At 40.5% G+C, this 72,089-nt stretch overlaps 2 protein-coding genes and 1 long non-coding RNA gene across 4 annotated transcripts in view; 1 reads left to right on the top strand and 2 right to left on the bottom strand.

Annotated features, from left to right (window-relative positions):
- Nucleotides 1-1,827: 1,827 nt before the first annotated feature.
- LOC309843732 lies at nt 1,828-46,414 on the bottom strand. 2 transcript variants are annotated; one of them, XR_014300319.1, is made up of 4 exons: nt 46,192-46,414; nt 42,474-42,511; nt 17,024-17,067; nt 1,828-2,022 (listed from the first exon to the last, which is right to left on the bottom strand). It is a non-coding gene; the product is annotated as an uncharacterized lncRNA (long non-coding RNA). The 2 variants fall into 2 exon arrangements; XR_014300318.1 differs by lacking the exon at nt 17,024-17,067.
- IFT70B (intraflagellar transport 70B) lies at nt 38,992-41,926 on the top strand. The gene has a single exon (XM_082689399.1). The coding sequence runs from the start codon at nt 39,251-39,253 to the stop codon at nt 41,246-41,248; it is 1,998 nt and encodes a 665-aa protein (XP_082545525.1). The 5' UTR covers nt 38,992-39,250; the 3' UTR covers nt 41,249-41,926.
- Nucleotides 46,415-48,526: 2,112 nt separating the features above from the next.
- AGPS (alkylglycerone phosphate synthase) overlaps nt 48,527-72,089 on the bottom strand; it is a 152,266-nt gene continuing 128,703 nt past the window's right edge. The window contains exon 20 of the mRNA XM_082689398.1: nt 48,527-54,191. Coding sequence (XP_082545524.1) covers nt 54,070-54,191 — 122 coding nt within the window. The 3' untranslated portion in view covers nt 48,527-54,069. The remainder of the gene's footprint in view (nt 54,192-72,089) is intronic.

The following is a 72,089-nucleotide window of genomic DNA, read 5'->3' on the forward strand; positions in this document are numbered from 1 at the left end:
TAAAGTGGGAGAGAAGTCCTTTGGCAGAGTGAATGGATGGTTGTACCAAAGAAATAAAGCAAAGTGAAGTTGCATTTTCAGTTCAGCAGCACAAGATAGGGTCTCTTCGCTGGATCCCTGAGACACCGCCACGCCTTGGCAGAACCCCAGGTCTCTGCTGGGCCAGCCTGGACTAGGCAGGAGGAGACCTGGGCTGTGGTACCCAGTTCACCACCTCATCCTACTCTGAGCCTTCCTTTTTCCATCTGTGAAAAGTGACTCAGGATATCTGTGCTTTGTACTCTCCAGGGCTATTATGAGGCTCAAATGAGATAATGTATGTAAAGCGCTTTGTAAACTGTAAAATGCTCTACAAATGTAAGGGATTATTATAAACCACAATACAGCGATGTTTTATGCTTTTATAAAACTACTGGCTGGAACTGCAGGAAGGGGAATCCCTCTGGTGATTTTTATTTTGGAAACAGGAGGACTTGAGTTTGCTTCCTTGCCAGGAATTGGATTCCTGGCAGCAGCTGTTTATTCCATTTCGCCGGGCGACGCACATATGGCCGCCGCGCGCCTCCTGCGGAGCTGACAATATGTACTGCTTTGTTTGAGCACATCAAGGAAAAGCTCTTTTCGCCTCCCTCGCTATTTCCAACTTGCCAAGTCTAACACCTAGGAAATAGAGACTTACAAGTCGCACTTCACCGCGGCAGCATTTGGGTTTTTTAAATGAGATTTTTTTTTTCCTCCTTAGTAACCAGAAATTTACAGGCAGACTCTCCCCGTAAAAAGAGCCTTCCCTTGAACTGTTTGATGCTTTTATAAAGCTTTGCCTTGGTTCAAATGAATATGATATTAATATTTGTCCGGGGACTGAGCTTGGACCAGCTGAAAGGGATTAAGCTAAGAAGAGGGTCTCCCCCACACACTCGCGCCCCCGCCCCCCGCCGCCATCTCCGCAGCCACAGGGCGAGGCGGGGGCACACCGGGTGACCTGGGGACGCCAGGGAGCAGAGTGCCTGCCTCTCTGCACCTGCCCCTGCGCTTTGCTGCAGGTAGCCACTCGCTGCAGGCTGAGGTGTGTTGAGATGACTCTACGTATAAGAACTACTATTTGCTTGTAAATGTCAAGAGGAATTATGAACGTTTGTAGAAAAGCAACTGTTGGACTAATTTCCGGTTCCATGGAGCAAACGCACTACCCTATGTATTTAGAACCTGGTGCTGACAGCCAGGCCATGGCAAGCTTCAAGGTTATAGGATCATAAATGGGATTAGATAACCCAGACAGTGTGGCTCAGGCTCTAGCACTTTCAAAACATTATTAAAACCCCAGAAAAAGGCCAAACGATTTCAGAGGGAAAGTAAGACATAACAGACCCTCAACAAAGGGAAAATGGAATCCTGGAGATGGTTCTAGGGACTTGTTAATCCCCTGGAGTATTTCTAGAGTACATGTTAGAATAAATAAATATTTTAGGACATAAGACATAAAGAAGCACGTCATGATTTATAGCACAGAACGATTTTTCTATTAGATTTGAGCCATGGAGGAAAGACAAAGAAAAGTACAAGGAATGTGTACTGAGAAAACCAAGACTGACAGTAAGAATCTGCAATTCCAGATAGCAGAATTCAGTGCACCACCTGGAAGGCTTTGCATTTTAAATTATCTGTTTCTTTTTAATTGACCAGATTAATTATTTCCACCTTGCCACTTGGCAGGTAGGTCACTGTTCCTTTTCACAACATTAATGAACCCATTCCCTTTTTCTCCATGTAATTAAGACGGTGAGTTACAGATCACATTCTTAAATTGGCTTAGTGTACAACCAACTCAGTCTTTATTAAACAAAATATATGACATCAAGTATTTCTCATTGAAAAAGTGTTGAGTTTTTACTGAGTTTTCCTCCAGTTGTTCTGAGAGTGGTGACTTTGTTCTTTATACTTTTTGGAAAAGAAATACAGACCTATAAAGATTACAGCATCCAGGGTGGTGTTTCATTCTTAATGTGCTTACAGTCTGGAGACCTAAAGGACAGCAGATGGATTAATGTTCAAGTATTTCTAATGCCACCAATTCTGACCAAGGCCTTTCATGAGCTGTTTGAAAAGAAATAACTTTGGGTATACTGTTAAAGTTAGTTAACTGAAATATATTGCCCTCTTCTGCTAGCTTTATTTCTAGGCCATTTAGGAAACCCTAGGAACATTAAGAGTTACTCAGTGCATTGAATACAGTAGCGGAACACAGCAGAGAAAGCTTTGTTTGTGGTGTCTATGGCCCTCCAGAGAGCAAGCTTTAATTTAAGCCAACCCAAGCCGTCTCCCAAAGCACGTGGCTTCATTCAGGACTTCGGGATCTCAACCTACTTCCCAGAGAACTGAATTGAGAATGAAAGTTTAAGGTGTTTTAAACCTTTTCAGGACCTGAATGGGATTTTCTCCAAGAAAATGAGTCTGGTAGAGCACCTAATCAAGAGGAAAACTGTTTGGAAAGAATGCTTAATGGTGGTCACCTTTGCTGTTGGCAAAAGACTAACAACACAAATCTAAAATATTAGTAATACAAGTGCATTGTTTTTACATACTGAGAGCTTGTGAGAAATTCTGTTTGCTTTGTCTGAATACATGGGGTTGGGATCAAAAATACAACAACTGAAATTTTTCTAATTCTTTGCCCCATTTCTTTGTAGAAATGGAATATTCTAGTCGCATGTAATAAGCTCTACTAATTACTGTGACAAAAGTGCTCAAGATTGTAACGTAAACTACTTCCTAATTTTTTAACGGAACCTACATTTTGTAATCTTTTGTTCCACAGTTGTAGAACTTTATGGTGTTCTTTTACTGTTGAGATTTCAGGTGGTTAACTGCTGTACTTCCTTCCAACCCAAAATGCAAGTGTGCAGTAATGATCTCCATGTGCTTCGATAAAGGCACATTGGCCTGTGGTTGTATTTTAAATAAGTGCCTAAACACACATACTGACACAGAGTCACAAAGTCAGCAGGAATGGCATTTCATCTTGGTCTCACTGTGGGCAGACTGTGGTTGTGACAAGAAACATACAAAGCTAATTGCAGTGTGGCTTAGCAAGGCTCTGTCTTCTGCACTGAGAGAGACCGCTTAAATGCATTTTACCCATTGTTGGGATGGCTTGAAACAGCGTGTAGTCTATCTATGAATAGGGCATTTCAAATTCATGTCATATGAATATGTGGGAATAGAGGTGATGGGAAGAGAAACGTATCCTTTTCAGGACCTGAAGTCCTTATACACGCTCTTAGGAGTCCTCTTTGGGGCCTATACCCAAAGTGTTCTGTGCTGGATAAAGCCAAAGACTGGGGCACTGGAAAGCACAGTAATAAGAGAGAAACATGCTCAGAGAAATGAGGCTTTCAACTTCCAGGAAGCAAACCAAACTAGGAAGCCACTTCAATATATTACCAGTCTTGGCTGGCCAATTTCACCACAGGGACCGAGTCATTCCAAATGACAGCAAGTCCATCTCTTTGTTTTCCCCTCCAGGAATAGATGCCAAGAAGCAAAAACATCTGCCTTGGGGAAATCTCCAGGCACTGTCAAAGTTCTCTGCTCCCCCTTTAACCAGATTTTACTGCTGAGCTGGCGCAAGAGGGCTGCCTGACGCAGCACTTGGGACCCCCTCCCCCCAGCCCTCACATACTGTAATGTAATCAGCTGCTCTCACTTGGCTCAGGCCTCTGGAGCCACATCTTTACTAACACCTCCGCTTCTTGCCTCCCTCCTTCCCCTTCCCACAATTAGCTTATCATTTCAGGATGGCGTCTAGATTAGGAGCTTTTGGGATGCTGTGGGGTGCGGTGGGGGAGAAAAATAGGAACCAGGACTAGATTAGGTCTTGAGAGCTTATCCCCCTGTATAAAATATTGGATGGGATACTTAAAAATAATAATCTCCAGGGATCTATCCAGTGATCGCAATACTGGTTTTCAGTTTCCCCCTGAAAAGGGAAAGACAACATGGTGAAGCTGCACACAAGCCTTTGTGACCTTCTGCTCAGAAGCAGCATGTGTCACTCCGGTGATACTTCATGCGCCAAAGAAAGTCATATGACCAGGTCTCACATCAATAGGGTGAGGATGTATAATTCTGTCCCACAGAGAAGCAGAAAATATTTTGAACAATATTGCAATCATAGGCCAATTATCAAACAGATATTTGAAGCTAAAAGTCTAGAAATTAATGCAAATGAAAAAGGAAAGGTATAGGGAACGAAAAGACAAGATCTTGGTCAAACTTGAGTAGCTAAAGAGATTATAACAAAGGCTGAGCAAAGGTCCATGTCTGATGACTGACTTGGAGTATTTTATAAATGACGTGGATAGAATCTGGCAGAGCTGGCTATCTAGAACTTAGAGCTAAGGTACTCCGAAGAAGTGGAGTTCAAGTAAAGTACTTGACCACAGCCGTGGAGTTGCAAAATGGGAAAGGCTACAATCATTTGTCAGTATGGGGTTAAAAGCTCAGCACTTCCTGACAAACATGTCAGCAATATGGTTCTCTCTATAACGAAAGACATCTAGGCCCACCTGGTGGTACCTAGCAGTTGGGGGGGGGGGGGCAGATGTAGTCCTGAAAAGAGAATGTAGCCTGGAAAGAAGAAACATCCCGTTTAAATGGGGCCAGTCCCATTTAACACTCCCTAATCTGGAGTGTTGACCTCACTTCTACTCAGCCAGGAGCTTGGTAAAGGTATTTCTCTCAAGATCAGATGAAAAGAGCTAAAGGGTCCCTAGCCGTTTGCTTCAGCTTCACTCAGTTAGCTAACAGCTCTGAGCCGGCTGACTCTCCTCAGCCCACCATCATCCCTGGCCCTCACGCAGCTCGATGACAAGGGAGAACTCTGGCTCATAAGGCAGATTTCTCCACACCTGCTTCCACATCTGCCTGGATCGGACTGAATGCTGTCAGTTTTTGGCTCGCGTAGACACAAATGTGTGCTCCAGCAAAACCGTGTAGACACAAATGTGTGCTCCAGCAAAACCGTGAGGCCCAAATGCAAACTCTCACAGAGACCCACTCCCTGGACACCAGCCTGCATGAGTGGCAGAGGGACACAGAGGTTCTCAGTTATGACCCCGTGAACTTGCACACCCAGAAACGCTCCACCCAGCTGCACACTCACTGACAAGGAGGTGGAATCCCAGGTGCAGGCTTCTCACAAAACAGCACCAGCCGTTAACTGGAAGCCATGTAGCAAGCCTGCGCTGACGTGCCCTCAGTGGCTCTTTGCCCTCTCCCCATCTGAGACATGAGGATGATTAATTAGAAACATCCCTGTTAGAAACCCACCATCTTGCTGTGCCTTCCTATTCCTTTGCATGTATTAATCCCACCTGCATGGATTAATGTCAGATTCCTTATGGGGGTAACTGGTTCTGAGGAGGAGGTCCAAAGCTGCCCTAAGCGAAGACAAAGCTCAGGAGATGTACGGGTATGAAATAACTGGGTCACATACCAGACCAGGAGAATGGTTTCAAGGCGAAGTGTTTCAAGGCTGACTGAAGGACTCTGCTCCCTCAGGACGGCGGGGTGGGGCGGGGGGACCACACGGCGGGGGATATGCAGCAATGTCAGCTAACCTCATGCCATGGAAAGTCATAGGGGTCCACTATTTACCTCCTCAGCGCTCTTCTCCTGTCTTCTGGAAAGAGTTCGGCTCCACTGGCCACAAGCGTGGGAACATGTGCCCAGTTTGGCCTAATCATATTAACTCGTATACTTATTTCTTAAACGTGGACAGAGAATCCAACTGGGACTAACTAGACTCCTTCCCTGGGATTTTTAAATGATAACTTGCCTCTTGGATCAGTGAAGCTGATGGTACCACATTTGGCCACCTTGGCAGGAAGGCTGTGAGGATGGTATTTCCTTGGAGGACAAGGGTGGGGATCGGTGAAGCAGGCACAGGACTAATACGTCCAGTTCAGGTCTGAAGACAGAAAGAAAGAAGCAGCAAGGACCACATCTTATTCTTACTTGCATCGCCAATGCCTATATGGTAGGCTACATATATGTTCAATGAATGGATAAATGCATGAATGAACATATGAGGCAATAAATGAGATTAATGAAGCAGAAGCAAGTGCTACTCAGAAGACAATTAGTCTAACACCAGGACAAGAAGGAATCGGGACACCGCTCAGCAGCCCTCCTGGACCAGAGCTGTTCCTGGCAGACACTTGTATTCTGGACCCCAGACTTGCCCCTCACAGGCTGCCTTCTCAGAGCGTGAGCAAGGAAAAATCCTGTGAGCCAGGTGCTTCACCCAGAACCTCCCTCTGGCTCGGAAAATCCCCCATGCCAACCACAGGGCTTGACCCAAGAGGCCTCTGGAACAGGAGAGGACTTTAGTTACACTCTCTAATTAATCTTGCATTTGGCAAGAGTGGCTGAGAGCATCAAAAGTCTCTGATCAAACAGATGCTTCTCCTGAGCTCTAACAACTAACAAAGTTGTCAACTATGCTAAGGAACAAGAAGCCATAAAATGGTTTAACAGCCCACTGCCTTGGTCAAACAGACATGGAGAGGAAGGTACTAGATTTTCACCCAGAAGGGGGATGAGTCTAAGTCTGAATGACCTGGAACAAGTCACTTGACCTCTAAGGCCCTCATTTTCCTTTAAAATAAGGATAATCATTTCTGTCCTCCCCACACTTCATTTGGTTGTAGTGAAGATCACTTTAGACAACGTTTATGAAAAGAGTTTGTAAATGGACAAAACATGGGTATGAGAGATTGTTACCAGTGCCACCAAGCAATTAACAAAAATTGGATTGGTGCTGGGAAAACCTAGAGGTAAAAAGGTCAGTTAGGAGACTGCAGGTTACACCTATGGGAAATGCTAACTTGAACCAAGGCAGAAGCAATGGGAATGAGAAAAGGGACGGGGACTCTCTCTTAATTTCTGCTCATATGAAGCATCTGAGTTGTCACATAAATAAATAAATAAATAGTTAGCAATTCTCGGTAAAGAAATCATCTTTCTTATCAAAACATTACTTGTTACAGTAAATCACCTGTTTCTAAATTCTGAATTTCTCTCTTATTTTTGTAACACAAGTGAGCTTGGTATGTATTTTATTATTGCATTTATCACCCTGATTTAATGTATTTGTTAAATTTTTCATCTCCCCTTCTAGACGTGAATCCCTGCAGGGCAAGGGCCATGTTTTATTAATATTTGAAATCTCTCTTGGTGCCTAGCACACTGTTTAATGCATAATAAACAGGTACTGTTTGATGGATGACTGATACATCATATCACACTGGATTAATTACTGCAAATCATCACAATAACCTTGCAAGGCAGGTATTTTAATTCCCATTTTGCAGACGAAGAAACTAAGACTCAGAGAACATAAGTAAATAAGCTACCCAAGGTCTCATAACTGGTAGAGTTTGGATTCAAATGTCCTGCTCTTGAGCCCACACCACCTCTGCCTGTTTCCTCAGGGCCCAGCAGATTCCTTATGGGGGTAACTGGTAACTGAGAGTTACCCCCATGTGCTTTTGCAGGTGTGTGTCCTTGTGCTTTTGCAGGTGTCTTACAGTTGCTGAACTCCTATCCAACCCCATACTTGTCTTGGCTGGACACACATTTTACTTTGGGGAGAAGGGAAAGAGCCTCTGGGAATGAGGCATGGTGAAGACCACGGGAAGAAGACCGACGTTGTAGGTCCTCTTCTGAAAATGATCGGCTTCTTCTGTGCCGAGATTCTCAAGGATAAAGCCTGATGCAAACCTTCCTTAAATCATTTATTTATTTATTTAATAATGAGAGCAAGAGAGCTCACAAGTGAGGGGGAGGAGCAGAAGGAGAGGGATAAGCAGACTCCCCACTGAGCATGGGGCTCAATCCCGGGACCCTCAGATCATGACTGGAGCTGAAACCAAGGGCACCCAGGCTCCCCAAGCCTGATACAAATTCTTAAACAAAACTAAGGGAAGTGCCCACTGCACTGAACTTGAGCAACCCTGCATGCCCCCACCTGTCCTATGGGTCTTCATTGTTTCAGGACGAGTAAAGAATGGAGAGAATGAAAAAGCTCAGGACCCCACATCTGTCTAGCTAGGAAGACAGCTAGCAAAGACTACCCAGAAAGGAAAAAAAGTTTCCAGCACCACTAGTAGTCTAGGATGTAGAGTTTTTAAAGGCTCCTTGTCACTGATAAGGGAAACCAAGCTACTGTCATGTGTCATGTCCCTGCTTTGTTTTTCTTTTTGTTTTTTAAAGGGTTTATTTATTTACTTTAGAGAGAGAAAGAATGAGAGAGGGAGAGCATGAGAGGGGAGAGGCTCAGAGAGAGAAGCAGACTCTCTGCTGAGAGGGGAGCCTGATGCAGGACTTGATTCTGAGACTCGATCCTGGGATTCCAGGACCATGATCTGAGCCAAAGGCAGTTGCTTAATCAACACAGCCACCCAGGTGCCCCCTGCATTATTTTGTTTTGTTCACATATTATAAGCATATCTGACCTGCCTGGTCCAGCTAATATATTGATATGCAAATATGTTCCTCTAATATGGGATCCAGAATTCATAGTGATATTTGTAGAACGCAACTAAAAATTGCTCCATTTCTGGGCATCTGGGTGGCTCAGTCGATGAAGCGTCTGACTGTTGACTTCATCTCCCCTCATGATCTCAGGGTTGTAAGGTTGAGCCCCATGTAGAGCTCCATGATGGGTGTGCAATTTGCTTGAGATTCTCTTTCTCTCTCTCCCTTTGCCCTTCCCTGCCCCTCTCTTTCTCTCTCTTAGAAAAAAAAATTGCTCCATATCATTGTAAATTTCATCATATAAACCAGTGACAATTTTACTGAGACAAGTGGTATCAGGCACTAGAGATGAAAGGATATTTAACTAAACTCAGAGAGGACAGGAAAGTATAAAATATAAATATATGAGAGGATATAAAATGTAAAATGTATAAAACATAAATGTCTCCTTTCTGAACAGCTACCTGTCCCATCCCACTCCCTTGCCAGAGGGATACTGTTGACAATTTCTGAAGTATCCTTCCAGAAATGTTTCCACATCAGTATAAACTTATTTAGAAAATGTATATCCTTAAAAAAAAAAAACAGTAAGGAGTTCATATTATGAATGCACTTTTGTACTGTGGTATACCAACACAATACATACATTTCTAATAGAAACTATTTATTATTAAGTGGTTTTAAATGAAATAATAAATGACTTTTGAATGAATAAATAAATGAATGACATACACTGTATGCTTTGATATGGTCCTGAAATGATCATAAAGCTAAAATATACACAGACTTTGCTCTTATTTCCCAATTAGTCCCACGTTATGGTTTTTGAGCCCTGTCAGTCAAGTAGGAGCATGTGGGCACTGACCTCCACGCGACTACGTCATCCAGAAATCCCAAACCAATGGCCTGGGAAGAGAAGAAGCAGGTTTGTTTTTTCATTGACAACCTAAGCACAGACCTCTAAAAATCTCACTAATTTAATTGAAACGAGGCTGAGTTATAGGATAATTCTATGCGTACACTCTCACTGAGACCTGAAACATTTTTTTCGAACAGTGTTCAGGCCAGGTGACTTTAATTAAGGAAAAAGATTCATATGCTATTTATTCAGTCCTGTGCATATCAACTACAGATATTCTAAAGCCCTTACATCAGATTCCTATTAATCACTTCAGCAAACAACTTTTGGGCTACTGGAACAAAGATCACTTTCATTCCTAGGCAGTTAGTGTGGAGGAATGGAGTCTGACCACATTTCTGAGCTGGAGCTCTGCTTCAGTCCTTGCACTGAGCTCCACAGTAGGGTGGGGAAGGGGCCGAAGGAAGAGCTAACCGTACACCCAACCGGTCTCTTAAATGGCCTCTGGGACCTCAGAGTGGGAAGCCCAACCAAGGCTGACTTCATGGTCTCCTTAACATTGCCCTTCTCAAAGGCGAGCTCCCGACTCCTCCCTGGCTCCCTGCACAGTCCCTATCTTGACATCCTGCTGGCCAAGCAGCTAGGTTCACAGATTTGTTCCCAGCAGGGACAGACCTTAGGGGTAGGTTAGGGTTAGGGTTAACCTAGGCTAACCCTAGGTTAGGTTAACCTAACCCTAACCCTAACCCCAACCCTAACCCTAACCCCAACCCTAACCCTAACCTTTTGCACCACCCATTCCAATATGCCCATTCTCTACTACCCCATGCCACACAGGAACAAAGATCTTCACCAACTCAAAGTCCTGATGGGAGAGGAGAACTGGTATTTATCTGGAAGGCTCTTAGCACCACCACCCCCCACCCCCGCAATGAGATCTGTGGTATTGGGAGTGTAGAACAGCTCAACTTTTCTCCCTGAAGGAAAGAGACACACAGGCATTTGTATCCTGATTCCTTCACTCAGTAGACCTACAGCTGATGAGCCTCCTTGATTTCTTTGAGTCTCAGCTTCACAAACAGTAGAGGGAGGAGGACATCACCTCCTTCATAGGGCAGTTGTAAGAATTAAGCTACACAAAGCCTAGTGGTTCTGAGGGGTAGACTGCCATGCTAACGTCCATTTTCACAGCTTGGTCTTCATCTTTATGATGGGACCACTAACCTTGGTTAACCAAATCTCTCACCACTGCTAAAAATCCCTCTTATAACGTATGTGTATCAAGTAAAGAGAAGATACACTGTTCGTACTCCAACTGGGGATATGTTTGGTTCCTCTCTGTATAAAACACAAGACTAGTTGGGGTTTCATATGGTTTTTGTCTTGTGCAGACATGCTTAAGCAGTACTGGCTAAAACCGCAGGGGATGAATAAGCCCACATGTTAGATGATGTGACAACTGACCAGCCATGCCTTGAACTTTGAAGTTGCCCGAGCCAGCCAGTCTATTAACCATGGTGCACTTTTTAAGATATGAGATCAAAGGTGAGTCTCTCCTTGCCCTCCCTTGTAAACAGCGAGATACCCACACACTTGCAAGGGGAACTGACCATGCGAGGAGGTGTGTAATAAGTGCCAAAGAGTGGCACAGGCAATACTCTAACAGCACAAACTGGACATCTCACTACCAAGTGCAGAGAATTTAGAATTGGCCCTTCCGCACCACGACTTCTGTGTTCTGAGCTAAACCCGAGCTGAGTTTTGGACCTTGAGGTCAGTTATCTATAATCTCGTCTTTGGCCCTCCTAGAAAGGCAACAAAGTTCCTCAAGGGCCTTCCTGATGGCACCTAGGATAATGTTTGGAACACAGTACTTGGTCAATTTATGATAAAATCGATTGACATTTACGGCTGTCAGTTGCCTGATTTTTAGACCAGGTATGCATATGGGATAGGTAGCAGGTGCCTGCTCTGGGCAATTCGAATGGTATTGTTATTGCTGCCTTTAATATTTCCTTGCAGAAACAGAACACAAACATCTGGCGGGCTGTGGATGGGGAGGGAAGTAGGAGGGCTTTTTGTTAAAGGAAGCTCAAAGGCTTACAGAGACAGAAGTGAGTCCCGATCCCACTACCAACAGATGTTCTGCAATCACTCCTGGCTGCTAGAGACACTGAGAGCTGAAGTTCCCAGGTGGTTCAGACCTGCCTGAATGTGACAAGGAAGGCCACTCATTAGAGCCCCCAAACCATTGCCCCAGGCCAATTTCAGGGATCCCGGCTGGGTCTGCCTTTCTGGGTACACCACCTGGGCCACGAAGCCTGGAAGATTACCTTGATGGCCACATCAATTTGGCAGGAAAAAAAGGCACTGAGATATCAGGCAAGCTGCTATTAGTGCCTGTGTTTGCGATCTTCTGGCACTCACAGCCCACACTGTCTGGCTTTCCAGCTTGCCCTGGCACCCAGGCCTAGCATTTCAGAAAGTTCTGGCAGCAGAACCTGCAAAACAGTAACTTTAAAAAAAACGTGGAGAAAGCTAATGTCGCTTTGGCAAAGCTCACCTGGGGCCACCTCCATCTGTCGGCCCCTCTCTTTATGGCTCTCCATTTTACTTTCTCTTTAGTGGTCAGAGCCTCTGCTGTCTTTTCCATGTTCTCACTGGGAGAGGTCTGTGGATGGTCTTCCACTGTCCCCTGGTTTATGACTCCCTCCTCCTTACGGTTTGACAGCTGGGCAAGACAGCTGAAGCAATTCCCATAAGGGCTGTCAGTGAAGACCGCAGTGGAGAGGAAATGGCTTACAATGCAGTGTACATTCCAAACTCCCTACCACAGATGGGCAGAGGGGCCTGCACAGAGCCTGAGATGGTCATAATGGGGCAGCAGGAGTGGTCTCAGGTCTCCTTTAGCAACACAGGTAGAGTGAACAGAGAAAGTTGTATAGGGCCTTTCCTGCTACCCTCTGGGCTCCAGCTAGGGTTCCTTAGTTGTAAGCAACAGAAACAAAGTATGTTTAAGTTTTAAAAAAGGAACTTGCTGAAAGGATACAGGGTAGCTCACAAAACAGAAGAGGGTGATTAGTTTAGTCTTAGAAAGGGCAGGAAAAAGGGAAGGTCTTGGGATCAAGGTAACAACCCATAAAAACATAGTAATTTCTTCAGAATACTTTTTTAATTTATTGATTTATTCCAGAGGGGGGAGAGGCAAAGAGAGAGGGAGAGAGAATCTCAAGCAGACTCCCCGCTGAGCACAGAGCCCAAAACGGGTCTCCATCTCATGACCCTGAGACCATGACTTGAACTGAAATCAAGAGTCAGATGCTTAACCCACTGAGCCACCTCAGTGCCCCCAGAACATTTTTGGGCCACCTTCAAGCTGTTCACCATATCTGGTGACTGTGACTGGCTATCCTTGGATCAAGTGACCCAAACAAAACCTCATTTGATTGACAAGGAGCTCACTTGTGAGAGGAACCCTAATGAAGAGACCCACCAAGACATCCCAGAGCACAGGGAAGGGCTTATACCCAAAGGGAAATAAGGGTTCTGCTAGGAAGAAGTTGGCCAACTACTGGGTGGCCAAAAGCAACAGGTCCATCGCTCAAAGTCACAGAATCCCTTTCTCTTCACTCTGCACGTGCTCTACCTTGCCACCAACTGCATTTTTACCAGGAGAAAAATGGTAGAAGAGTTAAGGGAGTCAAAGACAGGAGAGGAACTGATTACTATTGGCGAGTTCAGTAGACCTTGCCAGGGGAGTCTTGGAACTGTTTCTACTTCCTTGAAAATCTGAATAGTTCATTCACCCAAGTCAGAAACTTGGGAGATATCTAGATGCCTTCATTTTTCTTTCCTCTTTCCCTCAAATCAAATTGGGCACCGATTTCTTTCATTTTATACCCTGAACATTTCTCATCTCTACACAACTTTTCAGGCTTCCAGCCTTTTATTTGCCCAGGACCAAAGCCTTCTAACTCATAGCCTTCCCTCCAGGATGCTCCTTCCAATACTCTCGCAGGCTGCAGGCAGAGGGAGCTCTTGGGAACCCAAGTCTGTTCGTGTGTCTCCCTCTCAGGGGCTCCCTTGCATTCTGGAAAGCCTTGGCACACACACACTACACAGGGTCTCTTGATTAGTCTCCAGCTTACTTCTTCAGACTTTTGCTAGTTTCTCCTTTCTTTACAACCTTCACATGAAGTTTCTTGAAGCACCACTAGTGCTGGCTAGTTGTTTGTTTTGAAGAGGTAGATATAAAAGAGCTAATTTCTCCCACTGCCTAGATTTTGAGGGACAGAATCGTGGCCTTCAAAATTCATATGTTGAAGTCCCAATCCCCTGTATGACTGTACTTGGAGGAAGGAGGTACTAAATAAGGGTAGGACCCTAATATAATAGGATTGGTGTCCTTGTAAGGTGAGGGAGACCAGAACTCTGTCTGTCATGTGAGATCACAGTGAAAGGAGGCCGTCTGTAAGCCAGGAAGAGAGCTCTCAACAGAAATCCACCCTGTCAGACTTTGGTCTGCAGAATTGTGAGAAAGAAGTTTCTGTTATTTAAGCCACCCAGTCCATGGGATTATGTTATAGCAGCCAGAACTAAGACAAGGGGTGAACTGTGAAAGGGTCTGCATAAACCTTGACATCACTTTGAAGTCCTTTTTTTTTTTTTTAGGATGAGTTTTGGTATTTTTGCATTCTGCCTCAAAATAGTCTTATTTGCTTTGATATAAATATATTGTTTTCAATCACATGCACAGTGAATCAGGCCATAGCGATCTGCTGACATCTGGGATCCGAAGCCCACCATACCCCACTCTGCCACCCAAGGGGATTTAGAACCCAGTTTCAAAGCCCACGTCAGCGGTTTCTCCTCAAAGCTTTTGCACACTTTGCTCTCTGCTAGAACATCCTCTAACTCCTTTTTGCCCAGCTGGTGAACACTTTAAAGAAAAACTCAGTCGTCACCTCTGCTTGCTTTTTTTTTTTTTTTTTTAAGATATATATATATATTTATTTATTTATTTTTGAGAAAGAGAAAGAACAGAAGGAGAGTAAGAAGAAGGAGAAGCAGACTCCCCACTAAGGAGAGTCCGACATAGGGCTCAATCTCAGGACCCTGAGATCATGACCTGAGCCAAAAGTAGATGCTCAACCGACTGAGCCACCCAGGTGCCCTGTCACTTGTGCTTTTATGATGCTTCTGGCCTCACACCTCACTGTGAGGCCGGCGGACATCCTCCTTTCGGCACTCACTAGGCCTTTTGCAGATGTCCAGCCCTTTATTACTCGCATGTATGTTTATGTTTGACCCTACTTAATTGTTAAGGTCGTGGAGGGCAGCCAGGAGCTCTGATTTATTGATGAATGCCTAGGCCCCGAGAAGGGTGATGCACAAAATAGATGCTTGTAGATAACAGTAGAAGAATGAATGAGTGAAAGAACAAATGAACTCATAAATGAGCTTCAGTTAAAGCAACAGTCATTTCTGTGGGACATTCTTGAGAACAGTGGTAAAATGTGAAACGTCTCACAAAAATGGACAGTGAAATCTCTACCTAAGGCTAACAGCAGCAGCAGGGGGCAAGGTTCTGTCTGCTCCAGAAGGCGCGACCACAGAGCAGTCTGCCAGGAGGGTGATAGCTTAGGGCGTCTCCTGAGAGTTCCGCAACTTGTATTAGTGAGCTTGCTCCTGACACCCTCGTTGTCTCTCCGACGGAACCCCCTTTCTGAATTCTAACAGGGTTGAGTCCCTTAGTACCTCAGGCTTGGATTAGCATTTATTTAATTCGGACAGTGGCCTAAAAGCCAGCCCTCTTCAATCACTCTGCGTATCAATGCCAGGAGTACTCAACTCCATGCAAAATTCCACCTCAATCCACCACATACCTGGAGAACATTGTCTGAGAAATTAAAGCTCCTTCAGTCCCTAGCCTCAACGTACATCTCAATAGTAGTCCACGAAGTGAATTGGCAACACTGGCTCTGGGTATTCATAGTAGTGAATTCAATGGACAGAACTTCCAGCCCTTGGGCACCTTCTATCCTTGTAGCCTTGTCTACCCCACCTCCATTCACCATCTTTCCTCACCTGCCCCCCATTACCCCATCACACCTCCTCATTCCCATTTCCTTGCCTTTGCTTAGGAGTATGTCTTTTCCACCATTAGAATGTAAACTCCCTGAAGGCAGAAATGGGTTTCTGTTTCCTTCCAGGTCTTGCTCAGTGCTCTGCACATGGAGCTCAATGAATATGGACTGAGGCAGTGAAGTCAGTTGGCAGGAAACAACTCTGTGGGGCTCTCCCTGACCTTGTGACTTCACTTCCCACTTCCCAAGAGACCCACTTCTTTCTGTTCCTCTGTCTGGGTCCTGCCAGCTTGGGCCCTTGTGGCAGTCTGTCAGTTTAGGGTGATGCCCTGCGTCAGGGCTCTGGTAATGTGAGAATGACCCAAGTCTTGATGGTGTCACAGGCAGACATTTTCTTTGAAGCTTGACAGAACTGGCCAGGGTCTTTCTTCCTTTCTTGATGTTTCCAGAATAGAAACTATACACACACACACACACACACACACACAAAAACACACACTCTGAAACATATTCTAACTAGTGGGTATTCTTTTTATTTTTGTGAGTGACGAGGATGTTAGAATGGAGAGGAAAAATAAGGCAACAAGAGGACCTTCAAAGAGCTGGGGTGTCCTCTCAGGAACTCCACTGCCTACACACATGCACAGAGGCACACAGGGCAGCGAGCTCACAGTGTGCACTGCCGCTAGAATGGAGACCCAGTACTGGTCTCATGAACATCATGTCCAGATGGTTGCCCTGGCAGAGTCAGACAAAACCTGCTCAGAACACACAGACTGTGCAGGCTGTGTCTCTCCTTCACAGCGGAAGTCATGACCAGCACTGTTTCCCACTACCTCCAGCCATTCATACTGCAATCTGCCAAAGAGGAAGAAAGGAAGCAGTTCACAGACATCATTATCACTTGCTCTGTGAGGTGGTCTCCTAAACTGACCTTGTCTGCCAAACACGGCAGCCAAGACAGCTCCTGCCCTGGGATCAAATCAAAGGAGAGAGGAATTTCAGGAAAAAAAATTAAAATCCTCCTAGATAGCAAAACCCACAATGCTCTGGGGCCACATCTAATTAACTTAGAGCCTCTGATGTCAACAGCTTCCAAGGCTGGCATGGTGCATTCGCAAACACATTCCAGGAGAGTCAACATGATCTGGTGTTGACACAGGCCCATAACTGTCAGGGGCAGTAATTTTCAATTTATGGATGCCATAAAGCTTTGGCAATATGATTGCTACAATGTGTGGTGTGTTTTTGACAATAAGCAGGAGGTGGGGAGTTGGGGAGTACTGGCTCCGCATTTGGCCATGGCCATGGGCTCATGAAGGCAAACCTGTAATGATTTCTGCTATTGCAAAGCAACTGCAACAGAAGCTCCAACAATGAACTTAAGACTGTTATATGGTTCTTTACCACAAAACTCTACAGTTCCATATCAGACCAAAGGCCATTATTTATTCAATAAACATTGATTACCACCTATCATGTATTAGGCACATAATGCAGGACCAGCAATGGAAGCACAAGAAACAGGGTATAAACTTACCTCCAGGGGACTCAATCATAGGTCTCCTTGTTTCTAAGAATCCTCTTGGAGGAACAATGGAGAAAGGAAACAAAACAAAAGGAAATGAGTGGGATAACAAACACGGTTCTCATCAGCTTTTACACCTACCACCTCGGGACTGGTTCACATGGGCTCCCACAGGAAGAGTAACTAGGTCATTGTCTGACACCCAAAGATAATAGGTCTGATGATTGACCAAAGTAAAGCATAACCAAAAATATTCATTTATGATTACTTATAGACAAGGCCAACATGTGGAGGTCCTCAGAGTCTAGGGTTTGAAAGCCTAGGCAATGTGGCGCCAAGCTGGTATAGAACAGTGCCTGTGGTTTTATTTATGTGTATGCACATGCATCTAAGTCCAAATCTCCCCAAACAGATCCTTCCAGTTCTCAAAAGTAGAGGTCACTGGGTCATTGAGAGCTATGTAATCAGCAAACGTTTTCTAAACACCTACAGAATGCCAAGCTGACACAAAGGGGCAGACTGTGTGGCTCTCAGAAGCTAGTAGACATCTGCTTAACAACAGAGAGGAGAGAACCTGCTTAGATTAATAATCACACACTCATTTTCAGGCAATTCCAAGTAGGAAAAACTTTAAACAAAAAGAGATAAAGAAAAATGTTACCACTACCCATCAGACTGTCTAAAATCCAGAACACAGACAACATGAAGTGCCGCCAAGGAAGGGGAGCCGCAGTTCTCAGACGCTGCTGGCGGGAGTGCAGAATGGTATGGGCACTCTGGAAGATGGTTTCTTATAAAACTATCCATTCTCTTACCATACGTCCCAGCAATCATGCTCCTCCATGTTTACCCAAAGGAGCTGAAAACTTATATCCACACAAAAACCTGCATACGGATGTTTTTTTTTTTTTTAAAGATTTTATTTATTTATTTGACAGAGAGAAATCACAAGTAGATGGAGAGGCAGGCAGAGAGAGAGAGAGGGAAACAGGCTCTCCGCTGAGCAGAGAGCCCGATGTGGGACTCGATCCCAGGACCCTGAGACCATGACCCGAGCCGAAGGCAGTGGCTTAACCCACTGAGCCACCCAGGCGCCCCCCATACGGATGTTTTTAAGGCAACTTTGTTCATCACTGCCAAAACTTAGAAGCAACCAAGATGTCGTTCAGTAGATGAATGGGTAAATAAGCTGTGGTATATGCAGACAATAGAAATATTATTCAGCAGTAAAAAGAAATGAGCTATCAAGCCATAAAAAAGATGAAAGAAACTTAAATTCATATTATTAAGTGAAAGAAGCCAATCTGAAAAGGTTACATATTATATGATTTCAACTATATGACATTTTGAAAAAGGCAAAATTATGGGGACAGTAAAAAGATCAATGGCTGTCAGGGGCTTAGGGGAGGGGAGGGATGACTACATGGAGCACGAGAGATTTTTTAAGGCAGTGAAATTATTCTGTACAATACCAAAGTGGTGAATACATGTCTTTATACATTTGTCAAAAGTCATAGAAGTTATGACACCAAGACTGAATTCTAATGTAAACCATAGGCTTTGACTGATAATGATATGTCAATATTGGTTCATTGACTGTGACAAATGTACCATTGTGATGGGAGATGTTAATGGTGGGGGAGGCTGGAGGTGGGCAGGGGAGGGAGTATATGGGCATTCTCCATACTTTGTTTAATTTTGCTCAACTTTTGTGATTCCAAAACTCTAAAAAAAAACAAAGCCATAAATAAACAAACAAATGGATGAATAAATAAGGGAAAATGGCATTCCAACCTGTGAACACTTGAAGAAAGGAGTGGATCTGATGGGTAATTCTCTCAGCTAGGGTCCTGAGCAGATTTCTTGGGTTCTTTTTGACAGTGAAGTAGTTTACATTTTTTGGTGAATATACAGCCATATTTAGAGTTGGGATAATGGTTCCAATGAGTTTGTACCCAGCCTCAGGAGTTGGGTCATAGCTTCCAACCCACGAGTCAGACGAAGTCCACATAAGGAAGCTGGTGCAGTCCAGAGCTCTCAGTGTTCCATGGCCAGGAAAGATTATGCTGAAGAGTAAGAATGCTTGACCAGGCACAGTAACATGGCTGTGATACACTAAGTGAAAAAAGTACTTTGCAGAGAGCATGAATTCTATTTGACCTTAGACAAAAGACATACAAATTACTAACAGCAGTTGTCTTGAGATGACAAGCTAATGGTGTGACTTTTATGTTCTGCTTTATGCATTTCTATGTTCTAAATTTTCCACAATGTACAGATGTATTATTTTTTAATCAAAGGCAGAAGAGAGAAAATAAAAGAGAGAGAATGCTCGTTCATCAACAGAGTTCCCATTGAAGGGTTGGGTTTATCAAGATGAAAAGTGACCAGCAGATAAACCTCCCTAACATCTGACTCAGACCAAGCTTCTGAAGAAGGATTGAAGTACACTTGGGTTAAAATAAAAACTGCACATGAGAACATAAACCCATATGTGTTGTTTTTAAGTCAACCACATGGGCCATAGCAGTAACGATCGGGCCCAGTTCTTATCCACTCCAAGAAGAGAATCAAAAGAGCACAAAGTATTTGAACATGGCAGGTTTTCCCATCAAGGTTAAACCTCTTCATGCATGGAAAGAATAGGCTCTTTCCAAAGCTGAAAGGGCAAGAATGGTAGGGTCTTCAGTCCTAAAGCAGATACAAATAAGTCAACTGGAGTTGTTGGCCTGAGCGTTCAACTTAATAGGCTGAGAGTAAGGAGGTGGGGGAAGGAGACAGAAATTAAATAAACCTGAACCACAGCCAAGAATCAAAACCCAACACCTTCTACTTGATGTGATGGCTCTTCCAGGAGCCTGTTAACACTTCATAACTTAACTGACACCCACAAAAGAAACCTTTCCACAGGCAGAACACATAACAGTCCGTCCACACACCCAGAAGTGATCACAGTCTCTGGTGCAGGACAGACAATTCTTCCCAGAAAGAGCTCTGCAGTGAAGAAGCAAAAAATTGCAGGGACATTTTTAAATGTCCCTCAACATTCCTGAGTGTGATTTGTCCATTCAAATCCTGGGAAAACACATTTTTGCATTTCAGTGAAGGGCTCCTGTTTGACATGTGAGATAGTGGATTTCCCAGTCTTCTCTGGAGGGCCAGATGAGAACTTGAGGGTGGGCTATGAGTTCCTATCCAAAGCTGTTGGTCCACTGAGGTGCTGTCACCTTGGGTCCCTCTAACATGAGAAACATCCTAGTCAAGTTCACTGTGGCAGTCAGGGGTTCAGTTGAAGGTCAGATCTACAAAGTCAAGCAGGTGTCATTCCCATCCTGAGCTTTAAAAAAAAATACCAGAGCCAGTGGCCCCTGGGTGGCTCAGTCATTAAGTGTCTACCTTTGGCTCAGGTCATGATCCCAGGGTCCTGAGATTGAGCCCTGCGTCAGGTTCCCTGATCAGCGGGAAGCCTGCTTCTCCCTCTCCCAGTCCCCCTGCTTGCGTTCCCTTTCACTGTGTCTCTCTCTGTCAAATAAATAAATAAAATCTTGAGAATAAAAAACTTGCTGGTATTTAAAAATATATTAGAGCTGAAAAATTCTCTGTAGTCATATAAATTGACATATCTCATTAGGGGTTAGGGACGTAGGGTTAGGATTAAGTATGTGTTATTAAATATTAAGTGGCCTTTCTAGATTTTTATGATGTATGAATAACATTGATAATCACATCTCCTTTATCCTTCATAACAAAGCAATATGATAAGTAATATTGTCACTACCGTTTTATTTGAAGAAACTGAGCCTCAGGGAAAATGCCTCACCCAAGATGGTAAGCTATTAAGTGACAGAGCTGGGATATGAACCCATATCTTCTCACTCAGCACTCTGTCCACATTGCCTATCCTTGGGCAGCTAGCAGAGTACTACAAAGGAATTTCCAAGCAGGACTTGGAATGTAAGCCCGGACAGTCTGAGAGCTTTTCCAGGACAGGAATCATGTCCTGTTTACCTTCGTCTCAGGGGCTGATGAAACAGGTGAATGATGGAGGAAGAGAAGTCAGGAAGACTTAAGGAACACAGTGGGACTCAGTGGCAGCTCACAGACTAATGGCTTTGGGCGAATCAATGTCTCATGATGGGCTCCATCGGAAGGTAAAGCAAGCTCACAGGGAAGAAGCACAGCAGAGAGGCTGAGTTTTTACAGCAGCTCTGTGATCTTGAATTATGAAAGGATTAGACAAGGTTTGATATTCCAGATTGGAATATTAGAAAAGAAAATTCACAGACTCAGAAGTTCAGTGAGATATGCATCTCCAAGAGCCGGCTTGGATAGTGGCTGCAGCTCTGGGCATATGTAAACCTCCCTCCCTGACCTTTGGGGACTTTCAGAAACAATTTTGGGCCACTTCCAAGGCCTAACCTTTCAGCCACTGAAGACTAAAGCAGGTAAAATTTAAATTATTTTTGTATTTAAAGATACTTGTTCTTATTTTTTATTTTATTTATTTATTTATTTATTTATTTATTTATTTATTTGACATAGATCACAAGTAGGCAGAGTGGCAGGCAGGGAGAAAGAGGGAAGCAGGATCCCTGCTGAGCAGAGAGCCTGATATGGGGCTTGATCCCAGGACCCTGAGACCATGACCTGAGCCAAAGGCAAAGGCTTAACCCACTGAGTTACCCAGGTGCCCCTAAAGATACTTGTTTTTAGACAGTAAACAACGAGTGTTGGAGATGATGTGGAGAAAGGGGAACCATCTTGCACTGTTGGTAGGAATGCAAGTTGATGCAGCCACCTGGAAAACAGTGTAGAGATTCCTTAAGAAATTAAAAATAGAGCTACCCTATGACCCTGCAATTGCACTACTGGGTATTTACCCCAAAGATACAAATGTAGTGAAAAGAAGGGCCATCTGTACCCCAGTGTTCATAGTAGCAACGGCCACAATTGCCAAACTGTGGAAAGAGCCAAGATGCCCTTCAACAGATGAATGGATAAAGAAGATATGGTCCATATATACAATGGAGTATTGTGCCTCCATCAGAAAGGATGAATACCCAACTTTTGTATCAACATGGACGGGACTGGAGGAGATTATGCTGAGTGAAATAAGTCAAGCAGAGAGAGTCAATTATCATATGGTTTCACTTACTTGTGGAGCATAAAGAATGACATGGAGGACATTGGGAGATGGAGAGAAGTGAGTTGCGGGAGATCGGAGGGGGAGACGAACCACGAGAGACTGTGGACTCCGAGAAACAAACTGAGGCTTTTGGAGTAGAGAGGGGTGAGGGGTTGGGTGAGGCTGGTGGTGGGTATTAAGGAGGGCACGTATTGCATAGAGCACTGGGTGTGGTGCATAAACAATGAATCTTGGAACATTGAAAAAATAAAATTAAATAAATAAAAATAAAGATACTTTCTTTTGAACTTTTAATCTCGAGTGGGTATCCTTCTAAATCAGTAAATAAATATAATCTGCATCACGATGGTTAATAGTTATATTGTTCTCCACAATGAACAAGAACACAATTTATTCAACACTTTAGGGGCACCTGGGTGGTTCAGTTGGTTAAGTTCCTGCCCTTGATTCCAGATTGGAATATTAGAAAAGAAAATTCACAGACTCAGAAGTTCAGTGAGATATGCATGAAATCACTTGGTATGAATGCATCATACAGAAACTGTTAAAAAAAAAAGGTAATTATTAGCATGCATAACCACAAAAAGAGGTCATTTTGAAATTCTGGGATTCTGCATTCATTCTATTTTTTAAATTAAAAAAATATTTTATTTATTTGACAGAGAGAGGTCACAAGTAGGCGGAGGGGGGGGCAGGAAGCAGGCTCCCCGCTGAGCAGAGAGCCCATGAGATCATGACCTGAGCAGAAGGCAGAGGTTTAACCCACTGAGCCACTCAGGAGCCCAGGATTCTGCATTTAGAAACAGCTTTTTTTTTTCATGTTGACTCTGCTCTCCCTGAATCTGTGTTTTTAGTTTCCAATAATGTTGCATGGGGAGATGGCAAGCTCGCTTTAAGGAGAGAAAAGGAGAAACCCCACACACCCAGGAGGCTACTGGAGCTAGTTTTCAGATTGCTTTATCTCTTTAGTATTCAAATCCTCACTAGCTGATCATCAAATTCACTGCAGTCTAAACTGGCCTATGATATTTCTTCTGTGTTTGGAGTTTATATTAGAAATTAAGATTTACTGCATTTGCAGACCAGTTTTAGCCTTTTCATGAAAAAAATGGAGGCAATAGAGACCCACTTGTCCAATGTGTCATTTTAAACACGGTGGGCAAGCAGAGGGTGGCAGCTTTATTTATCACCACACGCTCACTGGAGTGCTGGTAAATGGAATTGCTTGCTCTGCCAAGCTCACAGGGAAGAAGCACAGCAGAGAGGCTGAGTTTTTACAGCAGCTCTGTGATCTTGAATTATGAAAGGATTAGACAAGGTTTGAGAGAAGGGAGGCTCTGTTGTTTTTCTTCCTTCTTTTGTGAAGATTTGAGGGTGAGGAAAAGCCTAGAATAACGACAAGGGAAAAAGTCCACCAGATGATCCTCATTGGAAAATGGGTTGGGAGATTTCTGATTTATTCCCTCTGGTTATTTGCCAAGTCAGAAATCATGATGCAAATAACGACTTTTCTCTCTGGAGTGCGGAATTCATTAGTGTTAGACTTAAAGTCTTGCTGGGTCCCTGAAGCACTTGCTTTCCCTGGCAACCTTAAGGGCCACACAGTATTCCATTCCATGAATTTGAGAGTTGAACCCCATGTCTGTTTAATGACATAATGACATTACTGATAAGTGAACTATATTTTTTGGAGATGCTTATCTTTTCTCTTTGCTGCTAAACTGTGTCAAATCGAACTGACCTGCAAGCATTTGGATATTTTCTTCAGTGCAGATGCTACAGATACCACTAGTATCATTTCTAGGCCAATCCCTTACTTCTCTCTGCCTGCCTACCCTTTAGACCACACCCCCAGGTCTCTGCTCATCTCACCACCCTTGAGGGCCTCTGCAAAGCATGTGTCTGACAGAAGCCATCTTCCTGGGAACCTTATTCAAAGGCCTCAGTGTAATGGGAGATTTCTCCCTGCAGATGCAACCTTAGCCTACCTCTCCATCTTCCTTGGCAGCTACCAAATTCTTGAACAAGTAAGTCATGCTGTCCCTTATCTCTGGGCCTTTGCAAAAACTAGTTCCTTGGGAAGAAATGCCCATCTGTTAAGGTCAGCAAGGGCTGTCATAACAAAATACCATAGAATAGGCACCTTAAACAACAGACATTTATATCTCACAGCTCTGGAGCCTAGAAGTCCAAGAACAGGGTGCCAGCATGGTCAAGTTCTGATAAGGGCTCTTTTCATGGCTTGCAGATGGTTGCCTTCTCACTGTGTTCTCATGAGGTGGAGAAAAATCTCTTTCTCTTCTTCTTATAAGGAAACTAATCCCACCAGGAGAGCCCCATCTTCATGACCTCAGCCAACTCTACCTCCCAAAGACCCCATCTCCAAATACCATCACATTGGGAATTAGAGCTTCAACTTATGAATTTTGTGGGAATACAAAGCATTCAGTTCATAACACCATCCCACCATCAAATAGGATTTGCTTCAAGACTTAACCTAAATGCTACCTCTGCTGGGCATATTTCCTGAAATGCCCAAGGCTATATTCTCTTTTGGCATACTGTGTTACCACAGTATTTGTCACACTGTATCGCAACTGCTGATATATCTATAAGTCTTCTCCTGCCAGGCTGAACTCCTTGAGGGCAGGAAATATTAGTCATTGATGGATCCCTACCACTCAACATAATATCATGCATATAGTAAGCATTTAAATGCCTATTGCCTGATTGCATGACTCAGGATCATGCTAGTTGTTTCAAGAACAATGACCTTTAAGACAAAGAAATTTATTTCTCGTACACTAATCTATTGATTAGTTGTTTTATCTGCATATCCTAAATCATCCTTCAGTGAAATGATCTACATTTTGAAGGTACTTATAAGCAGGCAAAGCACCATCCATATACCTTTATTCATCCATAATTAGCCTCAGGTTGGACCTGAAGTCAGTGAGCATGGCCTGACCACCTGTGCCATTACTCAGGCCAACTTCAGACCATCACATAGCAAGAACAAGAGTGAGACTGTATCTCAGTTATTTCAGATGAGAATTTGACACCTGATGGTATTCTGATTCTTTTTTTGTTTGTTTTTTAAGATTTTATTCATTCATTCATTTGAGAGAAACAGAACATGTATATGAGTAGGGGGATGAGCAGAGGGAGAGGGACAAGCAGACTGCACTGAGTGCAGAGCCTGATGTGGGGCTCAATCTCATGATCCCGAGACTGTGACCTGATGAGACCATGACTTGAGCTGCAATCAAGAGCCAGAAGTCCAACCAACTGAGCCATGCAGGCATCCCAATGGTATTCTGATTCTTTTTTTTTTTTTTAAGATTTTATTTATTTGACAGAGATCACAAGTAGCCAGAGAGGCAGGCAGAGAGATAGAGAGAGAGGAGGAAGCAGGCTCCCTGGTGAGCAGAGAGCCTGATGCGGGATTCGATCCCAGGACCCTAAGATCATGACCTGAGCCAAAGACAGAGGCTTTAACCCACTGAGCCACCCAGATGTCCCTTAACATTACCTTCTTAATGTTCAGAATTCTTCTTCCTTTCTAACTATTTCTCACCATGCATTTCATGCTATTCAGATGTGCTCTAAATCTCAAATTTTAAAACACCTGGGCAGAAAATATAAGAGAGGGCTGAAAGGCATGCTAACTTCATTAGAAGCCTATTTTAGGAAATAAAAATAATAAATGTGAATGACCGAAGTTTTCAAAATGAACTTAGAAAGGGAATAAACAAACTTAACTAGTCATTTTTGAGGAGTTACTGTGTAACTTCAAATGTTCCTTAGCCCCAAGACTTTCTTTTAACTATAATGACTTTCTAGATTCTTACTTAGCTAAACGACTTGGGCTTAAATCCTCAAAGTGCACATCAGTAAGAAAGTGTCCTAGAGCTCTTGCAAGTTTTATTTTTGTTTAGACCATTACATTGCCTCAGGAGAAAATGAAAGGGTTCCCCAGTGTTCTGAAACCTATGTATTCCCATGTAAATAACTCAATAAACATGACCACAGCCTCCTTTACACTTCCCAAACTCCAGGTCCTCTCACTATGAAATCTTGTTCTGACTTCCATGCCTTACGTCCTTGTCCTATTCCCTGCCTACCCCCCCCCCCGCCCCCATATATCTCTTGGGAAGAATATCACTTCCTGAGGTTGGAAAAGGGTAGCAGAAATGATGCTGCTTTGAAAGTTATTGGCAAAGCACTTCCTAGGTTCAACTTGGCGAGGGAGGCTTTCCCACCCTCCTCCAGCAACCCGCCACTGCCATTTCACACAGTGTACTTTCCACCCCAAATCTAGAGCACTGATCTATAAAGAAGAAAGGGAAAAGCAAGCTGTCTATAGAGTCCTAATTCTTCTTCATGGAATAAAGCAACATGTTACTGTGGCTTTTGACCTCCAGGGGTTGGATTAGATGATTTTCCACATGGTTTATTGCGAAAGGTTTTATTACACATTCACCTCACAGATCCCCCAACAATTTAATTGCCATAAAAACAGCTAACATATGTGGCAGGTTTTAAAAATGTCCATCCACCAAATGGATTTGCTTCTCGTGTGGCCGCCCAGAGCTGGCAGCTTTTCCTCCACACACCTCACTAGGGTTCTAAGCAATAGGGTTAGAGAGTCACCCGGAGGAGCTGTAATGAATGTGGCTCTCAGGAGACAGGAGACAGATTCTATGCTTCTACGACCCTCAGAGACATGCCTTCGTTGCCATTTTTCTTTTTCTATACTGGTGGGGGTTTTGCTTGCTTGTGTTTTTTTCTTTGGGAAGTGAGTTTTTAAAAGAACATTCTCTGTGGGCCATCAAATTTTGTATAGTCGATTCCGCGAACACAAAATGACCTAACAGGGCTCATGGCCACTGTCTTCATGGGCTAGTCCATCATATTCTCCCGAGTGTTCTCATTTGCATGCCACCTACATACCTGTTAGAAACAGAGGGAACGAGGGGCGCCTGGGTAACTCAGTCAGTTAAGTATTAGACTCTTGATTTTGGCTCAGGTCATGATCTCAGGGTCCTGAGATCAAGCCCCATGTTGAGCCCTGCAATGAGCACCGCGTTGGGCTCCACACTAAATGGTGAGTCTGCTGGAGATTATCTCCCTCCCTCTTCCTTTACCTCTTCCCCTGCTGTCTTTCTCTCAAAATAAATAAATCTTCAAAAAAAAAAAAAAAGAGGGAAAGAAATCTAGCATAATCTATTAGAAGGAATGCAATAATTTCCTTGGTAAGAAGTCATTGTCTTTACATCCCATTAGCTAGTAACAACAATACTAAAAAAACCCATATATGGATACACTTCTCTTTACATAACAGATTTTACTTCTCAAAGTGAGGCTGCCTTCTTGAGAAATATTTCAAGGTCTAGTTAATTAATGTCTCCTCCACAGATATCCAATAACCAAGTGTGATTTCTCCCTTGGCCTCTCTTTTGTTACTTGTCATAGATTCCCCTGGCTATTACTGGGCGATCCGAAAAGCAGCCTCATAGAAGTTTGAGCACCACCCTGTTAACAGCAGTGCCCCATTATCCTTCTTCAGTAGTGGTGCCTGCTTTAGCTGCCTATAACCTAGCCTGAAGAGGATACTGCCCATCAGAGGAATGCTGTTATCTATCTCTAGGTACCAGCAAGATTTCCCAAGCTCCAAGTACCAGAAGAAGAAAGCCGAGGAAGGTCAATTAAGCCCTCCTCCTGTCCTGCTCCCTCAGACCCTAGAATTAGGAGTCCCATCCAGGCCCAGTGAAGTCCCTCTTGGGCAGCTCTATCAGTTTCTGGTTTCTAATTTAATCCAAAGGACCACTGAGGGTCCTTCCTTTCTTTATCCTCCTAGTCCAACTGTCATTTTTGACCCTCTCTTCTCTCCCCTTTAGAAACAGAACAGAGAGTGGAATATTGCTTCAAGGGCTAGTAGCAGAATTCATCGGGTGGAGACTCGTATTTGTGTAACAAACACGTGGATAACTTTCCCTACCAAACATGATACCTACCAAACATGTGGATAACACTTTGGCTGTAGCAAGATGGTCCATAGGAGATAGGCTGAATGAGACAAGAAGGCTTACAAAGTGAGAAGAATTTTTGAGTTTCTAGGAGCAGTGCTGGAGGAATAGGGGGCCTGAAAAAGGGGAGACATTGGGAGAGATGAGAAAAGATGATGAGAAGGGATGGCCTAGGAAGAGAGCACGGAGTCTGTAACTCAAGAGAAGAGAAAGTAAGTGAGAAATCCCTAGTGCAGTATATGACTTTTTATAATAGGGATAGCTAATCTTTTCAGTACAAAGTTGTTTATTCTGCCATGGACACCAGATTTTTATTAAAAGGAGCTGACTTAGGGGCACCTGGGTGGCCTAGTCAGTTAAGCAGTCGACTCTGGATTTCGGCTGAGATCTTGATCTCAGGGTCATGAGATTGAACCCTGTGACAGACTCTGTGCTCAGCGCAGAGTCTGCTGGAGATTTTCTCCCTCTGCCCCTTCCCCTGCTCTCTCTCTCTCAAATAAATAAATAAAATCTTCAAAAAGAGCTGAATTAAATTCATTCAATGAAACAAGCTATAGATTTAAAAATGATGATCAGTATGAATTACTGAAGATAATTTTAATTAGTTCAATATATCAAAATATGTCACATATACAGGCACCCAAATAAACTGAAGTTCTTTCTTTATACACAGCTACATACTGTACCTGGGATAAGAGATAGGGTTTTACTGCTTTTCTTTAACCTAATTATTCTCACATACATCCCCCTCCCCAATGTTACTCCTACTTAGTGCCTTGTGGGCGTGGTATATGGGAAAGTGTAAAGAAAATGAGCATCTCCCATATTTGTATAGTTGTAAGAAATAAAGGCTATGCCAGGAAAAGTAATATTTAAGAGAAGTCCGAGTTCAGTGGAAGTAAAAAATCTGAGTATGATACATTGGGGATGGGGTAGCCAGATAAAATACAGAAATGCCCAGTTAGATTTGAATTTGAGATAAACAGATGACTTTTCAGTATATGTCCCAAATATACTTCTCCTTATACTACATGTCTTGCCTGCCGTTTTATTTGCAAAAGCTGGCAATCCTGGAGTAGGGGGATACTGAAATATGTTAGCAGTAAAAAAACTTTTTAGGAGCACCCCGGTGGCTCAGTGGGTTAAGCCTCTGCCTTCAGCTCAGGTCATGATCTCAGGGTCCTGGGATGGAGCCCCACATTAGGCTCTCTGCTCAGCGGCGAGACTGCTTCCTCCTGCCTGCCTCTCTGCCTACTTGTGATCTCTGTCTACTTGTGATCTCTATCAAATAAATAAATAAAATCTTTTTTAAAAAAGCCCTTTTAAATGTCACAGAAGTGATTTGGTACAGTTAATGTCTGGGTTAAATAATACTATTATTATTCTATTCTATTATTCTATTTAGAATCAGGCTCAAAGAAAGCCCTTCACTATGAAACACACAATTTGAATATACCTTTGCAACGTCAACACCTTTAAGAAGATCCTAATGCCATTGACTAGCTGATTGTCTAGAAAAAAAACTAGCTATTCTGTCTTTAAAGGGAATTGCTAGTTAGACCCTTAAACTTATACAGAAACTAATACTAAAAAGGCAAGTGAACAGCCTCCCTTTTGACTCCCTCCCTATAGGATAAACAGAACGAAATGTAGCCTGGGGACCCCTACCTAAGGAAGACTGCAGTTCTTAAGGAGGCCAGCTTAGTCATCAAATAAACAAGTTGGGGGTCCTTTCCCCATTCTCCAACTACCTTGTTTTATCAGGCATCAATAATCATGCTCTTAAAATGTCCAAATCTTATTTTAAAAAAGATCTAAGCCATCCACAGAGGGAGAGTGAAAGAATAGGAAATACTTCTCAATTAAAAAAAAAAAAAAGGTTATTACGAAGGTGCTTAATAAAATACAAGGTAAATGTACTTAAAGTTATAGCTTAAAGTGAAATGTGGGGAACCTGTTTCATTTTTATTAAAGCTGGATTTATTGCTTTGGTTTATTGGTTTATGTTCTCAGAACTTAATTTCGTCTCTAGATGATTTGCCCAAAGGAAAGCAGATGGGTCAGCTGCGTGTTGGACCATACCAGCTAAGGGGGTGTGATATAGGTATTAACTAACTTTGGTCTGTGTCAGCCACTCCCAAAGAAACAAAAAACATTCCAAAAAATCTTTCCAACTTACTCCCAACTTCATCAGGATGAACTTTTTATAAACATCCCTTTTTATAAAAAATGTGCTTTTTTACCTTTGCCGTGAAACACGACCTCTTTCTCTGTCTCCTATCTGCAAGCTTACATCCCACCCATCCTCTAAGGCTCCTGGATGGCATCACTCCACTTCTCTAGCCTGTCAGCTTTCAGTAGGGGCTGCACCACTCTCAGGGGGCATTTTGAATATTTGTGGGGATGTTCTTCTGGTATTGTCAGAAGAACATCTCAGAAGATTGTTGTTCTGGTATTGCCTAGAACTTATATGTATTAAATGACATACTATTCTATAGAAACATTTTCCCTTTATTTCTTCTTCATATTATAGTAAGGGCATTATTTTATGTATTAATTTAAAAATTAGGTATATAAGGAAAAGTAAAGGGCCAAGAGCAGCCAAAATGCTTCAATTTATTTATTTATTTATTTAATTTGGATTTTATTTCTCTATTTGAGAGAGAGCACATATGTGCATGAGTAGCGGCAGGGCAGAGGGAGAAGGAGAAGCAGACTCCCCTGAGAGCATGGACCCCAATGGAGACTCGAACCCAGGACCCTGAGATTATGACCTGAGCCCTAGAAAGATGCTTAACCAACTGAACCACCCTGGTGCCCTGACAGTTCACTTCTGAAAAAGGAAAGTACAGAGGTGGGGTATTGCCCAACCATATTTGGATTTATAATGGAGCTATAGAAATTAAGACAATGTTGTGTGGGTCCCAAACTTAATAAGCTGACAATGGAATAGAATAGAGAGCTCTAAAACAGGTCTATATACATATGAAACCTTGTATATTTCAGAAAAGCCATGTCAAATTGAGGTACACTGAGAGATTGTTCAACAAATGGAACTAAGAAAAGAAGCTTATCCATTTGGAAGAAAATTAGATTGAATCTCTACCTCACAATACACACAATAATCAACTCCCAATGCATTAAAAATTTAAATGAAGAAACAAACTTTTAAAAATATATGTGAGTACAATGTAGCCGTGAAATGAAGAAATTTTCAAAACAAGATATAAAAAGCATTGAGTATAAGAGAAAAGATTAATAAATTTAACTACATTAAACTTGAGTGCTTTACCTTAAAGGAAGTGAAAAGTTACTAACTGGAAGAAGAAGCCTGCAATTCACATTACTGATAAAGATTAGGAAAAGAGTATACAAAGAGCTCCTAAAAATCATAAGAAAAACACTAAGAAGCTAATAGAAAAATGAACAAATATAAGATTGGGCTTTTCTCAAAAGAGAAACTATATATATGGCCAATAAATATGAATTTTGATAAGATGAAGTATTAGAGAGAATGTGGATTTCTAGAATCTCATATATGCTACTGTGGGGATGTAAATTAGACCAACTATTATGGAAAACAGTTTGGGTTATGTACGACATTAAACATCCAAATAGTCTAATGACACAATAATCCCACTTATAGGCATATATACAAAAGAAGCCTTGGACCTGTACACCAAGGAGTATGTACAAATACATACAAATATGTCACAGCATCACTTCTCAAAACAGCAAATATTGAGACACAATCTGAATGCCCATCAATAGGACAGTAAGTAAGTAAACCTGGAATGTTCACTGAATGGTATATAACAGAGTAGTCAAAACCAGTGTACTGCAGAGACATGTGCAAAAATATGGATGAATCTCAGAATTACAACATTACAAGAGGAGATACATGTGAATACTTTTGATAAAGTTAAAACAACTGAAATAAAAATATGTTCAAGAAACTCATATAGATTCAATGAAACTGTATAAAAATGGAACCAAGATGGAGTGTCTGGGTGGCTCAGTCAGTTAAGCACTGACTTCAGCTTAGGTCATGATCTCAGGGTTCTGAGATCAAGCCCTGCATCAGGCTCCTCACTCCGTGGGGAGTCTGTTTGTCCCTTTCCGTTTCCATCTGCTCCTCCCGCAACTCATGCTCTTCTCTGTCTCTCAAATATATAATTTAAAATGTTTAAGTTTTTTAAAAAAATGGAAGAAAGACAACACCGAACATGAGATTCAGGATTTTGGTTAATCAGGATGAAAAAGATAAGAGCATGGTTTGGGAAACATCTCCAGAGTCAGATGTTGGTTATGGTAAAGGTTCTACTTTTTATGTTGGATGGTGCCATCACTGGTGGTTTTTACATTAAAAATAGTTAAACAAATAAACAGAAGACTAGAAGAGGACCATGAATGGACCAATAATGCAGATTATGTCAGTGATTAAGGATTATGACTGATCAGTTCATGTACCTCCTATGACTTTTTTAAAAAGAAGAAAAAAGGGAAGGAAAAAAGGAAGAGAAATTATGTGTATAGGATGTTATATATCATATACAAAATTCATTTCAAAACAACAAAGGCGGCCTTGGAAAATATTTGTTATAAAAGGGTAGAGTAGGGGCGCCTGGGTGGCTCAGTTGTTAAGCGTCCGCCTTTGGCTCAGGTCATGATCCCAGTGTCCTGGGATTGAGCCCTACATCGGGCTACCCGATCAGTGGGAAGCCTGCTTCTCCTTCTCGCTCTCCCCCTACTTGTGTTCCCTCTCTGGCTGTCTCTCTTTCTGTCAAATAAATAAAATCTTGTAAAAAGGTGGGGGGAAAGGGCAAGGTATCTATGATAGAGCTATACACCACCACCATAGCCAAATTGCTGGTTTGTTTTTACTATAAACTCTGAAGCTCTATGTCATGTTGTGCCAACTCATTAGGTACCACACATATTGCCTGGGTTGTGGATTTTCAATGTACTTAAAGTATCTCCCCTGGTCAATGAGTTTCTTGAAGGCTCTGGATTCTCCACAATAATTTATTGAATGAACAAAATATACTATTTAATTTTGTGCTTTAATTTCCTGGAGAAGCAGTTTTAGTCAAAACACTAATTTACACCAGATCATTGCCCCTCCACTTTCTGGAGTTTATCAGGCACTCAGGAATACAGCATCTGAAACATCAGGAGAACATCTATTCCTGGACCCAAATGGTTAACTTAGTTTTGACCTATAGTTATTCAAGCCTAAAATATGCTAATTCCCAAGGAATCTCAACAGCTCCATTTATGTAATAAAAAATAGTTAAAATATATTAAGTACCTACTATGGGCCATATGCTTTGAATAACCTTGAACAAAGAAATTATTTTCATCCCTGTATTACTAATAAGGGAACTGTTAATCAGCAAGGTTAAGAATCTTTTCCATGGCTACATTGTTGGCAATGACAAGACAGGGATTTGACTTCATACGGTTTTATGCTGAACTAGCCTGTCTCTTTCAAAATGTTACTGCTACCTGGGGAACTTTTCATGTCTTCATCAAGTTTTTGTTTATTTCTTTGTTGTTGTTTTGTTGTTGTTGTTTTTAAAGGTCCTTTACAGATAGAAAGCAAGGTCTGCAGGGTTCCATTTGCAGAGGCCAGAGAATATAAAACCATTTCTAAAGATTAAAAGACACAGAAAAGGGAAAGGACCCCTCTATGCATAGAAAGCCAGAGGTTAAAAAACAAACAAACAAACAAACAAACAAACACTTGATGTGCTTATAAAACAAAATAATGTTATTAAATTATTCAATAGGAGAAAGTGACTAAATCAGTTGAAGTTTCTGTATCATCCTCAAATTCTACTACCATTAAGTAGCAACCATCCCTTTCAAAACCATTTGAACTTTCAGTCTAAAGACATTCCCATACATGCAGGCAGCAAGAATCATTAGAATGAATGACCACATCTTAGTGAGAAGGAAACTCTCACTAAGGAAGCAAAGCCACTGGGAGTCTTGTTTTGCACAAGAAGGTTCTGCAGAGTAAAACCCTAAACAAAGAAGGGAGGAAAAGTGCCCTGAGTCTTTGTAAAGATCCCAGGAAGAGATGAAGGGAAGCCATTTAGGAGACTTATCGAAGATCCGGGAGAGAGATGGTGGCAGAAAGCAGAGGAGCAGTAGCAGAATTCGGAAAGAAGTATACAGAGCTGATATATTTCAAAGGCAGATTGTGAGAACTTTATTCACTGGATTCGGGGAGTACAGCACCAGGAGGCTTGGAGAGGCTTGGTTTCTGAGTTGGGTTCCATGGTCCACCAGCACAGGCCCTGGGAGTGTGTTCCATAACTCTCTACAGAGAAAGCCTAAAAAATACTACAATACTTTTGAGACAATTAGATGGCTGGTTGTCAAAGCCATCATGGATGGCTCTCTACTCTTGTAAGCCAGAAAATGCACTCAAAAGCTGATGACAACTTTCTTTAATAAAAATAGCATCTTCTGGGGGCGCCTGAGTGGCTCAGTGGGTTAAGCCTCTGCCTTCAGCTCAGGTCATGATCCCAGGGTCATGGGCTCTCAGCTCAGCAGGGAGTCTGCCTCTCTGCCTACTTGTGATCTCTGTCAAATAAATAAATAAAATCTTAAAAAAAAAAGAAAAGAATAGCATCTTCTGGGGCGCCTAGGTTGTTCAGTCAGTTAAGTGTTTGCCTTTGGGTGAGGTCATGATCTCAGGGTCCTGGGATAGAGTCCCACTGCTCTGGGAAGAATCTGTTTCTCCCTCTCCTTCTGTGTGTGTGCTCTCTCTCTCTCTCTCAAATAAATAAATAAAATATTAAAAAAAAAAAAGAATAGCATCTTCTACCATGGACTTCACAGACCTTTCCCACCCAATTTATTATTTCCATGGCTAAACTACAGAAATGAGAATAAGCATAGGCCATATCTGACTATGAAGGGTAGCAATCTTGGGAGAAAGAAGTGATACTACAAATCATTTCTTGCCTCTTAGAAATGTGAAAAAATGCTCAAATGAAGTGATTTGGGTACCAGTCCCATCAATGCATTCCACAGCGCACTCCAACACTAGGGAATAAATTTTTCAAGGGTAGTACCACCATTATGGCTACTCTGCTAATTCCTTTTTCTAAACCATGTTTTGTGATCTCCCTAATAAATTAGTTTGGATGATAACATCATAAACCTCAAAACAGAAATTATTTGATCAAAAGCAAGATATATGAAGAAGGAAACATATTATGATATAAAATATTAATAGAACGGAACTACCAGAGGAAAAAGATTAAGTCTCAGTGAGGTTAACTTTCTCATCATCTGAGCCTAAATGTTCCCAAGTGTGGCTTCAGCACACAATCTTTTCCAAGAGTCTTAAAAGATTGAACAGATGCTCCTAAAGGTCGATGAACTGCATTACAACTTTGGTACTAATTTATTCTTTTCTTCCCCGTTTATGGGTGAGAGGTGAGAGGTGGTGGAAAGCGGGTCAGTTCTATCATCATCAACAGACACACAGGGACAAAATATCAAGCTGGACTCCAGAGGAATCAATCTGGCTGTCCTGCAGAAAATGGCCCGGACTGGATGGGAAACAGAAATAATAACTTGGCAAATGGTTTTGCAGAAGGTCTTCCTTTATCAAGGAAAATGTTTAATCATAGCTGAGGTTGAAATACTCATAAAATAACAATGTTTACTAAAAAGAAGTGGTTATTTTTACAAGTTAAATAAGAAACAGTCATTTCCAATTAGCTTTATAAGAGAATGCCAAATAGAGTATCAATGGGATTTAATCATCTCATGTTTTGGCAGGGACAAACATGAGCACATGGAAGAGCCAAATATCGTGCTTTTAGCTCCTATACATTTTGCCTAAATGAAATTCTTCTATATGGTCAACATGCCTCTGCTATGCAGCAAAATCCACCCTGAGTCCAACTTTATTTTCTCAGAGCCTAGTTTCTTTCAATAAGGCAATGAATCATTTTATTGGAACTGCCAAATGCTCTCTTATTGCTAGGAATGCTACGATACCCTTACTTTCTGATACATGTTCCCGCTTTCCAAGATTTTGCTGGATACAAAATGATCCTTTATGACATTTTATAATATTCCACCCCATTTATTGCTTTCCAGAATTTCTGTCATTAATTAAAGGGCCTTCTTTCACTACTGCCCCCCCAAACTAATGTATTCCCCAACTGCCTATCAGAGACTAAATAAAAGTCAGTCTATCACAGCAGCAGTGATGGTCGTGCCAATTTCACAGTGTGATTTGTGCACTCATTTCATTTTGAAAATGACCCTTCCCTCCATCTGTCTAAACCGAATGTCCTGCTTTTTGCAAGCCAGGCCTCAGGAACAGTAGCACAGGAAACAAGGAGAAAGACACAGAGCAGCCTCCCTCCTGCCCCCATCAGCTGCCTCACCCACAGAAAGGTAGCAACACAAAGAGGGGACCCCAACTGATGCCTAAAGAGATCAGAGAAATTTGGGGGAGAAAAGATGGTCCATTTTTCATACATTTCCAAGAAGCCATTTGAAGGTGAATGTTCTCATGATACAACTCTGAAACACATGAAAAGATATAAAAGGCAATTTCCCATTTCTATGTTCTGTCATTTTACCTTGATTTAATAGCAAATTACCAAAGGTAATAGCTTCATACTTAAGAACTTAAAATACATTAAGATTTCAAAATATTGAGCCTTTTGGATAATTTTTTTTTTCAAGAGTTAAGTGTCAGTCAGGCAGCCATAAAGGAGAAGACACCCTATTTCCTGATTATTCAGCCACACTAGCTAGCATCCCTCAAACCATGTACCTCCTTTGGTTGAAGACCAGAAAAGGCTGCAGCCAGAGACTGGGTCGAAAGCAGCTTTTGAGTAGGGTTATATAGAGATCTTCTCAGGTGCTTTTTCAGGGAATCTTGAGTGGCCCAGAGACCCCCCCAATTCCTCTGAAATGGGTGCAGTTTCTCCTTTTGCCAGTATTCATGCAGTGAAAGGCTCTTTGTCTAGTTCCATCTAGAAGAACACAAGTTTGGCAAATTTCTCAGCAAGGGAAAAGAATGGTCAAGTACATGAATCAGTTGCTTGACAGTATAGAATCCAGATGCCTAACTGAAATCTCTTTTTAGTTGTAACAGGTGACTAGGAACAACACTGCCACCCAACAATCACTTCCTTACATCTGCTAACAGCTGCAACTCAGGCCAGAAAGCTCCAATTTTACTGCCCAAACCAAGGTGGTTGTTTTAATGGGGAAAATAACAAGCAAAAAACCAAGACACTAGTATTCCCTCAAAACTGAGCTCTTAGGTAATACATACATTGAATTAATTCAATAGTCTCACTTTCCTAATAACTAAGCTTTTGGATATCATGGCTCAGCTGTTCTTTTTTTTTCTCTCTCTCTCTAATAAGCAGAATACAAGGTGATTATTAAGCTTAGAGATAATCTATATAAACAGTTTAATACAGTGCCCTGCCACACAGCTGATATTGGTTCCAAAACGAATTTATAGAACTTATAGGCTACAATGCTACTGAGGCGGGTAAGGGATTTGCACTGAAGTCTTTAATTACATAGCAAAGACATGGTTTTACCTGGACTATGTTTAGCTTGGATTGTAGTGAAGCCAATGGAAATCTGAAAGACTGTGTCAGACTATGAAAGAAAACCCCATTACCCCAGAGGCATTGCATATGATATTCATATCTTACAGCTATTTTTTTCCCCCTTTAGAGAGGGACATACACACACAGCGGGAGAGGAGAATCTTAAACAGGCTCCACAACCAGTGTGGAGCCCAACATGTGGCTCGAGCCCACAACCCTGAGATCATGATCTGAGCCAAAATTAAGAGCCAGACACTCAACTGACTGAGCCACCCAGGCACTCCATAAATTATAGCTAATTTTATTATCTTAAGAACTGTTGCTACCTCACTGGGGTAAGCCAGTTGTGTCTTTTGCTGTTTTGTCTACCTTTGTCTCTAATTTCTGATTGAAAAATTATATTCATCTCTCACAAATTTTAGTCTCCACATCAATATAAACTATGGGTATGTTTTTTATTAGTGATCCATTATAATTATATAAGACAATTATGTTCCTAGTTTTCCACTGTCCCATGAGGGACAATATTAAATTCAAAAGTATTTACACAGATATAGCCCAGAGGTAGTAATATGGAATCTAGAGCATCTATTCCAAATACATGACAAAAGAACAAAATAAACTCCAGGATTTTTTTGTACTGGAACAAATTTCCAGAGATCTTCAAACTAGGAATCCGAGGTAAAAAAAAAAAAAAAAAAAAAAAAAAACCTGAAGTGTGGGAAATTTTCTTTTTATTTTAACTGAAATAAAATCCAATCTTTATCAACGATATCCAAAAACATTAAAGCCTGACAAGTACATGAATCAGCCTCTCTCTCTCTCTCTCTCTCTCTCTCTCACACACACACACACACACACACACACACACACAAATTAAGTAGGTTTGGAGAATTAGAAGAGTTAGTGCAGAGAAACTTGGTCGTGCTTTTATTGTCATCCCACCTTGGAAAAGACCAGGTCATAGATTTTCTCCACCGTCTTTCTATGGTAGTGAAATGTGAAGGTTCAAGGCAGAGGATAGCGCCAAGTGTAAACGCTAACGAAAAAAGTCAGAAAAACCTCACCGCCTGAAGACTGCGCGTCCACCTGGCGGAGACTACGCCTCCCAGCATGCAACGCGGTCACGACCTCGGCAGCGGCGCGATTGAACCAGAGCATGACGGGAAGTGGAGTCTCGGTCTCTGAACTAACCAGAGCAGTTTCTTCTTTGGTAACGCCGCTCACAGTCTGGAGGCTTGGTGAGAGCCCAGACATGAAATACTCAAATTCGTGACTCCTTTCTAACCCTAGTCTGGTCTTCCCCTGCAATGTAACATCATTGGGAATAGACCAAAAAAAAAAAAAAAAAAAAAAATCACAAAAAGAAAAAAACCCTAACTCTTCTTTGTATCTTCCGCTTCCGGCGGGCTCGTTGCCGTGGTAACGAGCACGCACCACCGCGGCGGCGGTTATGGCCGGGCTCAGCGGCGCGCACATCCCCGATGGGGAGTTCACCGCGGTCGTGTACCGCCTCATCCGCGACTCCCGCTACGCCGAGGCCGTGCAGCTGCTGGGCGGCGAGCTCCAGCGGTGCCCGAGGAGCCGCGCCGGCCTGTCGCTGCTGGGCTACTGCTACTACCGCCTGCAGGAGTTCGCGCTGGCCGCCGAGTGCTATGAGCAGCTGGGCCAGCTGCACCCCGAGCTGGAGCAGTACCGCCTGTACCAGGCCCAGGCCCTGTACAAGGCCTGCCTCTACCCAGAGGCCACGCGGGTGGCCTTCCTCCTGCTGGACAATCCCGCCTACCACGGCCGGGTCCTCCGCCTGCAGGCCGCCATCAAGTACAGCGAGGGCGACCTGCCCGGGGCCAAGAGCCTGGTGGAGCAGCTGCTGAGTGGGGAAGGGGGCGACGACAGTGGGGGCGAGAACGAACTGGACGGCCAGGTCAACCTGGGTTGTTTGCTCTACAAGGAGGGACAGTACGAAGCCGCGTGCGCCAAGTTCCTCGCGGCCCTGCAGGCTTCGGGCTACCGGCCTGACCTCTCCTACAACCTGGCTTTGGCCTATTACAGCAGCCGGCACTACGCCCCGGCGCTCAAGTACATCGCCGACATCATTGAGCGTGGCATCCGCCAGCACCCGGAGCTAGGCGTGGGCATGACCACGGAGGGCATCGACGTGCGAAGTGTTGGCAACACGTTAGTCCTTCACCAGACTGCCCTGGTGGAAGCCTTCAACCTCAAGGCCGCCATCGAGTACCAACTGCGAAACTATGAGGCGGCCCAGGAAGCCCTCACGGACATGCCACCTAGGGCAGAAGAAGAGTTAGACCCCGTGACCCTGCACAACCAGGCGCTCATGAACATGGATGCCAGGCCTACCGAGGGGTTTGAAAAGCTGCAGTTTTTGCTCCAGCAGAACCCCTTCCCCCCGGAGACCTTTGGCAACCTGCTGCTGCTCTACTGTAAGTACGAGTATTTTGACCTGGCAGCCGATGTCCTGGCGGAGAATGCCCATTTGACCTACAGGCTGCTCACACCCTATCTCTATGACTTCCTGGACGCCATGATCACTTGCCAGACAGCCCCAGAAGAGGCTTTCATTAAGCTGGACGGGCTGGCAGGGATGCTGACTGAACAGCTCCGGAGACTCACCATACAAGTACAGGAAGCAAGACACAATAGAGATGATGAAGCTGTCAAAAAGGCAGTGAATGAGTACGATGACACTCTGGAGAAGTACATTCCCGTGTTGATGGCCCAGGCAAAGATCTACTGGAACCTTGAGAATTATGCAATGGTGGAAAAGATCTTCCGCAAGTCTGTGGAATTCTGTAATGACCATGATGTGTGGAAGCTGAACGTGGCTCATGTCCTGTTCATGCAGGAAAACAAATACAAAGAAGCTATCGGTTTCTATGAACCCATCGTCAAGAAGCACTATGACAACATCCTGAATGTCAGTGCTATTGTGCTGGCTAACCTGTGTGTTTCATACATTATGACAAGTCAGAATGAAGAAGCCGAGGAGTTGATGAGGAAGATCGAGAAGGAGGAAGAGCAGCTGTCCTATGATGACCCAGATAAGAAAATCTACCACCTCTGCATTGTGAATTTGGTGATAGGGACGCTCTACTGTGCCAAAGGAAATTACGACTTTGGTATTTCTCGGGTTATCAAAAGCCTGGAACCTTATCATAAGAAACTGGGAACTGATACCTGGTATTATGCTAAAAGATGCTTCCTCTCCTTGTTAGAAAACATGTCAAAACATACGATCATGCTTCGTGACAGTGTTATTCAAGAATGTGTCCAGTTTCTACAACACTGTGAACTTTATGGCAGGAACATACCTGCTGTTATTGAACAACCCCTGGAAGAAGAAAGAATGCATAGTGGAAAGAATACAGTCACATATGAATCCAGACAGTTAAAAGCTTTGATTTATGAGATTATAGGATGGAATATATAGTTATGTCTGATAATGTCTTTATAATAATAGTTTTCTATATCTGTATTTTATAGTTGTATCTATATTTAGCTATCATCATCTTTACATTTGTCACATGTTAAACTTTGTACATTTGAAAATCAGATTAGATTAAGCTTATTTTAACTTTGAACTAGAAAGATACATGAAAAATTATTATTTTTACTTTAACTTTTTTACTTCTTTTAACTTTAACCTAGAAAGATACATGAACAATTTAAAACTGAATTGGTACTCTGTGCTTATTGGAACTTGTAGTGCCCATGTTCCCCCTCCTTTTTTATCAGTTGTGCTTGGCTGTATTTAGAGTGTCCCCTGTACAGGGATTACAATTTCCAGCACTATCTTGGCATGATCAAGCCCAGAACAAAGTAGTTAACATAGAGGATTTCTAGGCTTTTAGTATTAAGTTTTAGGGATTGTGTGTTCTATTCTCACAAGTTACCCTCATATTAATTTAAAATGCACACATGTTGCATAGAGTTTAAGATGTTTTGGCAGGGTTTTTCAATATAGATTTAACACTTTCTGTAACCAAAATTCCTTAGGTGATAAAAGTTCTTGTTTTCTTAATGGACAAGATTCAGTGGGAAATCTTGTGCCCTTAACAAAATTATGGTGCTATAGTATAAAGACAATAAACAATTGCTAAAAAAACAACTTTACATAGTTATCTTTTGTTCCATTTGTTAATAATATGTACATATGAACAAGATACACTGTTACTCTTTTTCATAACTCTGCTCTCATTTATTTTATTTATTTGACAGACAGATCACAAGTAGCCAGAGAGGCAGGCAGTGGGGGGTGGGGGGGGTGGGGGACAGCAGGCTCCCTGATGACCAGAGAACCCGACATGGGGCCAGGACCCTGAGATCATGACCTGAGCCAAAGGCAGAGGCTTAACCCACTGTGCCACCCAGGTGCCCCCTAAAAACTTATTTTTAATTCCTACCTACTGAGGATAGGTTGATGCTGGAGTTGTTTCTGTGTTGTAGCCTCTCTGGTAAGGAAAAATCTACACCATTCCCGTGACCCCACCCAACTACTTTCCTACCTCTATCACGATGAAAAGTTCTGAAACCTTATCTGGTAGATTCATAATGCCAGCTGCATACCCACAACGTTCCCAAGGAGAACTCTACTCATTCTGCCTAGGCATTTTATTTTATGAACCATATATGAGCTTTACTATTTGTTTACCTACCTTTTATCCATAAATGTAACTGTCAACCCCAAGTTGACCTGGTTCAGAAAAGAAAGTATTAGGTTGAATTACATGAAATTGCTGTTCTTCAAAGTTATTGACCTACAAAACTAGCAGTTTCTCATGGTTCAATCTGATAGCTTTCAAGTAATAGTGAATCCCTGCATTAATGAAATGACGATTTTTTTTTCTTCCAGGAGAAATCCCTTATGTGCAGCATAAACCCTTTGCAGCATGACTTCCTAGGTGCTCAAATTCTATTAGATCTGTTAGAAAATTTGGCCTACCATAAAGTCCAATGGTTTTAAATTTATAAGCATTTTTAATCTTAATTATAATTATGTATAATATCATTTACCATAGATGTTTGATCCCATGTTTGGAAGACAATGTTTAGTGACTTCAGTGCATCCCACAGCACAATTCTATCTCTGGGAAATGGTCTTCATTTAACAACTTTTATACTAAAAGTATTGCTGCTGCTTTGTGCAGTAGCCCTATGTGCCTCTCAATCTCCATAGCCCCTTAAGATTAGGAAAGTAAATGAACTGAAATCTTATTTTCAATAGCCATGTTAAAATTCTGATGTTTTTGCAGCTTTCTTCTATTTTTTTTTCTTTAAAAAAAAATAAGGTGTAAGTAATGCTAACCACCCAAAAGCACATGTTTTCCAGATTCCCTTTTGCAAATAGCCTGGCCTTTATTCAGTCACATTTTATTTACCCAGGTGCTGTGTGTTTGTGGTTTGCATGTATGTGTAATTTAGCTTTCCAGAACATAAAAAGCTTTTCAGAACAGTTTTAACCCCTTGCCACTGGGCAGCTGGGATTTCCTGGTTAGTAATGAATCAGGAAATCCTGACTGCTCCTACCTCTGCGTAAAGGAATAAAGGTCAATCACGGCATTTGTCCTCTTCCTTACCCAGGCTCTCTGGAGAGGCACCCCTCAGATTGACAGACTGCTGCCTGGAAACAGCAAAGACTCTTGAACCACACCTACGGAAGCTGCACTGTCTTCCGAATGTTAGAGGAGACTGAGGACATTCCTAACTCTTCAGACGTTACTGCCCTTTATTTTTAGGAGATGTGTGTGTGTGTGTGTGTGTGTGTGTGTATTTTTTTTAAAGATTTTATTTTGTCAGAGAGAGAGAGAGCATGTGCACAAGCAGGGGAAGCCACAGGCAGAGGGAGAAGCAGACTCCTGGCTGAGTAAGGAGCCCAATGTGGGACTGAATCCCAGGACTCTGGAATCATGACCTGAGCTGAAGGCAGACATTTACCAACTGAGCCACCCAGGTGCCTGGGGATATATTTCTTTTAAATTTACCTTGGAAGTACTTAGCTCTGCTTATTGATACTATGACACTAACAAATGGCTTCACAATGGCTGTATTTTGCCATTTAACTGAAGGCTTTCATCCCTAAAGCTCTGATGAAAAGTTTTGTTCTATGCTCTTACAACATTATTAAGTGCCAAAAGCATTTTTTTAATTTCATTATTTTTATCAACATATAATGTATTATTTGCCCCATGGGTACAGGTCTGTGAATCGCCAGGTTTACACATTTCACAGCACTCACCACAGCACATGCCCTCCCCAATGTCCATAACCCAACCACCCTCTCCCTACCCTCCCACCCCCCAGCAACCCTGTTTGTTTTGTGAGATTAAGAGTCCCTTCTGGTTTGTCTCCCTCCCGATCCCATCTTGTTTCATTTTTTCCTTCCCTGCTCCCCAAACCTCCCACCCTGCCTCTCAAACTCTTTGTATCAGAGAGATATAATTGTTAAAATCACGTTTCTTGACAAAAGGATTTCTGTATACTTCTAAAGCATTTACTCCTTTTTCTTCATCATGTCTGCATGGTATATTTTACAGGAATCAAAGATTAAATCCAGTATTTTATAATCCTAGTCAACCCCCCATCTCCACATATTCAGAATATAAACCTGTTTGTACCCAAGTAGTTATTTTCATTTTCTCAGGCATAAATAAGAACTTGATCTTTCCATGCAGAACAGCCAGCAGATTCCCTTGATCAGTGACATGACTGCCTGCCAAAGGATTCCAATTCCTCCTGACAGCCTTCTTTGAATCTGGCCTCAGCTGTGGCACGGATATTCACACTAACTCCATCTGTGAGGTCAGATGCATAGTGATGACCTCTGATCTACTTATAAGAAGCCAGGAACTAGGAGAACTGTGGGGATAGAGGGCGGTCACCGGGCAATGAAATCATAGGAGATGATCACACTCTCTCTCTGCAGAGTGAGACAGGAATACAGAGGTATGGCCTCCCAAACCTCAGAGGAGCTCCTCAGATCAAATCCATATAGAACTGCCAGTGATAGGTTCGGCCCCAGATTCTAACAATTTGTTTGTGGAGGGCTATGGGATTGATGCCCAGATAAATAAACTTACTAGAAAATGTGAGGTAAGAAAGGGTAAATGAATCTTGGCTTGGGCCTATTTCCACACTGGAATACGAAAGGTTAGCAGTGCTGGATGTCTGTCCAGTTAAGTAGGGTATAGCTACTTAAAGTACCTAATTTTAAAAGGATAACATCACCAAAGCGAAACGTTTCATCTCAAGTGAATGCCAGCATTTTGAATATAAGTTTTTGTCTTAGGTTCCTTAGTCTTTTTCTTAATGGCTATAGGTCTAGATCTAGAAATACCTTAAAGATTGTGGTTTCTTGATGGTATTCTCTGACACACTAATTCCTAGCAACGGTGTGACTTGCAGCTCACAATCTACTGTTCACTAACTGCCTCTTATCCTTTGTCTTGTCTCTGGGACTAAAGTGACATTTGGGCTTTTTTGTATTCACTTATTGAGCTGTACCCAGAGTATTAAACAGAACATTTTGTGAAGAGCCAGTAACTCTGGGTTCTTGGCTGTCCAACCACAGAAGCAGAATGACTGTATCCACCAGATTCTAGACTTCTACTTTCATTCTATCTATAAAATACATGCAACTTTTGTAGTATCCAAATGTAGCTCAAATCCTTCAGCAGCAACTTGAATTCTTAAATTGGCAGTTTTAAGCAATTGTGACTTTCCATAGATGGGCTCTAGATTATAATAAAACATTTCCTTAATCTTAACAGTTCTTTCAATTTCTAGTCTCTTTATAGGAAGGTATAGAACTTATAGAAACAGCTATTCTTACATTTTTAAGTGCAGCTCAAAGGAAAATAGCATTAAAGCTCTAAAAATGCAAATTTATTAAGGCCATCAAACACAGCACTTCCTTTATAAGTTTCATATTAAATCTATAAAGTTTCCAATACAGGACTTTGTGGATTAAACATTTACAGAGCAAAACAGTATCTGAGACAAAAGATATCCTGGTATTTTCTATGGTGTGTAGTCATGAAGACAGTGGCCTTCACTTTGTAGCTAGGAGAGACCATTTCCTTACTTACGTCCTCCTGCAGAGAGCAATGACTATTTATATAGTCTATATGTAGAATATATATACAATCTACTTTAAAAGCAGAAATTGAAAATATTATATTTTCTATTGAAAATAGAAATTCTGGATATGTCATAGATACGGAGTACAAACAGCCTAGAGCAGTGAAGCAGCCAGCAGAGGCGCTGGATTTAGTTAGACTCACAGCTAGTTACTTATGAACAGTTGATGTTACCCAGCCTCATTAAACCTGTTATTTCACCAGTAAGGGGAAAAAAAAAAAGGATAATACCACTCACCTCACAGGATTTTTATAACAATCTTTACCTCTTGTCTAGGGTTAAATCTCAGCACAGTGTCTGGCTAATAAAGGATGAATTAAAAAGTAAATTAGTGATATAATCATCATTTCTAGGGTAGTATTCAGCAAAAATATCCAGACTTAATCAGAATCACCAAGTTAGAAGGGACCTTAGAGATTTTCATTTTACAAAAGAAATGGGTTCCAAATAGGGAAAATGACTTGTAGTTGTTAGAGGAAAATGGAACACACTCAAAATTCCAGAACAGAACTCTTTCCATTGTGTTCTTAGGCTTTAGAACCCCATCCTCTCTTATTTTACAGCTTTAGAGTGACAAAACTTCAATTTTTAAAGAGTACTTTCCCAGGTGTACTGTGGATACAACGAGGTACACAAGATGTGATGGAACTGTGTAAGTAAGAATGGATTTAAGAGGTTGTAACCAGACCATATCAGACCCAATCAACAGGTTGCATCATAAACTGGGTTTAAGTATATTGAAAATAGAAACACACCCCTGAGGCCAAACACAGGCAAAAGTAAATGTGCTGGCAGACCTCATCTGCTTTTCTCACAGGCTAGGACAAGAAACTTGAGCAGCAAACTTCATCAAAGGATTTCAGTCTGGCAACTGACTTAAATGTAATTGCATGTTTAAGTTTTGTCTGAAATAATTATTGATTCATTGGGACAAAAAAGCCCATTTGTGGACAAAATATAAAAATGTAAAGTGGACAATAGCACATGAAGTGGAAGAATAGCTGCCTGTGCTCAGAAAGCTCTTTCATGGATGTGTTACCAGGCAGACTCTTATGTACAACAGTTTTCTGCCATTATTTGCAACCAGATCCAGACATATTATGTCTCACTTCTACTAAGGACCCAAAACTGGATGGAACAAAAAAAATTCTGGATCAAAGTCAAGATTCTAAAATTTTGAAACTCTGGAATCAAATCCAGCAAGATACAAATTTTAGTAAGAATAAATAAAAGTAATTGGACTTTAAAAAAAATCAGACTCCAGGGAGATGTGGCCAAAATGGCATATGCAGAAAAGACAAGCTTTGTTAAATTCAAGTTCATTGTGAGGTGACAGTGCAATGTTCATCAAAAATGCACTTATTAGTGCATCTATTATTAGAATAAGGAAATCATTGCTACTACTCTGGCACATACAGGCTTAGACGCTTCACTTTAAGAACATCAAAGAGGAGGCACGTGGGTGGCTCAGTCTGTCGAGTATCCAACTCTTGAGTTCAGCTCAGGTCCTGATCTTAGGGGTAGTGGGATCCAGCCCCACTCAGCAGACAGCCTGTTTGAGATACTCTCTCTGTCCCTCCTCCCTGATTGCTCATACTTTTTTCCAAAAAAGAAAAGATAGTAATAATTAAATAAAAATTTAAAAATAAAATTTTGAGGCACCTGGTTTGCACGGTCAGTTAAACACGGACTCTTGGTTTTGGCTCGGGTCATGATCTCAGGGTTGTGAGACTGAGCCCTGTGTCATGTTCTGCAGTCAGTAAGGAATCTGCTTGAGACTCTCTCGCCTCCTCCCTCTGTCCCTCCACCTGCTAAAATAAATAAATCTAAAAAAACAAAAAACAAAACCAAAAAACCCCCACCGTATCAAGGAGGCACACAGGAAGAGACTGTGATGGTGATGGTTTTGCAAAGTCACAGGAGCAAAAGCTCACTGAAGAAGATGTGGGGGAACATAAGCTGCCCTTCACTAGAGCACCTGGACAACTCTATGACTACAGAGCTAAAAGTCACCTTAGTGAATAGAAGAGGAAGGTGGATTTGTTTAAACAGCAAAAAACCCTTAATACTTGAAGATTTCAAGCTGGAACAGGCTTCCTGGAAAGATAGTAAATTCCCTGTGGTCACAGCAAAATGTTCAGGACGCCTGGTTAACTGTGGCCTGGGGGATAGGGGAAATTAGACAATTATGTTTGGGAAAAGGTAAGGTGAGAGGATTTCTAAGGTTCATTCAGTCCAAGCTCATACGAGCCAGGCAGAAAACTTCTTTATTTAACTAAGAGTTGAAATCTTAGTGAGGTAAGTGGTTATTGAAATGTACCAAGTAAGGTTAGGTTCAACAGGTTTGGTCCTCAGTCATTTCAGAGCCCAGAAAACTGTAACCTTCCCTCCAATTCAGGAGCCACAGGCAGGGAGAAGACCAGTGTCTGTACACATGTCCTTCAGTAACAAACAGAGAGGCTACTCATGGATACAGACTACATTCTATCACTCTCTGGCAGCCTAGCATGTAGTTGCTGAAATAAGGTTAAATGGGATCAACGTGAAATAAACAACTTCTATAACAATGAGCGGTTTTGATATTGTTTTATTTCTTCCCAGCACATCTTAAAAATCATACATGGGCATTTGCTTATAGAACAGTACAGTCTAGGAAAAGCAATAAAAGGAGAAATCCAAACATACACCAAAAGCACAGTAGATAGACTATGTTTTGAGCCCTTGTGGAAAACAGTATGGCTCAGTCTGAACTGACAAAGCTGCGTTGAATCTCTCAGAAACTTCCCTTCCCACTACATATCAACATTTAAACTATAAACGTAAAGAGAAGAACTGTTTGTATGCATTAGTTACAGCAATATAATGGCTTACATACAAGAGCTTACCCACATGTAGTTCCCAAAAGATTACTACAGTACTGGCAGGAATATGTACTGCCTTGGAGGAAGACTCAGGATAAGATATTATTCAAGTCAAGTTGTATCAGAGCCAAAGTATTTCACAGGCTTAGCAAAAAGGACAAAAATTAAGAGATATAATCTGCACATATTTCTCGTGAGATTTATCATTGTCCAGGAACAGAAATACTCATTATTCTGAAGGCACCATCACAGAAAAAAAGACTGACACACAATATAAGGAAGAGATCCCCCACCCCAACAGGCCCTGCTCCTCAGGGAGCTGTGTGAGCTAACATCCAAAAGCAAGTAGTGGGTGTCTCAGGGACTGAGTGAATAGGCCACATCCACTAAGCCACATCTTAGGGCTACTAAGTTAGGGCTACTAAGTTGGGACAATAGAAATGAAAATCTAAGAATGAAAGTACATATAAATCCCATCAACTGAACGGATATATGAAGTACAGGTCCACCGTATAACTAGTGAAACAGACTAGAACAGACGATTCAAACCCACACTGTGGAAAGGATTTTCAGTATTTCTACACATAACTACTTAAATCCTGACATATTCTTGAAGAGGAAGAGCCCTGAACTACTAAACAATCTCAGTCTTTAAAGACTTAATTATCCTCTCCCACTCATTTTAAACAATGGCTATTTCATGGAAAAACAAAACAAAACAAAAATCCCAACAAGGCACTGTAAACTTTTGGGGAAATTCCTTACGAGGTCCAAAAAAATAATTATTTATAGAAACTGTATATCAGTATAAGCATTTCATGTTCTTTACGAATATGTGAACAAGATTACTTTAAGTGTTAAACCATAAGTTTCATAGGGTGCTCATATTTTTCATGAAAAACACTGCTAACAATACGATGCCTGAAAAACAGGTATTTGTGCAGCTTAAAGATCCACACTAAAACATTTTTCTTTTCCTTCTCTCTCACCCTTAGATTTGGAAGTTCAGTCTCTGAAAAATGTTCTTAATGATACTTAATGTGTTATTTTTCTTCCTTGTGGAAAAAAAAAAGTTATAAAAAAAATCTCCTTTGGGAACCAAAAAAGAAATCTTTTCATGTTCACAGAACTCAAGTTCCTTCATTCTGTGATGGTTCTTTGGCTTGAGTGTTCCATATATCAGTGGTCCTCACTCAGGTTTATTAAGGAATAATAGAAGAGCATAGTGCTCATTTTCTGAGGATCTTCCTAGGTTCAAATTGGAATGCTTCAGGTTCAAGGGAGACTAAACACCTCCTAGGAATATAACATTGATTTAAAAAATAATTAGTGATAAAATCTAGCTAATTATATTCTAAAGGGGCTTGATTATGCTTCATTAATAAAATTATAAAATTTTGTTTTCGAATCAGTGGAAATATGAAGATGAAAAGCTAAAAATGAAAGAAAAACCCATATGCAAAGAGAACAATGAGCTTCCCACTCCCTTTGAAGAAAACAAAATCTCTTAGACGTGGGTGCATTTTATTAATGATACACATTTCTATAACCTGTTGATGTTACAAGTAGTTTTTACAAATTCCACACTGAAGGCAAACAGTGTGGTTTAGGAAGCAGAAACCCAAGGGTCTTACATCCTTCATAGCAGACAGCATAAAATTCAATAGTTAAAAAAAATCTTTTATATTTTCTGAATTTCAGCATCAATGTATACATTATTTCCTTTTCACGACCCTGAAATGAGTAAGAATTCAATGAATGTATTGACATATGGTTCATTTGGAGCCTTGAGCAAAGCCACACTTCCATACTCGTAAAGCCAAAAGTGATTCTGGATTCTTCAATCCAACACTGGCACTTGGTATTTTTCAGCTTTTCTTCCACCATGAGCTAAGCCCTAATTAAAAGCAAAGTTGCCAAAGATTAAGTGGTAAACGAAAAGCTATTAAAGCTGTCCTTAATGCCTCAGTGTTCCTTAAAATGCAGACACTTCCCATAGCATTCCATTGTGGCTGCTTCAAGCGCCAGCACATCCAGCTTCTGAATCAATCCATGATCAGGAACTGTTTGTGTTCTACATTTATACAGAGTAGATGTTCAACCACACCCAGCCCCATTTGAACAGCTGAGGTTACACGCTTCAGCTTGGGACTACAGGGCTTCTTTGATCAGCTCTGGTTAAGAAGTTGTAGCTAAAAAAGGAAAGAACAAAGAAAAATCTCTGGAGCCAGCATGCAGAAAGGCATTATCAAAAATGTAAGCTAGGACTTAGCAGTTACTAAGAGAATATTCTGAACACCAGGTTTCCTTGCAACCATCTGTATCTGACACACTGATGGAAGCTCATCCTTCACTGCGCTTATGTTTTCCAAAATACATCTATACAACTACATTTAAGAAGGCTTCCAGCTTCATAAGTAGCTCTTAAGTAATAGTACTAAATACATGTAAGCATTTACGATGTAAATTCCCAATTCCTCCCAAGACGAAAGAATTCAATCCTCTTTCTTTGTGGTAAAATGCTGGGCACAATAAACATGTGGCTTCCACAATTCTTACTAAACTAAAAAAGCTCAAGTTACTCAGTATAAGACAAAATTCACTTATGCACTGTATTTTGCACCAAACATTAAGGCATCAGTTTCTCTAAGGGTCAAAAAAAGCCTGTTCATATTGAGTCTTTAGTATTCAATGCCACTTCTGACTAGCAGCAAGTTCCTAGTCCCACTAAAACCTCAACCCAAATGTAACATCAACAAATATTAGAAATATGACTAATTTAAGAAAGACAAGTCAATGTTTACGCTGTACTAAAAACCAAATCGGTTATGAGCTTTTAAAATTTTAAAGAAACTTATTCAAAATGAGTTTAAAAGCCTCACATATACCATATACTCCATGCTTTAACTTTTATGAAACCATTTTCAGATATTCCAGAAATATGAGGCAAGGTTTAAGTGCCTCTGTGCATAATCAAGAACCCAGTTCTCCACAGAAACTAAGTACATTCCGAGGTATCTCTCAGAAGCAGGTGTGAGAAAGTGGGGTACAGGGTTTCTGATTTACTAAATCAGAGTGAAACAGCACTGGCAAGTGTTCATCTGTTTCAAAATCCCTGTAGAAATCATTCCAAGAACAGAATGTAGTCATCACTATAAAATCAAGGTTGGGGAGTCCTGCATACATGGAAGAAGAAAAACAAAGACATAAATCACTAATTATTCCGTAAGGTTCATGTAGAACAGTGAACACAACAATTTTCAGCTGTGACATTTATAGTTTCCTAAAACCAAATACAGATTTCTGAGGTTGCTGAAATCTGAACTCCCTGGGAGAGAATGTTAGAACAATCACGTGCAAAGGAATGGGTCTGCTTATGAATCCGTAAATTTTATTTAAAAAAATTTACTCAGAAACATGTATACACTCCAGTGAGATATTACTACTGTATTAAGTTTTACATTTTGATCACCAGTTAGAGAAATTACCTTCATGAATAGATAGATGCATTTTATAAAGCTGAGATTTTTATAATTCTAGAGGCAAGTGGAATTTCCTCATCAAACATCCAACTATTTCAAATAGCAAGGGCTTTTAAAGCTAAGATCTGCTGGAAATTTTATAATTAAAAATAAATCACCAGTGAAGAGAGGCAGCTTCTAATAAATAAACATTTAGTTTTTGTTGTTAAACTGATTATTTAATTTTGATTTGCTTACAGATTTTAAGTTTATTAGTTTGAGGCCAATTTTATTACAAATTGTTTTATCATTTTGAAGTCTTAAAAATACCATTTTGTCAATTTAAATTTTCACTTTTCTGTTTAAGTATACTTCAGATATAAAAGGTATCAAACTGCCCAAAAATACTTTGGAGCTGTTGCTACATAGACAGACAGCATGTCCTTTTAAAGGATCGTCTGCACTTTGACTTATATTATTTGATCAAATATTAATTTTAAAAAATTATCAAAAGTTAGGTATTGCATTAAGAAAAGAATCCATCCCAAAATGTGAATCATGAACCTTGACAGACAGTGATTCAAAGTAATAATTTTACTTATTTTAATATCCAGGTTTAAATGTAAAAATGTCTGCTAAATGTGATTAACGTTCTCCCTATTATTCAAGAAATATGACATTTCAAACTTTTGATTATGGCATGTGTATTAATATATTTTTTTCAAAATTTAGGTTAAACCAGTAATTCAAAAAGGCGTTAAATCACTATTAAAAACTAAACTGAAACTTTAGTTTTATATGAAAATTTATCATGTTGTTCGGGTTAATTAAAAAAAAATTGTTACTGAAACTTAAAGTTTTCAAATTCAGTAGTTAAATGATAGCTGTGTTTCGTTAGCCAAACGATTCTTTGAACTGGAGATATGAAGTGTAAGGAATCTTCCCTCTTCTGCTCCTGTTGCAGCTTCTTATGCATCTCAGCAACAAGAATGTGAAATCAGAAACATTAGAACTGTTATGCTGATAAAGGCATTCATTTCATGGTAAAACTGTCCTTCAAATACAATGAGTGATAGGTCAGTTTTCTTATACAACATATGATGAAGGAACTAGGATATAACAAGAGATTTTCTCACTTATACACATACAATTCATACCCCAGTAGAAACAGAAACAGAAACAGAATTGTTGTCCCTAACAATAATTTTTAGACTGACTTAAGGTCTAAAACGCTATACTCATTTCAAAGAAAAATGTAGGCCAAGCACCTCACAGAACTGGAGGTATCCTAAGTAACAGGTTGCCTATGTTCTTTCCTGAGTACCCTCCTTAATGGCCTACTCACACTAGAATTTGTAATCACTCCGAACGGAATCCTTCCCTAGATATCTGCTTCCCAGCAACACCCTTTTAAAAAAGAGGCTGGATAAGCCGTGGATGACACCAAAATCTGCCTTTGTTCCCAAGGGGAGGCATCAATACAGAGCAGCTGGCAGCATCTTCCTTTGAAATAACAGCTAGCAGCCTTGTGCTGCCTGACTAAAATTTGAAATGACAACCAGTTGGCGATCAACTGATGCACCTACAAGGAGAGAGATTTAGGAATACCATCTGTCAATCCATAGATTTAGAAACAAAACAAATACAGAATGATTAACAAATTATTTTCAACCAACAAACAAACTTTGCTGAAATACAGTCCATGATATATTTGATTACTGGTATAACCATAGTTGAAGACTTAAAAAAAAAAAAAGAAAAAGTAACTTTTTTTTGTAACAACAGTAATGGATTTATAAAAGGTTTTTGTTTCCAAAGATGTTATTGGGGTCCACATACTCCTTGACAGACTTCAGCATCCCAAAGCCAACATCAGAGATACTTTCCTTTAGCCACTGCTTCCGTAACTTGCCCACTAGAAAAACAAAATAAAAAACGCTTCAGTATACACTATGATGCTGAGAACCAATCAATCTTGTGACCATGAGTGAACAAACACTGTGTGATAAATGCTTTTATTCAAAAATGAGAAATGTTTTGCTTTATTTGATTTATTGAGCCCACCAGACTATCAAGCTCATTAAGCCCAATGTATTCCCAGGGGAAGCCTGAGCTCCACAGTGTCTCCTTTCTCTGTAAACTGTGAAACGGAGATGAAGGAAGCCTGGGCTGAGATCAGGACCCACTTAACAAATAATAAAATGAGAAAAACATGCATTTCAAAAGAACCCACCTCCTGTCTTAACTACCAAAACACGCCAAAGTTTCAGAGAAAATTAACTTAACTAAAGAAAAACATCATCTCCAGATGAATTTATTGGGAATATTATAGCAAAAATGGCAGGATATATACATCCATAAAATACTGTAAAGCTTAAAATAATTAAGGAAATCTGAACCTGTAATGGGTTTAAGAAAAAATTGTGGTTATGAAACTTTCACTTGCATTTTATTTTCATATTGCTTTTAAATAAATTAACATGTTCCCTAATAATGGTTATTTTCTTCCTATTGTTTTTCCAAAATTAAAGATTTTTGGGGGGGGGCACTAAATAAATACCTACTCCATTTAAAACTTAATCTTCTACTTTTATATATTGTATAATGTTCCCCTTTTCTGTTTCCAGCTCTTGCTAATTTAGGAATAATGAAGTAATATGATGATCCACAGCATAAATTATCTTTTTGAGGGCACCCAATGAAAAAACAAACTTTTCTAAGTAGAACTTTTATAAGAAAGGATATGTAAAAAATTTTTGAAATGTTAACTTGCTTTGGCATTAAGAAAAGCAAAGCAATATGCTAATTTCTGTGGCAAAATGGATAAATCTTTTAATTTACAGATAGGCTTATTTGCAGTTAGTACTTTTCAAACATATTATTGAAATAATTGAATTCAAATGGTCATTTTCCACAAATGTTCATTAATGATCCGAAGTCATCAACAGTGATTTAATTGGCCAACTGAAATGGAAACCTTCTTTCATTAAAGTATTCAGCCTGTCATTCTAAAATGCAATCTCATTTATCAGGCTGCAGTGATACACTGTAGCATCTGCCATTTGGAACCTTAAATACCATTTCAGGCTCAACTGAAACCATCTTTGTGTCCAGTTCTCCAGGAAACTATCAAATTGTCATTAAAATTATAGCATGATACATGCTCAGAAAGCAAAGTATTTCTGCTTGACTTCCAGAAATAAAAAAGTTTGCTGGAATTAAGATGGGGGAAAATGAAATAGAGCAGGGAAAAAAATCTTAAATTCAAAAAGAAAAAAACTGTTTAAAAGAACTCTAAAACCAGAAGCCAAACAAAACAGATTCTTATTCATGCAATCTCTACCACCCAAAAGACGTTCTACCGCGTCCTCCTACTAGCTCCCGAAAGGACAACTGACTACAATGCTTTAGCCTTGGTTTTGTCATCTTCAAAGGGATTAGAATCTATGAAGTCTTTCAACTCAAACAGCCTATGATTTTAAGCACTCAAAAAAGTTACAAATCAGTTATTTTCCGATTTGCTCCAAGGGATTAAAAAAAAACAAACAAACACAACTACTTTGTAAGTGATAGAAGTCACATTATTATAAGCTACCCGCACGGAGGCAGCTCAAGGGAGAGGGGTGAAGAGCAGTCAATGTTAGTCTCCGTTATCTGTAATATAGTTTCACTGAATGTGTCCTGTGGTTATGGATGTAATTGTCCTGAAAAGACTGCAAACAACTGCTCCAACAAGATGGAGCACATTAGAACCTCAGCAGGATGCCCAACAGCTAGCTTGTCTGCCTGGTTTTACACCTCTAATAATAATGCAATTCCACAAGGAGTTGAACCATCCTCTGAGAAGCCACCCAACAGCCATTGCATATTTAATGAAGTTGCTCACCAAGCGCTGGAAAACAGAAGGTGCTTGGAGTGCATCATTAGTTCTGTCAGAAGGATAATTTACACATCTATCTTGTCAAATTTTCTATGGTTTATACTTTTACAATAATCAATCTAACATACATTTGATTAGTGAACTAGAAAGTAAAAAAAAAAAAAAAAGGAAAAAGAAAAAAAGCAGTAGAGGCAAAATGGCTGTGGTCCCTCATAAACATATTTAATGAAAGAATTTAACCCCTTGATGGCAGAGGTCTCTGAGCTTCTTCCATCAGTGATAATAGAATTTGATCTAAAGTCAGAAATCATGGCCTATAAAATTAAAGTGACCAGGAATCTTTTTAGTTTTGCTTACAATTAGGTCAGCTATACTGTAGGATAAGTGTACAGACAATCAGCCTTCTAAGACTTTAAGATGATTAGTAGAAATAGTCTTCATAAAATGCTACCAAAGAACATTTGGTAGTTTTCACAGATGAATCAATAAGTGAAAATAACACCAAAATACCAAAGACCAGGGGTGCCTGGGTGGCTCAGTGGGTTGAAGCCTCTGCCTTCAGCTCAGGTCATGATCTCAGGGTCCTGGGATCAAGCCCCACATCGGGCTCTCTGCTCAGTGGGGAGCCTGCTTCCTCCTCTCTCTCTCTGTCTGCCTGCGTCTCTCCCTACTTGTGATCTGTCTGTCAAATAAATAAATAAAAATCTAAAAAAAAAAAAACAAAAACAAAACCCAAAGGCCATAATCTACACTTCAAAGTAGAAGACTTTTATTCTAGAGCTAAACAACAACACTAATAATGTCCTTTGTACAATCCTTACCTGCACTGCATTTAGTCATTTAGAAATTAGTTGACTGTACTGGTCTGGATACGTTTAACACACAAGTACACAAATACATGTGTGCTTAAACATTTGCAGAGCTCATTTCAGAAATGGAGGAAACGACACTCTGTTCTTTATGTAGCATGCCATATTGGAGGAAGGGAGAATGGATAAGAATAGCAAATAACAGGCAGCCGAAGACTATTTCAGCATTCCTTGTGTGTATTCACACGTTATTCATGACAAGACATTTATGTACATTCTTACCACATGAAGTTTATGCTTCTTTCTGAACCTGGGTTATTCATGACTACTGACTCAACTATGTGTATTTGACTTCTGATTTTCCAGAAGTATAAACCTAGTCTAAGAGCTAAGACTAGAGCTTGTACTCCACAACTCACAATTATCCTATTGATGCCCAAAGTCTAAAGCCAGGTATTTAAGAGCCTTAGATATCTTTTTAAAAATGCAAAAATTTGGGTGCCTGGGTGGTTCAGTCGGTTAAGCATCTGCCTTCAGCTCAGGTCATAATCTCAGGGTCCTGGGACCCAGCCCCACATTGGCCTCCTATGCTTAGTGGGAAGTCTGCTTGTCCCTCTCCCTCTACCCCTCCCCCTGGTCATTCTCTCTCTCCCTCTCAAAAAAATAAAATCTTAAAAAAAAAAAAAGATACAAAAAATACAGACCAGCTAAATGCTGAACGTTATCAAAACAAAGAGGAAAATTCTTTTTCCACTCAAATTAAAGTGGAATTCACCTTTTTACAACTTAATATCTAATTATGTGTATACAGATTGGATAAGACAAGTATTTTATGTTCCTCCACAATATACAGTATATTTTTTAAAAATTACTTTTGGGGGGCGCCTGGGTGGCTCAGTAGGTTAAGCCGCTGCCTTTGGCTCAGGTCATGATCTCAGAGTCCTGGGATTGAGTCCCACATCGGGCTCTCTGCTCGGTGGGGAGCCTGCTTCTCTCTCTCTCTCTCTCTCTCTCTGCCTGCCTCTCAACCTACCTGTGATCTCTCTCTGTCAAATAAATAAATAAAATCTTTAAAAAAAAAAATTACTTTTGGAACAGAGGAAATGGAAGCCTTTAGGGACAGTATTTGAAATCACAAGTTCAACAATCCCTTCTGGATGCTTAAGCTCCAAGAAAGAATGTTGTGGTATGATTGACCAAACATGTATGAGGAACACGGAAGTGCCGGGTGTGAAAAATGAAAAATCTACATGGTAGCCAGCCTAGTCACTAAAAATTATCTGAAACTACTCTTTGTGGTCTAAGGGACTGAAGGCTTTGCAGAAGCTACCAAATAGTCCTGTCTGTTTTTTCCTAAGATTTTATTTATTTGATAGAGAGAGAGATCACAAGTAGGCAGAGAGGCAGGTGGGGGGGGGGCAGGCTCCCTGCTGAGCAGAGAGCCTGATGTGGGGCTCGATCCCAGGACCCTGAGATCATGACCTGAGCCAAAGGCAGAGGCTTACCCCACTGAGCCACCCAGGTACCCCATCCCAAATAGTCCTGTTTTAAAAAGGATAAATCTTTAAAAAAAGGGGGGGGGGACAAATCTGGGGTCTGCTGTCCAGAGTTCTTTTTAGTTAAATTAAAAACTTTTTGAATTATGAATCTGATTATAGGATTGCAAAGATTACATGCTTATTTAAAAAACAGATTATGAAACAGACTGTACATTTCGAAGATTACCAAAGCTAAAGCTCAGAAGTAGAACTTAGCCACAGCTAAAAGCACCTAACCATTACTACATAACAACTATATTTTGAAAGTTCTAGTTTGAGCATCCTGCATATCACTTTAGCACTACTCTATAGGTCAGATGTTAAAGAGAAAATTTCGACTCAGGTGCTTGTTATGAGTGATCTGAGCATTTACTTTGTATTTCAAGTTTTAATTAATCCAACCAAACTACTGGTGGATTATGTAAGGAATCAGTGCTGGAATATCAGTGCTGAAATCAGCCCAACAACTTCACGCCATTTGTGGTTCTGGCCCCATGAAACTTATTAGGTACTGGTAAGAAGAGACAACCTCCACTCTGAGGTGATATGACTGCAAAGATGCTTCTTCAGAGCAAGGGTTTCAACATGGAAAGAGGATGCACTTGTCCATGCATTCGTGCTACACAGCACATTTTTGTATGTGTTTGGTTCCGGTAGAGGTACATGCTGAATGTTAGCCAAAAGATCTCCAATTGAGGGATGCTAACATCCAGACTTTAAAGGCACATGAAATGGGACTAGGCCTATCCAAGAGTTTAGTTTAGTGCTTTGTGGATACTCAAGTCATGTTTCCATTTCTTTTTCAGATATTCGACTTATTTTCTACTAATGAAATTTCCGATATTGAGATGACAAACGCATGGATATAACAGGCTTTCATAAAGCAATTAAAATCTAATAGGATTTTTCTTTCATTAAATATTTAAAATGTCAATTTTTTTCATGCTCAGATTTCATCTGTGCAGTTCACACAATAGCTCGAAGATCTTACTGATCCTTGAATAGGTTTTTAGAGATTATGAAATAGAATAAAAGTCTGAATTTCTACGGCCAATAACAGATCACAGGAGATCTGTCTTCAGAATATAAACAAGTGATAATTCTGTTAGACTTCCCCCACAGAGGGCTTGACACACTTGAAATTTAAACCCAAGTTGTCAATTAATACCTATACAATGGAGTAAAAAGCATGTGAACAGGTGAAATAACATGAAATACATAAGGGCAGAAAAAAAATAGAAAATTTCATATGCTCCTTGAAGACTAGGGCCATGTTTTATTCATTTTTGTGGCTCTGTGGTAGAACAGTATATGTCACACAGAATACAATGTTAGTAGACATAAAAAATAAATATTGAACCACAGTTATCTGTAAGTCTGTTAGATTAGGAGCAGAAATTCAAGTATCTAGGGAAAGCTATCTGAGTTTCCTTAATTTCCTTTGCTTCTATTTGCCTTGTACTTCCTATTTCTGGCGTTCTTTCTTGGATATAAGCAGAGCTATTTATTTTATAGTAGCTAAAACAAGAGGTCAATCAAAGAACCTAAAGCTCTTTCCTTCAAATCGCTAGAGCTCTTTGGACTCTATCAGTGGTTCTTAATGGAGGCAATTCTGCCCTCCAAGAGACATTTTTGGTTGTCCTATCTGGGATGATGTTACCAGCATCTAATGGACAGAGGCCAGGGATGCTGCTAAACATCTTAAACGCCCTTAACAGTCTCCACAACAAAGCACTATCTGCAGTGCCAAAATGAAGAAATCCTGGACTATGTGCTTTCAAGGGGCTCTCTTAGAAGCCCAAACAGTTTCCATAAGGGTAACATACTCTCACTGTGACAATCAACTGGATTAAGGTGAACTTACTATGAATTTGAGGCTACTGACCAAACTGAAATTCTGGAGAAAGGATAAACGGAAGTTACATTTTAGAACATCAACCACTGATGACAAATGCTACTTTATCTTATCTATCTACCTACCTTTTTATTTACTTATTTAAAGATTTTTATTTACTTATTTCACAGAGAGAGATCACAAGTAGGCAGAGAGTCAGGCAGAGAGAGAGGAGGAAGCAGGCTCACCACTGAGCAGAGGGTCCAATGTGGGGCTCGATCCCAGGACCCTGAGATCATGACCTGAGCTGAAGGCAGATGCTTTAATCCACTGAGGCACCCAGGCGCCCAGACAAATGTTACTTTATTTCATAAAAGTTAACTGCTGGAGAGGAGTCAAGAAGGCAGAGAAGTAGCAGGCTTTAGATAGCTTATCTAAAGATTGCAAACACCTACAAATCCAACGGGAGATCGAAGAGAAGAAGAACAGCAATTCTAGAAACAGAAAATCAACCACTTTCTGAAAGGTAGGACTGGCGGAGAAGTGAATCCAAAGTGACGGGAAGATAGACCATGGGGGGAGGGGCCGGCTCCCGGCCAGGCAGCAGAGCAATGGAGCATTAAATCAGGACTTTTAAAAGTCTCTTCCGCTGAGGGACATCGCTCCAGAGGCTAAACCAGGGTGAAGCCCACACGGGGTCAGTGTGGCTTCAGGTCCCGCAGGGTCACAGAAGGATCGGGGTATCTGAGTGTCGCAGAGCTTGCGGGTATTAGAACGGGGAAGCCAGCCACAGAGACAGAGCCAGGGTGCGAGCTCTCAGCTCGGGGTTACCTTGAACCAGTCGCAGGCTCGGTGAGCTCGGAGTGTGGTCAGAGGCCAGGGAGATAGGAGCAATTGCGCGCTATTCTCTGAGGGCGCACTGAGGAGTGGGGCCACGAGCTCTTGGCTCCTCCAGGCTGGAAACTGGGAGGCCGCCATTTTTCATTCCCATCCTCCGGAACTCTACAGAAAGTGTTCAGGGAACAAAAGCTCCCAAAAGTGAACCCGAGCTGATTACTCAGCCCGGCCCCCAGTAAGGGCGGTGCAATTCCGCCTGGGGCAAAGACACATGCAAATCACTACAACAGGCCCCTCCCCCAGAAGATCAATAAGAAATCCAACCAGGACCAAGTTCACCTACCAAGGAGTGCAAGTTCAATACCAAGAAGAGCAGCAGAATTCCAGAGGAGGAGAAAGCAAAGCACGGAACTCATGACTTTCTTCCCATGATTCTTTAGTCTTGCAGTTAATTTAATTTTTTTTTCAATTTTTTTTCTTCTTCTGTTAAATTTTTTTTAACTTTTACCCTTTTCTTTTTTAATGTTTTTAAACTAGTTTATCTAATATATATATATTTTTTCTTTTTTATATTTTTTCATTGTTTTCTTTTTTTAATTGTTTCTCTCTCTCTCTCTCTCTCTCTCTCTCTCTCTTTTTTTCCTGAACCTCTTTTTATCCCCTTTCTCCCCACCATGATTTGGGATCTCTTCTGATTTGGTTAAAGTATATTTTCCTGGGGTCTTTGTCACCCTTTTAGTATTCTACTTGCTCCTTCATATACTCTTATCTGGACAAAATGACAAGGCAGAAAAATTCACCACAAAAAAAAAAGAACAAGAGGCAGTACCGAAGGCTAGGAAGCTAATTAATACAGACATTGGTAATATGTCAGATCTAGAGTTCAGAAAGACGATTTTCAGGGTTCTAGCCGGGCTCGAAAAAGGCATGGAAGACATTTGAGAAACTCTCTCGGGAGATATAAAAGCCCTTTCTGGAGAAATATAAGAACTAAAATCTAACCAAGTTGAAATCAAAAAAGCTATTAATGAGGTACAATAAAAAATGGAGGGTCTCACTGCTAGGATAAATGAGGCAGAAGAAAGAATTAGCGATATAGAAGACCAAATGACAGAGAATAAAGAAGCTGAGCAAAAGAGGGACAAACAGCTAATGGACCACGAGGGAAGAATTCAAGAGATAAGTGACACCATAAAACGAAACAACATTAGAATAACTGGGATTCCAGAAGAAGAAGAAAGAGAGAGGGGAGCAGAAGGTCTATCAGAGAGAATTATTGTAGAGAATTAACCTAATATGGCAAAGGGAACAAGCATCAAAATCCAGGAGGTGCAGAGAACCCCCCTCAAAATCAACAAGGAGAGGTCCACACCCCGTCACCTAATAATAAAATTTATAAGGCTCAGTGACAAAGAGAAAATCCTGAAAGCAGTCCAGGAAAAGAAGTCTGTAACATACAATGGTAAAAATATTAGATTGGCAGCAGATTTATCCACAGAGACCTGGCAGGCCAGAAAGAGCTGGCATGATATATTCAGAGCACTAAAAGAGAACAACATGCAGCTAAGAATACTATATCCAGCTAGGCTATCATTGAAAATAGAAGGAGAGATAAAAAGCTTCCAGGACAAACAAAAACTGAAAGAATTTGTGAACACCAAACCAGCTCCACAGGAAATACCGAAAGGGGTCCTCTAAGCAAAAAGAGAGCCTAAAAGTCGTAGATCAGAAAGGAACAGAGACAATATACAGTAATAGTCACCTTACAGGCAATACAATGGCACTAAATTCATATCTCTCAATAGTTACCCTGAATGTTAATGGGCTAAAAGCCCCAATCAAAAGACACAGGGTATCAGAATGGATAAAAAAACAAAAGCCATCTATATGTTGCCTACAAGAAACTCATTTAGACCCGAAGACACCTCCAGATTTAAAGTGAGGGGGTGGAAAACAATTTACCATGCTAATGGACATCAGAAGAAAGCAGGGGTGGCAATCCTTATATCAAATCAATTAGATTTTAAGCCAAAGACGCTAATAAGAGATGAGGAAGGACACTATATTATACTCAAAGGATCTGTCCAACAAGAAGATCTAACAATTTTAAATATCTATGCCCCCAACGTGGCATCAGCCAACTATATAAACCAATTAAAAACAAAATCAAAGAAACACATCAACAATAATACAATAATAGTAGGGGACTTTAACACTCCCCTCACTGAAATGGACAGATCATCCAAGCAAAAAGATCAACAAGGAAATAAAAGGTTTAAAATACACACTGGACCAGATGGACATCACAAATGTATTCAGAACATTTCATCCCAAAGCAAGAGAATACACATTCTTCTCTGGTGCACATGGAACATTCTCCAGAATAGATCACATCCTGGGTCCTAAATCAGGTCTCAACCGGTATCAAAAGATTGGGATCATTCCCTGCATATTTTCAGACCACAATGCTCTGAAGCTAGAACTCAATCACAAGAGGAAATCTGGAAAGAACCCAAAACAGGGGGACTAAACAGCATCCTTTTAAAGAATGAATGGGTCAACCAGGAAATTAAAGAAGAATTGAAAAAATTCATGGAAACAAATGATAATGAAAACACAACGGTTCAAAATCTGTGGGACACAGCAAAGGCAGTCCTGAGAGGAAAATATATAGCGATACAAGCCTTTCTCAAGAAACAAGAAAGGTCTCAAGTACACAACCTAACCCTACAACTAAAGGAGATGGAGAAATAACAAGAAAGAAAGCCAAAATCCAGCAAGAGAAGAGAAATGTTAAAGATCAGAGCAGAAATCAATGAAATAGAAACCAAAAAAAACAATAGAACAAATCAATGAAACTAGGAGCTGGTTCATTGAAAGAATTAATAAGATTGAAAAACCCCTGGCCAGAGTTATCAAAAAGAAAAGAGAAAGGACCCAAATAAATAAAATCATGAGTGAAAGAGGAGAGATCACAACTAACACCAAAGAAATACAAACAATTATAAGAACATACTATGAGCAACTCTACACCAACAAATTTGACAATCTGGAAGAAATGGATGCACTCCTAGAGACATATAAACTACCAAAACTGAACCAGGAGGAAACAGAAAACCTAAACAGACCCATAACCTGTAAGGAGATTGAAACAGTCATCAAAAATCTCCAAACAAACAAAAGCCCAGGGTCAGACGGCCTCCCAGGGGAATTCTACCAAACATTTAAAGAAGAGCTAATTCCTATTCTCCTGAAACTGTTCTAAAAAATATAAATAGAAGGAAAACTTCCAAACTCATTTTATGAGGCCAGCATCACCTTGATCCCAAAACCAGACAAGGATCCCATCAAAAAAGAGAACTACAGACCAATATCCTTGATGAACACAGATGAGAAAATTCTCACCAAAATACTAGCCAATAGGATTCAACAGTACATTAAAAGGATTATTCACGACCAAGTGGGATTTATTCCAGGGCTGCAAGGTTGGTCCAACATGTGCAAATCAATCAATGTGATATAACACATTAATAAAAGAAAGAACAAGAACCGTATGATACTCTCAATAGATGCTGAAAAAGCATTTGACAAAGTACAACATCCCTTCCTGATCAAAACTCTTCAAAGTGTAGGGATAGAGGGCACATACCTCAATATTATCAAAGCCATCTATGAAAAACCCACCACAAATATCATTCTCATTGGAGAAAAACTGAAAGCTTTTCCTCTAAGGTCAGGAACATGGCAAGGATGTCCGTTATCACCACTGCTGTTCACCATAGTACTAGAAGTCCTAGCCTCAGCAATCAGACAACAAAAAGAAATTAAAGGCATCCAAATTGGCAAAGACGAAGTCAAACTATCACTCTTTGCAGATGATATGATACTATATGTGGAAATCCCAAAAGACTCCACTCCAAAACTGCTAGAACTTGTATAGGAATTCAGTAAAGTGTCAGGGTATAAAATCAATGCACAGAAGTCAGTTGCATTTCTCATCACCAACAAGACAGAAGAAAGAGAAATTAAGGAGTCAATCCCATTTATAATTGCACGCAAAACTATAAGATACCTAGGAATAAACCTAACCAAAGAGGCCCAGAATCTATACTCAGAAAACTATAAAGTACTCATGAAAGAAATTGAGGAAGACACAAAGAAATGGAAAAATGTTCCATGCTCCTGGATTGGAAAAACAAATATTGTGAAAATGTCTATGCTACCTAAAGCAATCTACACGTTTAATGCAATTCTTATCAAAATACCATCCATTTTTTTCAAATAAATGGAACAAATAATCCTAAAATTTATATGGAACCAGAAAAGACCTCGAATAGCCAAAGGAATATTGAAAAAGAAAGCCAAAGTTGGTGGCATTACAATTCTGGACTTCAAGCTCTATTACAAAGCTGTCATCATCAAGACAGCATGGTACTGGCACAAAACAGACCCACAGATCAATGGAACAAAATAGAGAGCCCAGAAATAGACCCTCAACTCTATGGTCAGCTAATCTTTGACAAAGCAGGAAAGAATGTCCAATGAAAAAAAGACAGCCTCTTTAATAAACAGTGTTGGGAAAACTGGACAGCCACATGCAGAAAAATGAAATTGGACCATTTCTTTACACCACACACGAAAACAGACTCAAAATGGATGAAGGACCTCAATGTGAGAAAGGAATCCATCAAAATCCTTGAGGAGAACACAGGCAGCAACCTCTTCGACCTCAGCCGCAGCAACGTCTTCCTAGGAATATCGCCAAAGGCAAGGGAAGCAAGGGCAAAAGTGAACTATTGGGATTTCATCAAGATCAAAAGCTTTTGCACAGCAAAGGAAACAGTTAACAAAACCAAGAGGCAACTGAAAGAATGGGAGAAGATATCTGCAAACGACATATCAGATAAAGGACTAGTGTCCAAAATCTATAAAGAACTTAGCAAACTCAACACCCAAAGAACAAATAATCCAATCAAGAAATGGGCAGAAGACATGAACAGACATTTCTGCAAAGAAGACATCCAGATGACCAACAGACACGTGAAAAAGTGCTCCACATCACTTGGCATCAGGGAAATACAAATCAAAACCACAATGAGATACCACCTCACACCAATCAGAATGGCTAAAATTAACAAGTCAGGAAATGACAGATGCTGGTGAGGATGGGAGAAAGGGGACCCCTCCTACACTGTTGGTGGGAATGCAAGCTGGTGCAACCCCTCTGGAAAACAGCATGGAGATTCCTCAAAAAGTTGAAAATAGAACTACCCTATGACCTAGCAATTGCACTACTGTAGTGATCCAAAGGGGCACAGGCACCCGAATGTTTATAGCAGCAATGTCTACAATAGCCAAACTATGGAAAGAACCTAGATGTCAACAGCTGAATGGATAAAGATGTGATATATATACACAATGGAGTACTATGCAGCCATCAAAAGAAATGAAATCTTGCCATTTGTGACGACGTGGATGGAACTAGAGAGTATCATACTTAGTGAAATAAGTCAATCGGAGAAAGACAGCTATCATATGATCTCCCTGATATGAGGAAGCGGAGATGCAACATGGGGGGTTAAGGGGGTAGGAGAAGAATAAATGAAACAAGATGGGATTGGGAGGGAGACAAACCATAAGTGACTCTTAATTTCACAGAACAAACTGAGGGTTGCTGGGGGGAGGGGGCTTGAGAGAGGGGGGTGGGGTTATGGACATTGGGGAGGGTATGTGCTATGGTGAGTGCTGTTAAGTGTGTATACCTGGTGATTCACAGACCTGTACCCCTGGGGATAAAAATATATGTTTATATTTAAAAAAAAAAAGTTAACTCCTAAAATCGTGAATTTAATATCTATTGAAAAAAAACCTGTAAGTCATTTTTTGTGCCATTTTCCTACCCAATGCATGAATATATATATACATGAAATAAAGCTTAACAGCACTATCTGATACAATTCTCTTATGATGATACAATGTTCTTTATCTGCACTATTCGGCATCATTGCTCCTACCCACATGTGGGTATGAGCATTTGAAGTATAGCTAGTGCAAGTGAGAAAATGAATTTTTAATTTAATTTTTTAAAAAGATTTTTAAAATTATTTGAGAGAACACAAGCAGCAGGGAGAAGCAGAGGGAGAGGCAGCTGAGCAAACAGCCTCACTCACGGCTCAATGCCAGGATCATGTCCTAAGCTGAAGGCAGACACTCAACTGACTGAGCCACCCAGACACCCCGTGCATTTTTACTCTTAATTAATTTTTTTTTAAAGGCAGAGAGGTAAGGCAGGGGCAGAGGAAGAGAGAGAATCTTAAGCAGGCTCCATGCCCCTTGCAGAGCCTGACAGAGGCTCAATCTCACAACCATGAGATCTTAACTTGAGCCAAAAATCAAGAGGTGGCTGCTTAATGGACTTAGCCACCCAGGTGCCCCTAATTTTAATTGATTTAAATTTAAATAGCCCAACGTAGCTTAGTGGGTTTCATATTAGACAATACATAACAACACTTTAAAAAAATTTCAACTAACATCACTTTTAATAGATTCACATCTGAAAATATCTATATGTTTTTTTTCTGTTATACATTTTTAAAATTTAAAATCTATTAACTAACATATAGTGTATTATTAGTTTCAGAGGTTGAGTTTAGTGATTCATCAGTTGCATATAACAATCAGTGTTCATTACATCACGTGCCCTCCTTAATGCCCATCACCCAGTCACCCCATCCCCCACCAACCTCCCCTCCAGCAACGGTCAGTTTGTTTCCTGTAGTTAAGAGTCCCTTATGGTTTATCTTCTCTGATTTTATCCTAATTTATTTTTCCTTCCCTTCCTCTACATTCATATGTTTTTTTTTTTCTTAAATTCCACAGGTAAGTGAAGTCATATGATAAGTCTTTCTCTGACTGCTTATTTTGCTTAGCATAATGTCCTCTAGTTCCACCAGCTTCACTGCAAATGGTAAGATTTCATTTTTTTTGATGGCTGAGTAGTATCCCACTACACACACACACACACACACACACACACCCTATATCTTCTTTATCCATTCCTCTGTCGATGGACATCTGGGCTCTTTCCACAGTCTGGTTATTATGGACATTGCTGCTAAAACACTGGAGTGCATGTGCCCCTTCAAATCACAACATTTGTATCCTTTGGGTAAATACTTCGTAGTCCAACTGCTGGGTCACAGGGTAGTCCTATTTTTAACTTTTCGAAGAACTTCCATACTGTTTCCCAGAGTGGTTGCACCAGTTTGCATTCCCACCAACAGTGTAAGAGGGTTCCCATCTCTCTGCATCCTCATCAACATCTTTTGGGTGTTAATTTTAGCCATTCTGATGGCTGTGGAGTGGGATCTCATTTGATTTGCATGTCCCTGATGAGCATTTGAAAATATCTATTAGAATTAACTGTTTATCTCATGAAACTACAAAAATTAATCATTCTCTAACAATCTAATAAAGTAGTACAGACATTCAGACTAACAAACATCTTACTTAGAAGAGTCTTGGATATAAAATTTCTGGGATCTCTTTAGAGGTCCAAAGAGAAATATTGGTATCGAGGCCATCTATTCTAGGATGGTGATAGACCTGAGGGTGTAAGCTACAACAGGCAGCTTCTGGAATTGTATACATGGAAAGGCACAGGGATCAATACAACCTTTACAATAGATTTTCAGTCAGTTCTCAAATCGGTTTGTCCTATGATACAGCTGTAATAATTAAATGTTCAGTGAAATTATGGGTAAAATTGGCTGGTTTTGAACTCTATTTACAACATTACTTCAGTGGAAAAATATTAGTTTTGTGAGAAAAAGCCAGTCACAAAGAAGGAACCAAAAGAAAAAAAATTAAAGGACAAAACTTTCTGCCATATTATGGTAATCTGATAATCAATACTGGAAAAGCTATACTCATCTGGTAGGCATCAAAAGATCAAAATCACAACCAGGATACTGATATTGATATAGTCAAGATACAGAACAATTCCATCACGACAAGGATACCAGTGTTTTCTGTTCTACAGTCACCCCTTCCCCACAACCGACCCCTGGAAACTGTTAATCTGTTCTCTATTTCTGTAATTCAGTCACTTCAAAAATGTCATAGAAATAGAATTGTATTGTATGTAATCTTTGGGGATTGGCTTTCTTTTACTCATCATAATTCCCTGGAGAATTACCCAAGTTGTTGCATGCACTGATAGTTGGTTCCTTCATATTGCTGAGGAATTGTCATGGTATGGATGTACCAAACCACTAGCTGAAGGACATCTACACTGTTTCTAGCTTGGGACTATATATTGGGTAAAGCTGCTCTAAATACTCACGCAGAAGTTTTTGTGTGAGCCTAAGAGTTTAATACCCTGCTATACAATCCCCTGGTATACATAAGAGTATAATTGTTGGGTTAAATGCTAGTTGCATGTTTGATTTTATAAAAAAACTGCCAAAGTGTCTATAGAGTGGCTATACCACTTCACATCCCTTCCACCAATGTATTATTGATCTAGTTTATTAATATCTCACCAGCATTTGATATTGTCACTATTTTTAAATTTTAGCTTTCTGATATGTGTATAGTGATTTCCCTTGTGGCTTTAATTTGCATTTTCCTAATAGCTAATGATGTTGAGCCTCTTTTCATGTGATTATTTACCACCTATATATCCTCTTTAGTGAAATTCTTTGTATCTTTTGCCCACTTTCTAATTGGATTGTTTGCATCTTACTCTTGAATTCTGAGAATTTTTTTTTTAAGATTTTATTTATTTATTTGACAGACAGAGATCACAAGTAGGCAAAGAGGCAGGCAGAGAGAGGGGAAGGGAAGCAGGCTCCCTGCTGAGCAGAGAGCCCGATGAGGGGCTTGATCACAGGACCCTGGGATCATGACCTGAGCCAAATGCAGAGGCTTTAACCCACTAAGCCACCCAGGAGCCCTGAGAATTCTTTATATATGATAGACATAGGTCTTTTGTTGGACATGTGGTTTGCATGTTTTTTCTACCACTCTGTAGCTCAACTTTTCATCCACTTATCAGAGTCTTCCACAGAGCAAACATTTTTAATTTTGATGAGATCCAATTTATCAACTCTTCCTTTAAAGGACTAAACTTTTGGCGACCAGCTTAAGAACTCTTTGGCTAACTCTAGACCCTGAAGATTTTTTTCTTGTTTTCTTCTAAAAGCTTTATTATTTTATGTTTCATATTTAAGTCTGTTATCTATTTTGAGTTAATTTTGGTATATGATATTGAAATTCAGGTCAAGATTCTTTTTTTGGCTTATGGATGTCCACTTACTACAGGACCATTTGTTGAAAAACTATATACTTCCTCTACTGGGTTACTTCTGTATTGTTATCAAAATCAACTGGACATACTTATGGGTGGGGGGACTTTTCTATTCTGTTCTACTGACGATGTTTCTCTCTCTCTTCCAACAGCACAGTCCTGATTTTACTAGAGCTACAATATTAAGACTTGAAATCAGGTAGATAGATTCCTATGATTTTAGTCTTCTTTTTCATAATTGTTTTTCCCAAGTGTTTTGGCTATCTAGTTCCTTTGTCTTGCCATATACATTTTAGAATAATCTTTAATGTACCTACTAAAAATTTTGCTGAAATTTTTATAGGAATCACATTGAACAAATTCGTAAATCTGGAAATGGCTGTCTTCACTACGTCAAGTTTTCAACCAATCCATGAACACGGTCTCTCCATTTATTTGTCTTCTTTGATTTTTTTCATCAACGTGCTATAATTCTCAGAATACTGATCCTGTATATATTTTGTTAGATGTATGCCTAAGTATGTACAAATTTTGTTAGATTTATGTTCACTTCATTTTCTTTGAAGCAACTGGAAATGGCATTGTATTTTAAATTTTGGTTTCTCTATCTTTGTTCTTAATATTAGAAACGTGATTGATTTTTATGTATGCTCTTAAATTCTGCATATCTTGTTTTTATAGATTCTTTGGGATTGTCTACATAGACAATTATGGCACCTATTAATAGCAAGAATTTTATTTCTTCCTTTCCAATATGTATGTCTTTTATTTCACACTACGGTTTTAACAAAGGGCTTTGAAGCCAATCTTTTGCTCATTCTTTTGAGTCGTCTCTTTTTTTACTTTTTTAAAGTTTCTGATACTACTGGATTCTGTTAAGACCACAAACAAACAAACAAAACCTTGGAGCAGCTGCCCCACAGTTATTCTCTGAACAATAGGAAATAATTTTGGCTAGGTAAAAACACCAATATTTAAACTAAGACTGGTTTTATTTAATCAAAGAATTATACTTCCTGACAAGGACTTAGGTATAATATTAGGTAAAAACTTAAGTCATAAATTAAAATTAAGGACATGGCTGGTAAAAACTCTTTAAACTGACCAGCTCGTCAGTTATAAAAACAAGCACTATGAAGATTAAGTTAAGCAGGCTTTATATTTCCTATAGCCCCCAGTTCCAGACTACATCTGTTTTCTTTGATACACAAAACCAGAGTTAAAATAGCTCCATTTATCACAGCATGATTGTAGGCAGACAAATCAGCCTGTCTGTTTCCAGATAGTGAAAGCAACCGTTATTAATCACAATTACAGGCCAAACCCTCTAAGAGAAATTGCATCAATATTCTTCCAACCGCCAGCCCTTCTACTCTTGAACTCAAAAATGGTACTGAGAATGTCGTGACACTGCCTGAAGGTCAGTAAATAAAGATGACACTATGAGGTCAACTTGAGTTTTAAGTTCAGGATGCAAATTAAGGAAAATCTTTTCTTCACATAAAAAGAAGTGATCTCTCAAAAGCTCTGTCATTAGTTAAGTTTTAGCAGGACAATTAAACCTATTCAATTTCAAATTTATCTAGAAAGATTTCTGTTTTATGA

Source organism: Mustela nivalis, assembly GCF_964662115.1.
Source record: "Mustela nivalis genome assembly, chromosome: 11".
Classification (NCBI taxonomy): domain Eukaryota; kingdom Metazoa; phylum Chordata; class Mammalia; order Carnivora; family Mustelidae; genus Mustela; species Mustela nivalis.

Bases quoted from the DNA above. Each gene is read 5' to 3' on its own strand.
- IFT70B (XM_082689399.1), top strand. From the start codon at position 39,251: ATGGCCGGGCTCAGCGGCGCGCACATCCCCGATGGGGAGTTCACCGCG.